The 70,140-nt window shown below is 49.9% G+C and overlaps 2 protein-coding genes across 5 annotated transcripts; one reads left to right on the top strand and one right to left on the bottom strand.

The window, feature by feature from the left end:
* Window positions 1-22,856: 22,856 nt before the first annotated feature.
* Window positions 22,857-39,254, top strand: EPHB6 (EPH receptor B6). 2 transcript variants are annotated; one of them, XM_086398342.1, is made up of 17 exons: window positions 22,857-22,996; window positions 32,092-32,282; window positions 32,551-32,615; window positions 32,857-33,610; window positions 34,317-34,472; window positions 34,748-35,089; window positions 35,197-35,321; window positions 35,512-35,674; window positions 35,911-36,025; window positions 36,262-36,314; window positions 36,585-36,704; window positions 36,824-37,071; window positions 37,326-37,499; window positions 38,006-38,155; window positions 38,375-38,568; window positions 38,693-38,848; window positions 38,956-39,254. In XM_086398342.1, exons 2-17 carry the CDS (start codon window positions 32,183-32,185, stop codon window positions 39,062-39,064), a joined length of 3,024 nt encoding a protein of 1,007 aa, XP_086254468.1. In that variant the 5' UTR covers window positions 22,857-22,996; window positions 32,092-32,182; the 3' UTR covers window positions 39,065-39,254. The 2 variants fall into 2 exon arrangements, with proteins under 2 accessions (XP_086254468.1, XP_086254469.1); XM_086398343.1 differs by having other exon boundaries at window positions 32,089-32,282.
* An 85-nt stretch (window positions 39,255-39,339) lies between these two features.
* TRPV6 (transient receptor potential cation channel subfamily V member 6) lies at window positions 39,340-57,664 on the bottom strand. 3 transcript variants are annotated; one of them, XM_086398347.1, is made up of 15 exons: window positions 57,546-57,664; window positions 46,770-46,867; window positions 46,485-46,607; window positions 45,518-45,655; window positions 45,134-45,232; window positions 44,799-44,974; window positions 44,160-44,306; window positions 43,839-44,051; window positions 43,436-43,522; window positions 43,261-43,337; window positions 42,857-43,022; window positions 42,269-42,335; window positions 41,668-41,936; window positions 40,256-40,362; window positions 39,340-39,978 (listed from the first exon to the last, which is right to left on the bottom strand). In XM_086398347.1, the coding sequence occupies exons 3-15, from the start codon at window positions 46,600-46,602 to the stop codon at window positions 39,708-39,710; spliced, it is 1,935 nt and encodes a 644-aa protein (XP_086254473.1). In that variant the 5' UTR covers window positions 46,603-46,607; window positions 46,770-46,867; window positions 57,546-57,664; the 3' UTR covers window positions 39,340-39,707. The 3 variants fall into 3 exon arrangements, with proteins under 3 accessions (XP_086254473.1, XP_086254470.1, XP_086254472.1); XM_086398344.1 differs by lacking the exon at window positions 57,546-57,664 and adding an exon at window positions 55,654-56,204; XM_086398346.1 differs by lacking the exon at window positions 57,546-57,664 and adding an exon at window positions 55,135-55,271.
* Between the last annotated feature and the right edge of the window lie 12,476 nt (window positions 57,665-70,140).

Here is a 70,140-nt window from a genome sequence, read left to right as displayed (position 1 = left end):
ATGACCATTTGTTCCCTTCCCTCTGTTCTGCTCCTTGGTATGTCAGCGGGATGCCTTTCACTCAATCGTAGGCTGTTAGTACTCTAGGTCCCCAGCCTCAGAGATCTAATGTCTGATGAGCTGATCTAGAACTGACATAATAATAATAAAAATAAAGTACACAATAAATGTAACACACTTGAATCATCCCCAAAACATCCCCCCAACTCCATCCATGAAAAAATTGTCTCCCATGAAACTGGTCCCTGGTGCTGAAAAGGTTGAGGATTGCTGATGCAGAAAGTCATTCTGGGTCACAGATTATCACGCAGCTTCTACAACTGCCCTGAACTAATTACATTCATGCTTTTATGTGAAAGAGAAATGTCTTTCTTGCCAAAAATCCCACCCCACAGCCTTTTTACCAGCTCTAGGCTGCCTCCCTCTGGACTTCTTTTATGCAAATTTTTAAAAAACTGTTTTGTTTTTTTTTTAAGCCAGGATGATTTAACATCTCTTACCAGCAGAAGAATGCATAACCTGACTGGTGTAAACTCAGAAAGGACATCTTTGTTTTAGACACTTGCTCACTGACTGTATAAGACAACACATGGATGGTGCTCACAGTTAATTTCAGGGCACAGATGTAGGAAACACAGAGGAACACAAGGACTGCTGGAGGGTCTGGTGACAGTGATTCATTGTCAGACGGTTACAGAGCTGAATCTCAGTGCAAAACAATGGCTGCCTTTAACAGACGAGGGTGCACTCCAGGACAGGAAGAACAGACGGAAAAGAAAAGAAGAGAATCAATCTGCTAACGTAAGATGTTCCATGTAGCCAATGTTTCATCCCAAAGATCCTAAATGTATATAAAAAGTCAAGGCAGAGGTACACCTGGACAATTGTTTTACTTGTTCAACCCATGTTCTCTTTGTCCTCTGATTTCCGGACCTAGCTTTCTAATATTTTCATACTCACAGCTATCCTTTTAAATACCCTCCATGTTTATTAAGCTAGTTCTTTCCTCTTTATTCTCTTTGTCACGAGAGTGTATGTTCCTCGGTTCTTTGTCTCATCACAACAAAGATTTGGAGTGACGGACATTAAAGCCCCCTCGGCGTGTCACAGCTCTCGGGTCTTGGACAGACCGTGTTATAGCTCTCAGATCTCAAAAGGACCATGTTATAGCTTAGACAAATCAGTGTTACAGCTCTATGTTATTTAGAAGATAGCAGGAAAATCCATCTTTGAGGCGTGAGGGCACGTCCATCCAAAGACGTGAAGAGAAGAGCGCCCCAGCATGTGGGGGAGAGACAAGAGAGAGCGAGCTAGCTTTGGCTCCTCTTTTTATATGTTTATCTTCCCCTGGGCCTGTCCTATGTAAATTGGGCCAGCCAGGAGTGTTGTTTGTTTTACCTGAGGTCCTCATTCAGGTCCTCGGACCTTCTTTTGTTCTATTTTCGCAGGCTTTTCCCTTCTTTGTCTTTTAGCCACCACCGTTTTGGACTCCTTTTTCCTATTCTACCTACCTAACATTTTCAAAGCTCTGTCCCTTCCTTCCTGCCAACTCATTATCAAAACCCTCAGAGCTTTTAGTAAACCAGAACCAGAAACATGCCCTCTCAGCACTCAGAAGGTATTCATAAAAAGCTTTGGTGGGGGTGGGGAACAGAAAATCACTTAGCCACAGGGATGGTGTACAGGGAGGAGATGATGGCAGTCTTGTGGATAAATTGCTCACACACAGATGCTCAGATAAATCCATAATTAAAAGGAAATGTGAATGCTTAGGCCAGGGGAAATAAATTCCCCGAGGCCAATCCTTTGCTGGTCTCTTTGATCTTCTACAGAAATGGGTCAATCAGACCACTTGCCTGAAGCTCAGATTCTGCCCATGTGATGTGGTTCCTTCTCCTGTGTCCTCACAAGGGCCTGGGGGTTCAGATCAGTCTTGCATTCAAGAGGCCTGGATTAGAAAGAGAGCGCAACAACACTTAACACTTAAACACTACATAAATACCACATAGGGAAGGAAATCTTTTCCCTTCTTCTATTCTAGGTTCTTTAGCTGGTCTAGCAATTAAACTGGCATCAGACAGATCAACAGAAGAAAAAAATAAATTTCATACATATGGGAATCCCAAAGATAGGAGGCTCTAAGACAGGCAACTGAAGTTTACATGCCATTCTGAGCAAAGAAGAAGGGAGTAAGGGTTTGGGGACTTCAAAGGGGAGGAAGACAATTTAGGGAGATGGGGAGAGCAGAAGTTTGCTATGCTCTGCAGCTAAGTCTTTCTGATCTAAAAAGTTTGCCCTGGGGCTTCCCTGGTGGCTCAGTGATAAAGAATCCACCTGCTGATGCAGGAGACCCGGGTTTGATCCCTGGTCTGGGAAGATCCCACACGCTGTGGAGCAACTAAGTCCTTGGGCCACAACTATTAAGCCTGTGCTCTAGAGCCTGCGAGTGATGACTTCCGAAGCCCATGTACCCTTGAGCTTGTGCTCTGAAACAAGAGAAGCCCCTCACAAAGAGAAACACGTGCACTGCAACTAGAGATTAGCCCAGCCCAGCACAACCAATAAAAAAGCTCTCTCTTATACTAGCTCTCTTCCTGGTACAGGCCCTCTATCTAAATTCTTTTAGGCAATAAGGGGAAAGGAAAATATACCTCTTCCTGAGTCTGTGAGGCCTTGCTTGTCATCAGCTCATAACAATCCACATGACAAAGTAGTATATTTTGGGGTCACATAATCCACTCCCCCTGAAGTCACCTCTGTGTAATTTTACATATAGTGTCTCCTTTAATCCTCGTAATGATTCTGAAAGGCAGCTATCTGGTACTTTTAATTTTTTTAAAAATTCGTTATTTTTAAAATTTACTGCATATTTAGATTGTCGTGGACATGTATGAATGCTAATGTTAATGCTAAGTCACTTCAGTCGTGTCCGACTCTTTGTGATCCTATAGACCGTAGTCCAGGGCCGGGGGAGCCTGGTGGGCTGCCGTCTATGGGGTTGCACAGAGTCGGACATGACTGAGGCGACTTAGCAGCAGCAGCAGCAGCAGACTGTAGCCCACCAGGCTCCTATGTCCACGGGATTCTCCAGGCAATAATACTGGAGTGGGTTGCCATGCCCTCCTCCAGGGGATCTTCCCAACCCAGGGATCAAACCTGCGTCTCTTACATCTCCTGCATTGGCATGTGGATTCTTTACCACAAGTGCCACCAGGGAAGCCCAGACATGTACAAAGTATATGTTTAATCTTTATAAGACTGATACCCAGACCATTTTACAGTTGAGGAAATGAGCACTTTTGGATTTCCTAAACTGCAGTTTAAGAAATGAGCACACAAGATAACAGTTTGAAGAAAATATTTTTTTGCCCTCCACACCCCCAAAAGAGCAACAAGCTATTGAAATATAAGTTTTGGTAATGAGCATAAAAGAGAAGAAATTAATATGCTTGCTGAATACTGGAAATATAAGGAAAATACTAGCAAATCAAGATTTTACGAGTTTGTGAAAAATCAAAGATATGCATGCATGCTAAGTTGCTTCAGTCTTGTCCAACTCTATGTGACTCCCTGGACTGTAGCTCTCCAGGTTCCTCTGTCCATGGGATTCTCCCAGCAAGAATACTGGAGTTGGTTGCCATGCCTTCCTCCAAGGGATCTTCCCAACTCAGGGATCAAACCCATGTCTATTACATCTCCTGCATTGGCAGGTGGGTTCTTTACCATGAGTTACAACTGGGAAGCCCAAGAGCAAAGATGGGTACAGCCAAATTGAGATATGAGAGTAAAGAGAGACACAGTTCAGCACAGGTAAAGGAGCAAGTCACAGCTGAGGCAGAACCACAGCAGCTGTGGACAGAGTCCACAGGGATGGACTTAAGTCCGTCCTTAAGTCCACAGGGATGGAGGTAGTCAGAGCTTGAGAAAGCACTTAATACAAGACAATTGGTGTCAAAGCTGTATACTCAATGACTGCTGAGTCAGAGCCTCCTTTCAGACCTCTGCACATATGAATGTGTTTAAGGAAAATGTCTGTAACATAAAGCTGGAACAATACCTATCAGAGGAATTAAACTTAACTTAAGAGGGGCAATGACTTCAAGAGAAGAGGTTGCCAGCTTGCTTATCTTACAGTAAAGCCTGGTAGTCCACATACCACACCCACAAAGAGCATGTGCAGTCAATCTTCTCATGCAGGGGAAAGACCACACTATCAGGAGAAATGTTGTCAGTTACAGGTCACTTATGCCTATTTCATGAACATGATTGGATGATGGAGTACCAGCGTGCATGTCTGTGTGCTTAGTATCAGTAGATATTTGGTTTTCCAAGAAAAACAGCTGTGGCGATGACCATGCTATAGATTTATCATACCATTTTATTAACCTCTTGGAAGTATAGGAAAATAATGTTTCCCAGATCCCTTGCCTCCAGATCCAGCCAGCCAACTAATTCTGAATATGGAGTGTGAGCAGAAATGTGCCATTTCCAAGCTTGGCCCCAAACACCAAATCTCCCACATGTGGTCCTCCTCTCTCACTGTTGTGACATCAGTGGGAAGGTTTGTGTGGCTGCGTCCTGGGTCTCAGAATCACCTTTCATTAAAAGAGCTGTCCAGGTGAGTTTCCCGACCGGGAAGATATGCATTGGACATTACATGAAGAGGGAACTAAGCAGACACACACAAACGTCTACAGGGTTAAAGCACTAAGAACTGGGGGATTGTGTCACAGGTGTTATCAATTACTCTTACTTATGTAGTAACATAAAGGCAAGGGAAAGTGTTAGTCAGTTATGTCCGACTTTTTGTGACCCCATGGACTGAAGGATATAAAGGAAAAGACCAAGTCAAAACAGAATATTAACTCCAGAGGAGACAGACGTAATTCAGGCTGTTTACACAAACATCCAATAAACACTCTATAATAAGAACAGAATAGAGTTTTGCTGCTGCTAATGCTGCTGTTAAGTCGCTCCAGTCGTGTTTGACTCTGTGCGACCCCATAGACGGCAGCCCACCAGGCTTCCCCGTGCCGGGGATTCTCCAGGCAAGAACACTGGATTGGGTTGCCATTTCCTTCTCCAATGCATGCAAGTGAAAAGTGAAAGTGAAGTTGCTCAGTCGTGTCGGACTCTAGCCACCCCATGGACTGCAGCCTACCAGGTTCCTCCGTCCATGGGATTTTCTAGGCAAAAGTACTGCAGTGGGGTGCCATTGCCTTCTCTGAAAGAGAGTTTTATTCAAGCTAAACTGAGGACTACAATTTGGGAAACAGCCTCTTAGCAGCTCTGAAGGGGCTGCTCCAAAGAGGTAGGGAAAGAGCCAGTATATACGTGAAATCCTTTGGCTGTAAATACCCATATTCTGGGACTTCCCAGGTTGTTCAGAGGTAAAGAATCCACCTGCCAGTGCAAGAGGCATGGGTCCGATCCCTGGGTCAGGAAGGTCCCCTGGAGAAGGAAATGGAAACCCACTCCAGTATTCTTGCCTGGGAAATCCTAAGGACAGAGGAGCCTAGTGGGCTACAGTCCATAGCGTCGCAAAAGAATCAGACACGACTTAGTGACTAAACCATAACAATCCATAGTCGAATATACATCCTGGTGAAAGATTACTGCTGATGGCAAAGAATAGATATCTCAAGTGAATGATTTTAGTGTTTTTCCAAGTATGGGAAGAAGCAAGAATCTGAGATCACTGAAATTCTTCCTTAGATATGCATCTTAACTATGTAGGAGCCAGAGTCTATAAATTCAAAGCAGAGAATGCTTCATCCTGGTTTTCCGAGCCTGAATTTCCCTCAAGGCACACTGTTGGTGAGTGACTGCAGTGGATCACAACACAACTCTTTGCAAAACTGGATGAGTGACAATCTTTCCTTTAACATTAAAGTAGATGCATAAGGTATGTTTGTCAGCCCATAAGACAGGCTGTTTAGTTAGCATAAAGTACAAACCAAATTATGTATAAGCCACAATGACGTCTCCATATCTCAAAATTTCTTACATCAAGGGCAAAGACTAGGACCTTAACTGAAATCCAAGTCTCTTTTATTTCTTTTCAGAAATATTTGAGCATATATTATGTCCACTGGTTAACAAAAGGATAAAACAGAAAAAAAAAATCAACAAGAGAGAGTCATTAGAAGTGAAAAACTTTTACTTAAATGAAAATTTCAGGAGAAAAATTGACAAATGTTGGCCCTCCAAAAACTAAACAAGCATATAAAAAAAGATGAAAAGCATGAGGGGGAAAGTTAAGCAGTAATGGGTACATATTTTGACATATATTCATAAAGTGGTCCCTGTGTTAGCTTAAGTGAATGGTCCCCATGACCAAAGGGAAGTCTGGGGGTTGTTACATAATAGCATTGACCAGGACTGTGCCTAGAACCCAGAGCAACACTGGAGTGCCTCTCGTGTTTCTCTGTCCAGTACTCATAGACAGTGAAAGCTGCAGCATCCAGGACCCTACGGGCTCAGATCCCCTGGGAATGAAGGTGTGATTCATCCAACCAAAAAAGAACTCTGTCTTGCTAAAGTGCTGGTGGAGGGTAAAGTGAAAGTGGAATTGAGTGGGGAGTGTATAAGAAGGGTGCAATGACTATTCGTTTAGACCTCATGACCAGCTATAGAAGCAAGGACTGAGGCAGCCACGTTTTGGGTTATTCAATGCTTTCTTTTCCTTCTTTCCCTGCAACATACTCATGATAGGAAGAGCTCTGGAATAGGGGCTGACATGTTGGTTTTCAAGCACGTCCTACTCAAACCACTGCTCCATATGCTAACAATAAGATAACAGTCTTCTCTGATCCTTGGACTCTGGCATACACATGAACAATTGCTAATTTCTCCATAGACCAGCAGAGTATATCAGTTAGGATAACATTCCTGGCTGTAACAGGCAAACTCTAAACTTCATAATGGCACATCCCTGGTAGAAGTTTCTTTCTTACTCAGGGAAACTCCTAAATGGGCTTTCCAGGTGGCTCAGTGGTAAAGAATCCACCTGCAATGCAGAAGATGTGGGTTCAGTTCCTGGGTTGGGAAGATCCCCTGGAAATGGAAATGGCAACCCATTCCAATGGGAAATCCCATGGACAGAGGAATCCAGTAGGCTACAGTCCATGGCATTGCAAAAGAGTTGGATATGACTTAGTGACTAAACAACAAAAGCCTTAAATGGGTATTCATGGTTGATGGCTAGCACCGCTCAAAGGAATAATTCAGAGACTGGGGTGTTGTTATTTTTCTCATCTTCCTCTTTTAAAAAATGCGATTCCCAAGATCCTTCTATTCATTTATATCAGGTCAGTAAAATGGCATCACCAACTCAATGGACATGAATTTGAACAAATTCCAGGAGATAGTGAAGGACAGAGAAGCCTGGCTTGTTGCAGTCCATACCGTCACAAAGAGTCAGACATGACTTAGTGACTGAACAAAAAAAGAGACCACAGATAAAGAATTTTGTTGTTGTGTGCATGCTCAGTTGTGTCTAACTCAGTGCAACCCTTTGGACTGTAGCCCATCAGGCTCCTCTGTCCATGGGATTTTCCAGGCAAGAATATTGGAGTGGGTTGCCATTGCCTCCTCCAGGGAATCTTCCTGACCCAGGTCTCCTGAATCTCCTGCATTGGCAGGCAGATTTTTTACCACTGTGCCACATACCTGCCTATTAAGCTTCTTCACAGGAGGTGACACAGGTTATATCTAGTTGCAAACATTATGATGAGTTGCAAACTCAGCACATGGCCCCTCCCCTCTGAATTCTCTCCCTTCGGTTTTTCCATCTCTTTTTTATTTCCCCAGATCCTCCTCATTTTATCTCAGAGTGCACATTAAAGTCTTCAAGTGGCCTTCCAGGCAAAGTTATATGGTGATTTTTACATTTTAGGGAAAAGGAACACGGGTATTAACAGATATGACCATTATCTAAAGAAAGGTAACTCAGGGGTCTTTGCATCCTTTTTTAAAGATACATGTCTGCTTGTACTGAAAGCAATAAGCCTTATCTGCCAATGCTTTGTTAAGGGACCTGGTTTGCTTACACTTTTGCTTCATTAGTAAATTAGAAATAAAATTATTCTTTAATATCTTAAACAAGACAAAAATAATTGTTAGGACATCCCAGGGCCGTCCAGTGGTTAAGACTCTGTGCTTCCGATGGAGAGGGTGCTGGTTCAATCCCTGGCCCAGGAACTAAGAGCCCACGTGCCTCAGGGCATTAAAATTAAAAAAAAAAAAATGTTAATGGATTTCCCCACAAGACTCCTGGGGAAAAAAATGTAAGTGTCCTGCCCCAGGGAGAGTAGCCTTTATTACCATGATACACCCCCCTTTTGGTAGAACAGGAATCTGAGGAGATAGAGCTGTGAGGCCACCACCAACACCTCTGCTGTCATTATCCACCCACTGGCGCCCCCTGCCCTGCCTCAGACCAATAACCCCAGAAACAGGAAGTAGCGTTGCTGACAGCTGCATCCTTGACCAGTACATTTTATTGAGAAGAAAATGTGGTATCATGAAATTTCCACCTAATTGCTATTTTAGAAGTAATTAAATACAACCCCCTAAACACTCACCCCTTTATTATGTAAAGCAATTTAGCCCTGCTCCTGCTGCTATACCCGAATTTACATAAGCATATAATTGTTGCTGTTGTTCAGTTGTTAAGTCATGTCCAACTCTGCAATCTCAGGGACTGCAGCATGCCATGCTTCCCTGCCCTTCACTACTTCCAGGAGTTTGCTCAAACTCATGTCCATTGAGTCAATGACGCCATCCTATCATCTCATCCTCTGTCGCCCCCTTCTCCTCCTGCCCTCAGTCTTTCCCAGCACCAGGGTCTTTTCCAGTGAGTCGGCTCTTCGCATCAAGTGGCCAAAGTCTTGGAGCTTCAGCATCAGTCCTTCCAAGGAATAGTCAGGGTTGATTTCCTTTAGAATTGACTGGTTGGATCTCCTTGCTATCCAAAGGACTCTCAAGAGTCTTCTCTAGCACCACAGTTTGAAAGCATCAATTCTTTGACGCTTAGCCTTCAGCCAAAAAATTCGAAGTGACAGCCGCCCTGATGTAAGAATTGGATTCAGAACGCAGCTTGGGAGCAATTTGCTGTATCTGAGTATACACGATGCAGTTGCTCTTCCCCCAAGTAGCTCACCAACACATTTCCTCCAAACACAACAAAACAAAACTTTCCCCAAAGAGAATTTTCAAACCAGCTGCCAAGAGGAAAAAAAACCCCAAACATTCTCTATCATATTATACTAACTTCTATTGCTTGAATGTTGTTTCTCTGCCAACCAGTTTCTCAGCAGCCTTTTTGTGAAACTATTCAATGGCATTTAGCAGATGGGAAAACCCTAGATCACGGAGAAAGACATACATCATAAGCATACACAAACTTATTAGAGCCCCAACAGAAACAGTCTTAATCATTTATTTACAAAAACATTAAATTGTTTCTATTTGGAAAAACAGACTAAGCGGCACAACCAGAGAATGCACTTCTTAATAACAAAGCAGATTAAGAAAGAATAGGCGCACAGTAAAATAACTTTAATATAGTTAATGTGAACTAGAGAAATTTCCCATTTTAAGCAGCACTGAATCTACCAGCCTCACCAGCATTATCATTACTACTAAAAAAAGAGAAAAAAGCATTTGACTAGAAGGAGATTTGATTTTTAAGTATGCTTACAGAATAATGTTTGTCAATATTCTGCCAGGTATTCAGAATCTAAAGCATCCAGCAAAGAAACTATTTTTAAATCTTAAACTCTAGTCAAAAGAGAAAAGAAAAAAAAATCGGAACAAGTCTCACTTTTCTTTGTTGTTTATCCCTTGAACTGTTAAAAACTGCTTGAAAAGTTTTTTGCAAGTTATTAGGTGTATATATCCATAATACTTCCCACGCTGTTAATTTAAACCTAGACAGTGTATTAAAAAGCAGAGACATCCCTTTGCCAACAAAGGTCTGCAGAGTCAAAGCTATGGTTTTTCCAGTAGCCATGTATGGATGTGAGAGTTAGACCATAAAGAAGGCTGAGCACCAAAGAATCAATGCTTTCAAACTGGTGCTGGAGAAGACTCGTGAGACTCTCTTGCACAGCAAAGTGATCAACAGTCAATTCTAAAGGAAATTAGTCCTGAATATTCATTGGAAGGACTGGTGCTGAAACTGAAGCTTCAATACTTTGACCACCTGATGCAGAACCGACTCACTGGAAAAAACCCTGATGCTGGGAAAGATTGAGGGCAAGAGAAGAGGGTGAAAGAGGATGAGATGGTTGGATGCCATCACAGACTCAATGGACGTGAGTTTAAGCAAACTCAGGGAGATAGTGAAGGACAGGGAAGCCTGGCGTGCTGCAGTTCATGGAGTCGCAGAGTCGGACACAACTTAGCGACTGAACAACAACAACAAAATATGTGTATTTTCAGAGTAAACTTTGTTTATTTATCATGGTTCTCAGTCTTCAGATGAATCGCCTAAAATCAGAATGTGTGGCCATACCCCTTCCTAAATCACTCAATCCCTATCAAGTTCAAATTAAAGAAAATGATGTCTCAGAGAGCATTAGGAATAATCACACTTTCTACAACCTATAATTTGATCATGAATAATTATGTGATGTAACAATAGAATAATTGGACTTGTTTCTCGGTGTTTCTGTGTGGCCTACTCATGCCACATTTGCTAAATTATATTTTTAAATGACCTATTAAAATTAGTCAGCTTTATAAATGTCATGGCTAGAAAAGATTTAGATAATTGCAAAGCATGTGGTACTCAAGATTGTATTTTAGTTTTCTTCCATAATACTGGAAAAAATAATTCAATAAAAATTTTTACACCAAATTACTTCAATGAGCTAGACACCACTGGAGATAAGCAAACGTGACAGGGAAATCATTATGGGTCATACAGTTCCAGGGAAGAGAAAGGCATTTCTTAAAACCCCCACAAATAAACACATATTTACAAACCAGGATAATGTGATGGAAGAAAAAGCATACTCATCAGTGAGTGAAAATAATAGGATTTCAGAAGTTTTCCCTAAACCAGCCATCTGTGAGCTAAGGTTGTTATATTGTTATAAAATATATGTAACTTCACATTTATCGTTTTAATCACAATTCAGTAGCATTAAATACACGCACTGTGCTGTATAACCATCACCGCTATCTATATCTAAAACTTGTTCATTTTCCCCAACAAAACTCCCTACCCATTAAGCAATAATTCTCCCTCCCTCTCTCCGAGCCCCCGGCAGCCTCTGTTCTATTTTCTGTCTCTATGAATTTGCTTTTTCTAGCTACCTCAAAAAAACTGGAGGAGAAGGGGACAACAGAGGATGAGATGGTTGGATGGCATCACTGACTCAGTGGCAAGAGTCTGAGCACGTTCCAGGACATGCGGAAGGACAGGGAAGCCTGGTGTGCTGCAGTCCATGGGGCTGCAAAGAGTCAGACACGACTGAGCAACTGAACAACAAAAAACTGTACAGTATTTGTCCTTCTGTAACTGGCGTAATGTCTCCAAGGTCCATCCGTGTAGCATGTATCACAGAGTCATTCTCTTCACTGGTTGAGCAATATTTCATTATATGCGTATACCACGTTTTGTTTATCTGTTCATTAGTTGATGGACACTGGAATTGTTCCAACCTTTTAGCTATTGTGAATAATGCTGCTATGAACATTGGTGTGCAAATATCTATTCTAGTTCCTGCTTTCAATTTTTGGGGATATATTCTTAGAAGTTAAATTGCTGGGGCATGTGGTAGTTCTACATGTCACTTTTTATAAAATCACAAAATTGTTTGCCACAGCTGCTATATCATTTTACATTCCCTACCAGCAATACACAAGCAGTCCAATTTCTCCTCAAGCAACACTTTCTATTTTTCATTTTTAAAATTATAGCCATCTTAGGAAATATGAAGGGGTATCTGATTGTTATTTTTATTTGCATTTCCCTAATAACGAATGATAACGAATATTTTTTTCATGTGCTTATTGGATATTTGTATATCTTCTTTGGATAAATGTCTATACAAGTCCTTTGCCCATTTTTGAATTGGACTGTTGGGTTTTTGTTGTTGAGTTTGAGGAGTCCTTTATAGAATATGGATAATAAACACATCAAATATTTAATTTGAAAATATTTTCTTCCATTTTTTACATTTACATTCAGCTCAAAACTGAGACTTTTAAGAATAAATAGGAGTTATCTAGATGACAAAAGAGAGAGAAAAAAAATCTCTCTAAGTTGAAAGATTAGTCTGAGCAACGGTAAATATTGCCTTTCCCCCCCAAGGAATGTAGCATTGATATCTCATTTTTCTGTTCCTCTTACATAGACTACATTAAATTAATCTGATATCTAACATTTCTTTGGGGAGATATGCTGAGTTATTTACTTTACTCTGGGGTCGTCAACAGAATAATACAGGGTAGCACTAAATCCACCCTCCACTTCATCTTGCAAACAAAGTGAGTCATAAATGTGCCACTTCGATTTTTCTTCCAGTATCCAATAGGTAGTAGTCATTCAGAAAAGCACAGCTCACAAGACCAAACATTAATTCTCATAAAAACACAGAACAAAATTATAAGAAGAAAGAACCTAATTATCTAACAATTAATAAAGCCCACCTTGCCCATAATAGAATTAGTAATTACATCATTATGAAGAGCAGTGTTAGAAAAGGCCCTTCTAGGCAATTGAAACATTCATGGGAGGGGAGAAAGAGGAAGTTGGTGGAAGGGGAAGCTAATGAGTGTTAACATGATAAATTTCTGTAATTTACATTAGTTTTATTAAACATTTTACATGATCTGTCAAATGTCTCTACTTCATTAATCTATTTTGAATGAAGTGAATGAATATAATCCATTTAGGAAATGGACTCTATTTTGAGTATGGAAACAATCTCATGTTTTCATTGAAAGTGATTAAAGTCTTAAGCCTCTATATTTGTTGAATTTGAATATAACTACTCCATGATTTTTAAAATCATCTCCCCCTTTTCACTCTCCCCCTTTCTGTTGGGTTTATAATAAATAAAAAGTGAGCTCATTTCTAAGCTTTATCCTTTTTCATGATTATTGCTTTAGCTACATAAAGCCTCAGATGAAGTTTGAAATTATTGCTTGTAAGAGCCTGTAATAAATTTTGCAGACAAGTCGACATCATTTGGTATTTCTCTTTGGGTTGTGAAGGTGCAGGGAAAGAGAAGGGTAGAGGAAGAGGAGAGGCAGGCAACAAGAAGGACAGCAATGTTCCCCTTCTCTGTGCGGGCTGGGATGGGAAAGAATCTGTGTACATTTAAATTCCAAGTTTTAAATATTTCAAAATTATGTATTTAATTTTAACAGTATTATTTTGTACTGTTACTGATGGTTCCATTTCTATTTGAGAAATTAAAGGGCATGCATGCCTGCTAAGTCACTGCAGTCTTGTCCAACTCTTTGTGACCCTATGGACTATATCCCAGGCTCCTCTGTCTATGGGATCCTCCAGGCAAAAATACTGGAGTGGGTTGCCCTGCCTTACTCGAGGGGATCTTCCTGACCCAGGGATCAAACCTGGGTTTCTCACATTGCAGGCAGATTCTTTACCACTAGTGCCACCTGTCGCTTCAGTCGTGTCTGACTCTGTGCGACCCCATAGACGGCAGCCCACCAGGCTCCCCCGTCCCTGGGATTCTCCAGGCAAGAACACTGGAGTGGGTTGCCATTTCCTTCTCCAATGCATGAAAGTGAAAAGTGAAAGTGAAGTTGCTCAGTCGTGTCTGACTCTTTGTGACCCCATGGACTGCAGCCTACCAGGCTCCTCTACCTATGGGATTTTTCAGGCAAGAGTACTGGAGTGGGGTGCCATTGCCTTCTCCGAAACCTGGGGCCAAGGGCCCCCCAGGTACCATCTATTTATATATATATACATTTCCAGAAATGCAAAAGACAGCAATTCATTGAAGTATATTACAAAACGTGAAAGAGACTTTTTGTTACTTACTACATGAAGAAATTTCACAGTGTACTTATTCCACTGATTCACCATAGAGATTGTTCTAGAACATTATGCTTATTAGGACATTGTATTTGGTTTGACATCTGTCATTTTAATTATGTGTTCTCTATTTTAATGCTTCCTTCTTATCTTTTGTATATTTCACCTTTGCAAAGATGTATTGATTTACTTGGTGTCGATTTACTTTTATCTTTTATCTATGGTTTGTAGGTTAACACCCTATTTTAAAGGTAATCTTACACGATTATCTTAAAATATTAAAATTCTTTTTAATTATGTCAACAATAATTGACTTCCTTTGATGACGTCAAGGAAGTGAACACTGATGACATGCCCATTTTTGCTATTTCCCTTTTATACTTTGGATTACGTTAATTTGGAGTTTAAAAATCTCATTTCGGAAAATTTTCTTTTTATGTTTAAATTGACTATTTTACTTTTGTTCCCATCAGTTCAGTTCAGTTCAGTCACTCAGTCGTGTCCAACTCTTTGTGACCCCACGAATCACAACACGCCAGGCCTCCCTGTCCATCACCAACTCCCGGAGTTCACTCAAACTCATGTTCATCGAGTCCGTGATGCCATCCAGCCATCTCTTCCTCTGTCGTCCCCTTCTCTTCCTGCCCCCAATCCCTCCCAGTATCAGAGTCTTTTCCAATGAGTCAACTCTTCTCATGAGGTGGCCGAAGTATTGGAGTTTCAGCTTTAGCATCAGGCCTTCCAATGAACACCCAGGACTGATCTCCTTTAGGATGGACTGGTTGGATCTCCTTGCAGTCCAGGGGACTTTCAAGAGTCTTCTCCAACACCACAGTTCAAAAGCATCAATTCTTCGGTGCTCAGCTTTCTTCACAGTCCAACTCTCACATCCGTACACGACCACTGGAAAAACCATAGCCTTGACTAGATGGACCTTTGTTGGCAAAGTAATGTCTGCTTTTCAATATGCTATTTAGGTTGGTCATAACTTTCCTTCCAAGGAGCAAGCGTCTTTTAATTCCATGGCTGCAGTCACCATCTGCTGTGATTTTGGAGCCCAGAAAAATAAAGTCTGACACTGTTTCCACTGTTTCCCCATCTATTTCCCATGAACTGATGGGACCAGATGCCATGATCTTAGTTTTCTGAATGTTGAGCTTTAAGCTAACTTTTTCACTCTCCTTTTTCACCTTCATCAAGAGGCTTTTTAGTTCCTCTTCACTTTCTGCCTTAAGGGTGGTGTCATCTGCATATCTGAGATTATTGATATTTCTCCCGGCAATCTTGATTCCAGCTTGTGCTTCTTCCAGCCCAGCGTTTCTGATGATGTACTCTGCATATAAGTTAAATAAGCAGGGTGACAATATACAGCTTTGATGTACTCCTTTTCCTATTTGGAACCAGTCTGTTGTTCCATGTCCGGCTCTAACTGTTGCTTCCTGACCTGCATATAGGTTTCTCAAGAGGCAGGTCAGGTGGTCTGGTATCCTCATCTCTTTCAGAATTTTCCACATAATTACTTTCAATTACCTAATGTTCCTCTTCTTATTGCTTAGTGATTTGCAAGTTTGTACTTTTTTTTGTATCTTATTTATCCTACAATTTTAGTTTCAATGATTATAACCACTTTTTCCTCAATCACAGTTTCCCTAATGAAGAACACAATTGCTTATTCATCTCTTAATTGTTCAGAGTACATTTGCTGTATGTCTTGCTGGAAAACAGACTTGAGTAGTAAATGTTCCAAGAATTTCCAGATTTGAGAATTGACCTCATCTTGCCTCTTGAAAAGAAGAGTTCCCTAGCTGGGGATATAATACTTGAGTCTATATTCAATAAAGTACAAAGTTGCAGGTAACAAAAATCACAATTATAGGCGTTTATTTTATTTTGTGTAACAAGAAGTGTTTGTGGTTTTGACTTTGGCTCAGCTGCCAGTGTGGGTGCTGTAGCTACAGCCATCATGTCTGTGGTACCAGAATAAAAGTCCCCAAAGATATCCACATCCTAATCCTTGGCAACAGGGAATCAAGGTTGCTAATTCCTACCTGGAGATAGAAAGAATTATCTGGGTGGATCCAATATAATCTGTGATTATAAGTGGAAGAGGGAGAGCGTAGAGAGTCGATGAAAACACAGCCCAACATTGCTGGCTATAAAGATAGAGAACGATACAAGTTATGGAATGCAGTCATATCTAGAAACGGCACTAGGAAAGGCAAGGAGACAGTGCCTCCAAAAGGAACACAGACCTGCCTACATCTTGATTTTTTTTCTTTTTTAAACCCAGCTGGACCTATTTCAGACCTCTGGCCTCCAGAACTATAAGATAATACCTTTGAGTTGTTTTCAGTCACTAAGTTATTTTTTGTTTGGGGGAGTTTGTGTGTGTGTGTGTGTGTGGCATTTGGTAGGAAACCAGGCCAATGTCCAAGGGATGATTTCAAAGCAAGACAGAGGGGAAAGGGCCACATTGGCCAGATCTGTGTCTTTTTATCATAAATTCAAAGGCTTTCTCAGAAGTGCCCCCAGTTCCTTTTCATGAAGCAGAATTCGGTTTGGGAATCTGCTCCTAACTGTAAGAAAGACTAGGAGGGCAATTACTGAAGATTTTCAGCCTCTACATTTCAGGTAGCTAAGGAGAAGAGTTGGAAATGGCTTTTTAGAAGATGATCAATTGTGTTTTATCCTTTTCTTCTGAACACTCTGAAGATATTATGCTACAACTATGGACCTTCTCATTAATCAATGCCCCAGAAAAGAAATATGAATGTATCTTGACTTTGACTCTTGTTAAAAATGAATTCTGTGTATAAATTTATAAGGTACTCACTGAAAAACTTTTACCAGAATATATCTTGGTATTGACTTCTGCCCATCAGTTTTGCTTAAAGGATGGCAAAATCTCTTTCAGTCTCATGACTCTTTGAAGTTAATTCAACTCTGTCATAAATACTCGTTAAGAACTTAGCATGTGCCAGATACTAAAATAAATTTTGTTACATTTGTCTTTTTCTTTCTCTTGTGTTTTTGATTTGTCTTCTCATTCTGGCATTATTGTCATTTTAAGGGTAGAATTCCCTCTTGTATTTTCAGACATCTTACCTTCTCTGTTATTTAAAAGAGAACTATGTTTCACATGGCATGTCTTCCTAGCCTCATGTTATATTTCACTAGCTTGTTTTCTGGAGTTTTAAGTCATTTTTCTTTTTTTTCTGCATGACTGAGATGTTATTTCAGCTATTGTGCCTTTCTTTCTTTTTTTTTTCACACTCCCTTTTCATCCCAACCTTTAAAAATAGGTTCTGTATCTGCTTTTAACTCACTAAGAATATAAAGTGAAAACTTTTTCTTTAAACTCTTACATCATTACTCCTTTTTCACTTTGCCTCAGATTTTTAAAATATCTCAAGATTTGTTGTTTACTTGTTCTTAACACTGACTTGCTCCCATTGTTGCTGTTACTGCTCCTAAGTCGCTCAGTCATGTCCGACTCTGTGCGACCCCAGAGACGGCAGCCCACCAGGCTCCCCCATCCCTGGGATTCTCCAGGCAAGAACACTGGAGTGGGTTGCCATTTCCTTCTCCAATGGGTGAAAGTGAAAAGTGAAAGTGAAGTCGCTCAGTCCTGTCTGACTCTTCGCGACTCCGTGGACTGCAGCCTACCAGGCTCCTCCGTCCATGGGATTTTCCAGGCAAGAGTACTGGAGTGGGGTGCCATCACCTTCTCCGGCTCCCACTGTTACTGGTGCTTAAAGGTCTGGTGTGATGATTCCAGAATCCCGTATGTATGGAGAAAGAAAGAAAGTGAAAGTCGTTCAGCTGTGTCTGACTCCTTGCGACGCCATGGACTGTAAATTCTCCAGGCCAGAATACTGGAGAGGGTACTCTATTCCTTCTCCAGTGGATCTTCTTGATACAGGAACTGAACCAGGGACTCCTGCACTGCAGGTGGATTCTTTACCGACTGAGGTATCAGGGAAGCCCATGTATGGAGAGAGAGCTATGGTCTAAGACAAGGGAACATCTTGAGAACCAGAAAATGCCCCAGCCACATCCAGAGCTATAGGCAGGTCCTGCAGCAACACAGGTCACCCTTCCTATCTGGGGGGATGAGGATGTTTTCAGAAAACAATCTAGGACCAGAGTTAGAGGACAAGACTGAGTTTGGCTGGAAGAGTCAACAGTTGGACCATCTGCTCCAGGTTGCTGATCACTGCATCTTATCTGGATCCAAAGGGAGAAGAACACAGCCTATGCAAGGGAAGGGACAGAGTGGTGTGGTACACTTGTAACCCTGTCCTGCACATGGGGACTGCCTAATTCTTATTAAAACCTGAGATGTTTTCAACTTCAACTACTATCTTTTTTGGCCACATCATTCGGTATATGTGATGTGGGATCTTAGTTTCCTGAGCAGAAATCGAACCCATGCCTCCTGCAGTGGAAGCACAGAGATCTAACCATTGGACAACCAGGGAAATCCCTTAACTGGATGTAAATCTGAGTAACTGCAGAGGATATTTCCTTTGAGATGGTGTCATATTTATTTTAGCAAGAAGAGGAGCCTAGCGTTCCATTCACTCCATTAACTTCCTAGAAATCATCTTTGAACATTAAAAGCATGTATCAAAGATGGTGCTTTGGAAGGATGGGGCTTCAAGAATGTCTTACGGAAAGCTGTCCTCTTCATAGATTACAGGAAAAGTAGGTAATTGTGATCATATCAGCTCATTTGTGATGGAGACTGCTGGTTGCTGGTCTACCATGCTTCCCCTTATCCTCCCTCACTAACATATCTTTAATTTTATTTGGTACACATGCATTCCGCAGCCAATAATACACAAGGAGAAGTCAGTGGGTGGAATGCCCAGAAAGGATCTTTAAAGGGTCTTAACTCAGCTAAAACTATGCCCTTTATTCTGTGCCCATCTTCTATTTCTTGATGGAAACTAATAGACATAACTGGAACTCTGGCTAAGGGGCCAATAACCTGAGAACAAATGCGTGTGGGTCATTCAGTTGCTCTGTCATGTCCGACTCTTTGTGACCCCATAGTCTGCAGCATGCCAGGCTCCTCTGTTCATGGCATTTTCCAGGCAAGAATACTGGAGTGGGTTGCCATTTCCTCCTCCAGGGGATCTTCCCGACCTGGGGATTGAACTCACATCTCCTGCCTGTGTCTCCTGCATTGGTAGGCAGGTTCTTTAACCACTTGAGCCACCTGGAAGCCCCCTAAAGATGGAGGAGCAGAAACCTAAGTCTCGTTGACCTGGGGCTTCCATAGCACCCCCAGATTCCTCAGTTTGTAAAGCACAGCTGTACAACTTCCCCTGACATGCAGCTGACACCAATCTCTAACTGATCACCCAGCCTATCAGGAAAGAAGAGCCTTTCTCTTTTTTCTGTGCACTAACACCTCTGAATGTCTTTTTATTATTTTTCAGTTAAAGTGATGTCAAAGTGTAAGACTGATGGGTAAACTTTGAAGATCACTCACATCCAATGAGCATTTGGTTATCAGTCACCATTGGTGTACAAATCAATTGAAACTAGATTTGTCTTTCAAACAAACCAGTCCTGCAGGTTTACTCTAGAAGTTTCTAAACATAAAAAAACCCAAGGTATAAATTGAGTTTTTGACATTTTTATTGGACAAAATGCTTGGAGATCAGACTCCAGCTTTTGGGAAGACTGCCCCCAGAGGCCTGAAGTTCAGGGGAGCCAGAGACCCTGTGAGCTTGTGTGTCTGGAGCAATGTAACACCTGTCTTGGATAAGAGGCCCAGGGGCTCAGCAAATTCCTTTATTGCTTTTCACGAGAATTATTATCACTGAAATGACTTACACAGCTCTTTGTTTATAATAACATCAGCTTACACTAGCCATTCTGAAGGGAAATATAAAAGGAGAAAACTGCACATCCTTGGGGAGTGGTAGATGTTGGAGACAGAAAAACCCAAGAAGGAGGCTAAAACAGGAAAAAACAAACAAGCAAGCAGGACCGATCAAAAAACCATCTCAAACTACCTGGAAGCTTCTACTCAGGACATTCTTTTGGCTCCAAATTTACATTGTAGAGGGCTTCCCTGATAGAAAGTGAAGTCACTCAGTCGTGTCTGACTCTTTGTGACCCCATGGACTATATGTAGCCCACCAGGCTTCTCCATCATGGGATTTTCTAGGCAAGAGTACTGGAGTGGGTTGCCATTTCCTTCTCCAGTTGGTGAAGAAGTCACCTGCAATGCAGGAGACCCAGGTTCAATTCCTGGGTCAGGAAGATCCCCTGGAGAAGGGACAGGCTACCCACTCCAGTACTCTGGCCTGGAGAATTCCATGGACTGCATGGGGTCTCAAAGTCAGACACAACTGAGTGACTTTCACCTCACTTACATTGTAGATGATTGTGTCCCAAGATAATGAATTCTGTCAGCCACAGACTTTACTAGGTCCTGGCCTTCCGGATGGAGCAAATTTAAATACTATTATTTTTATTCACTTATACTAAAATACTTCTAAGCACCTAATGTGTGCCAGGCAAGGCACTGAATATATTTTAGAAAGGATGTATGTCCAACTTAAAGAATTGATTACTTTTCTTTTTAATAGCTGCAGGTGGCACACAACTTACCCATACATTGTATGCCATCCACCTGCATTTAAAATTCAGCTTGATAACACATAGGAGACTATGATACAGGGCGAATTGTCATCACAGAATTAAACCTCTTTGCCTCCAGGGTACAATGAAGCTCTCTTTGAAATCTGAATGCCTCTCATGCTTTATTAACAAAAGAAAAATAACTAATTACATAAGCCTCAAATAACAAAAACTTAATTTCACATTACAGGCACCTAACAGGCAGTATAAACAATGAGCTATGCCAGACAATAGAAAGGAATAGAATAGAGATACTTTTGCTATAATGTGAATACACGATGGATTGCAAATCACTACTGGAATTTCTGGGCTTTTTAAAGTTACTTCTATGTTTTGGTTTGATTGATACTTTTATTTTTAACATAATTTAATCATCTGCCTTTTTAAGTTTCCAAGATACCCATAACTATCTGACAATCAAATTATTACTGTATCTAGGATCATGAGTTATGTAATATTGCACAGCATGTGAAGATAAGTTTCTTCACAAAAGTCTCTCAAGGCCTTGGAGAGAACTGATTTGGAAATGAAGGCCACAGAGTTTCAGAGCAAAGAGAGGAAACAGATAAACTCACCAGTGTAAGGGGACTTACTGTGTGGATGTTCAAACGCAGAATCCCTCAACGGCATTGGGCTTGTTAATTGACTCAGATACTGCCAGTGAACAAGCCCCTTGCCCAGCAAACACTTGTTCAGCCGCCTTTATCTTTCTCTCTCTCTCACTCATTCACCCAGTTCATTAAAGCCTGTTTCTCCCAGGTGCGTCCTGAAGAGTTTCATTGTTCTGCCTTTTGTACTTGTTGGCTCACAGACCTCTTTCACAATTTGCCTGCGTTTCTGAAGGCTCCTTGAGTACCAGTTTTGACCAGCCCATTTGCAGCTACTGCTTTAATAACGGGGTCTTGAATAAACGGGGAAGATAGGCGACTGGCGAAGGACAGGGTAATACGAAGAAGAGTTGGGGCGGGGGAGGCTAGACTCCCCCTGACGCTTGTGTTCTTTGAAAGAGCCAGCAGGTGGTAGCAACACTTCGCTGGAAGACCTCGGCTCTGGCTTGTGAGGACAGGAACAATGGACCCCCCCTCCCCCCAATCCCATCCCGGGTTTGAGAGGAGGCTACCGATGGGCACGAACATTTTTTTCCTCGCGGTGCCCTCCTCGGTTCCTCAACGTTTCCAGGCACCCGCAGCGAGGACCTCCCACCGCCTCTCACTGCGTGGGGAGGCTCTCTCTAGAGAGCGGACCAGGGAGGAGGCACCCAGAGGTGCAGCGACTTGCCCCGGTCGTGTAAGCGCCTGGCAGAGACTTCAGGACCTCCCCTTCCAGAGCCAGGCTTCCCTGCCCTTGGGGGGAGGATGAAGGGAGGGAGAGTGGAGTCAGAAGCCCCAAAGCCGAGCAAGACCCGGGGTCACCGGCGCCCAGAAGAAGGCTCAATCAGAGCCACTGTCAACCCTGCCTGCAGATCCAGCGCTCCCCAGCCCGCGCCCGCCCCCGCACCCTCCAGATTCTCAGTTTGTCTTTCCCTCCACCCACTTTCTTCTTTTTTTCTCAGCTCACGCCCACCTTAATTCAAATCTGAGTGGGAACTAAAACAGTGGGTTTAGTTCCTAGAGTTGAAGCAGAAGAGCAGGGGAGGCGAGGGGGCGAGGGGGCCCCTGCCCTGCCCTGCCCTGGGTACCAGTCGCGTTGCTCTCCGGCAGCCGGAGCCCGCACGCCCGCCCCGGGGTCTTAACACCCAGCTCCCGGCCGCCTGCCCCAGGCCCGGCCGGTTTTCATCCTCCGCGCCCACGTCCACCGGCCGGTCGCACGGGCGGGCCCCGGGCGAGCCCCGCGCCGCCACCCCGCTCTCCCCCGCGCGCCCGGGCCGCGCACTCGCTGCCGAGGCCCGGGAGGGCGGGCTGGGCGCCCCGGAAGAGGGGAGAGGGAGGGCGGCCGGAGGGGCCGGAGAGGGGCGGGCGGGGCTGGGAGGGACGCGGAGGGGGCGGGTCGGGCTGCGCTCGCTCCAGCCGCCGCTCGGGCGCAGAGCAGCGGGCGGCGAGCCCCGCGGCCCAGCGCGGCTACGACGAGCGCGACGCGGGCTCCGCACCATCCCCGGCGCCCCGCCTCCGGAGCAGCCCCTGCCGCCGGCCGCCGCCCCCCGGCCGCCTCGCAGCCCTGAGACGCTCGGCGCCGTGTGGATCCTGGCCGCCGAGACGGGTGGGGGTCCCCGCGCCCGAGCGGAGACCCGGAAGGCGCCGGGAGAGCGCCCAGAGCCGCGGCTCCAGTGCGGGGCCTCGGGGAGGGCGCAGACCTGCGGAGCCTGCGGCCGGCGCGAAGGTGAGCCTGGGGGTCGCAGGCGGCGTTGGGGGGCGGGGGCCGGCGTCCCGGGGGACAGGGATGCAGAAGTCGAGGGCCCCTCCAGACAGGGCCTCTGCAGATCCCAGGGTCCTCCTGGCGGGCGCGCTGAGTATCCCCCACCCCACGCGAGAGCGAGGTTTGTGATGGGTGCGTAACTGGCCCACCTGGCTTCCACCCCACCCCACCCTGCCTGTGCCCAGCCGTAGTGACACCTCCATAACCCTGCTGCTGCTGTCCCCCACTGTGTTTCCGGAGACACTTGGTTGGTTCTGACATCGGGGGTCCTGAGTTAGGGGTCCTGGAGGAGGCGGCTCCCAGCCTTCTGAAGAGGCTTGCCCACCCCCTCTGACTCCGATGGCATCTCTCCAATCCTAGTGGAGCTGGGAGGAGCATGGAGGTTGAACGGGCACCTGCCCCCAGCTCCCCGCAGCCTATCCTGCCTCCCACCGCCCTCACCACCCAGGAGCCCTGGAGTGGAGGGAAGCCTGGGTTCCTGCTCCCCAGCCCTGAACCCCAACTTGCAACCAAAGTCACTGCTCGCTGCTCCCGGACTCCACCTCCTCGCTTTACATCTGGGTGCGTGGCCCTGCCTGCCCAGCACCCGCACCCACCAATCTTGGCTGTCTGGCACCCTCTCTCCTCCCATCCCTGGGGGAGCTGGCAGGGGCCCAGCCTAGCTGATGTTGTAATGTCCCTGGCAGTGCCCAGGGAGAGAAGCGGCTGGGCCTGTTGCCAATCAGTTAACCCCGGGCCCTGCGCCCGCCTGGGCAACTTGACTCAGGCGCTAGAAAGGGGAGATGCTGGTTCGGTGGGAAAGGAGCTGTGGGACGTGGGCAGTGAAGGGCAACTGCCCAAGTCATGGGTGCTGGGGTGCTCAGATTTGCCAGGTACTGTTCAGAAGGGTGGCTGGGCTTATTCAGGGCAGTGCACATTTTTGGTGCAGAAAGATCAGGGTGAAGGCTCCTATGTACCCACCTAGTGGCCTAGGGAAGAGGACTCCTTCAGAGTCTATTGGTTCACAAGGGGCGCAAGAAGATGGCCAGCACTGGCGGCTCTCATCAGAGTGCAGGGGAGCAACAGGCAGTGATGGGCTGAGTGTGGGAAGGGCAGGACCACCCCTCCTTCCCCTCCCTGCTGATCACCGTCTCCAGACCTGGGCCCTGGGCCCTGGGCCCTGGGTCCCCAGCACACTCCTCACTAGGTGGAAAGGGGATGCTGAGGTCTGGGGGGGCTTTGAGCCTGAGGTTTCTCTTTCTCCTTGCTCCCCTTTTACTTTCCTCTCCTAGTCCAGGTGTTTCCACAGAAGCAGCTCCTGGGACAGAACACAGTTTAGACCCTGACTAGGGGCGGAGCAGGGACAGACCCAGGGTGAGAGGGTAGGGCTCATGGGTGTCTGCCACCAGTATGAGGACCACTTGGGATCTGCAGGGATGTGCTTGCTGTCACACACACACACACACACACACACACACACACACACACCTAGCACATACTCTCCTGCTCCACACCCGTCTCACCTCATATACACTCCATTACACACTCTCATACTTGAGCTCACAGGCACTGGTCCTGGCACTCATGGGCTTTCTTCCACCATCTTCCACTTACTCATCTCTCCTGCATATGTACCAATGGCCCCAACACCCTCCTTCATGCCCTTTTTCTGGGGCCACGCGTGTCCCCTGGCCCCCTGTCCCCCCCCGCCCCCGGCATGGTACAAGCCTGAGTGGCTCATTCTAAGTGGCTGTCTGGCTAGACCCAGACACTGCCTGCATCTTAAAATCCTCCCCCAGCTCCACAGCCAGCCAGGGAGTGGGAGGCACATTTCTCTGCATCTACGTGCTCTGGGGGACATTCTCTGGGGCTGCAGTCCTCCGGGGACCCAGCACTGTCCTTTGCTAGGTAATCCACGCATCAGCTTCTCCAGCCCCGGGCGGCAGGGGCTAGAGGCACCGGAGGAAAGCCACCTCCTCACTGTGGGCTCTAGATGTCTCTTTGAAGGCCACCGGGATCCTTTTTAAGGCGAGTGGCCGGAGCTCGGAGAGACAGCTACCGAGCCCATATCCAAGGTGGAGATTAAGGGCAAAGGCTGCAGCAGTAAGCTGAGCAAGGATTATCCTGGAATTTCCTGGGCGTTTAACAGCTGCAGAACAGGACAGAGGACAGGGCCCGTGGTCCTGAGCCCTCCCACACCGGCCCTGCGACTAACAGGTGTGCAGACCAGCTCAGCAACCGCAGAAGACACACCAGCCACTTAAAACCATTGGCCTCTTTGCCCTCGGGACCTCGTCTCACCCTGCTGGCAGGCAGGCTGCTCTGCCTCCCTGGGTTCACTGTTCATGCCCCGTGTGTGTTCTGAGCCTCTCTTTCTCTTTGAAGTTGCAGGCCTTGACATCACTGAGACATCGCTGATGTCATCAGTGCTTGGCATCACTGACAAACATGGCATTATCATGGGACAATTTCAATTTCTTGGGAGAGGAGCTTAAAGGGATAGAAGTTATTTTGCTTTTATTGTTGACATCCTTTCACTCATTCGTTCCCAGATCCTACTGCCTCTCTAGATCTGCTTTCACCAGATATCTGAAAATTTCTAGATATTTTGAAACCTAAAGGCCAAAGGCAGGGAGATAAATTGTAAAGATGTTATACTAATCGAGGTTTTATAAATATTTTCCTTTTTTGTTTAGATTCTGTGAGATTTTGCTTTAATTATCGAAATAAGATATGCTCATTGTGACAAGAAAAACAATTCAAGTATGTATAAGAGACAGTTCATAAGAGCCCCCCCACCCCCATCCTCCATTTCTGCCTCCTACAGTAACCAGTTTTAATGGCCCGATATATCATTTGCCATATCTTCCTCCAAGCTCATTGGCCTTATATTACTTAATTTTTACAAATTTGCTTTATGAATCCAGGTGCATAAATTATATTTAAGTCAGCTTGGTTTGTTCATAAATTTTCACATTTATCATTTTAATGTGAGCACAGTTAACTTTTTAAATTCTTACAGGTTTACTCATGTATTTTTAAATCTTTCATTTTTATAGAAAACAACTCTCGTAAGCTATGATTTATAAGCTAAGACTCTACACATCTTTAATCTTTGCCAGTTTGTGAAAACAAAATACAATCCCAATGTTACGAAACTGCCGTGTTTTTTGTAAACTAAAAAAAACGTAGCAAGCTTGTGGCTATAGTGTTCCTACTGTATCCAAAAGATAGAAAATGGTATAACCAGAAAAGGAGCTGAGACAAAAAAAAGGATCTGGTCATGGAATGCAGTTTTTATCACAAGAAACTTGGTCTAATCAGTTTCATTTTCTGAACTATCATTTTACATCCACATTTCTGCTGCTCCTGCTGTTTTTATTTTTAAAGCCAGTACACATCTGAAATGTGAATGTTTTCCTGATGGAGATAAGTCTTCTGCTTTTTCAGAGGTTAGAGGATTTCTAAACCCTGACCGATTCCTCTCCTGAGCTGGAGAAGACAGAGAAATCTCAAACAGGTTGAAGGGAAGAGAATGACGGGACCTGACCTTACGGAGGCCTGTCTCCCTCTGTGTGGCAGCCCGGATGTGATCGGCTGCTCCCAGGGCACCCTCCTGGACCAAATGCTGAAAGATGTCCTAGTCCTCAGCCATTGAAGGCACCTTTGAACATCAAGTTCTAAGTCTTGCCTGTTTTGTATTCCAGGCATGTGATGGAGCTGCGTGTTCTTGTCACTTACATTTCTGCCTTTGAATCTTGTTTCAAAAGAATCTGCAGTGGCAGGAATTAGTTGACAGCAGTTTCTCCATATCTTGATAATGTTACCTCTATCCTTATTTTTATCCTTGCCATAGAGATAGACTCAGTTTCTTTTTATACATTAAAAAATAAAAGACTTGGATTTATCTGGTTGGTTGGATACATAAGAGCCGACCTAACTTCCTAGTCTCACTCAGCAACAATTTTTTTCTGAAGAAACTTATTTATAACCATCCGTCTTCTGGATCCGAATCTAACCGAGGTCCTCATCAAACAGCAAAAGTACACTTCTGGGTACTTGAAAGTCCTCAACCATTTCTTTTTAATGAATACCTTTGTTCTTTGTAACATTTCAAAAAATTACTTGCAGCAACCTACATGTGATGTCTCTACTTCATTTTTTTTTTTTTTTTCCTGATTCCTCTTGACATTAGCAAGTGAGTGGCTTTAGCTTGTTTTATAATTGCTTCTGTTCTTTTCTGGATCTTCTGGAGAGAGGCCAGCTTCATGTTGTCATCTAGATGCATACTAAAGCTATGTAGACACCCTATTGTAGCCACAAGCCATTTACTTGTATTGTGGGTCATCAAAGCAAATGCTTGGCCATTCATCTTCTAGTATGTTCCATGTTTCACAGCTGATGTGATTGGCAGTGTGCATCTTTTTCTCTCATGTTTCGCTGTCTCTCCAAAAATTCCCTGGGACATATCCAAAGTGTTCATTATTCCTTCTCCATGATTATTTGTCTAGCTATAAGTTTAAGAAGGCACACTGCTTATAGTTTCTTCTTTGTACAGACTCCAGATTCTATCCGTGTTCTGACTGAAAGAGGCTATTTTAAAGAATATCTGCTGGCCGAATGGTATAATAGCCTTCACTGTTTAAAGATGTCTTGCTGGCATTTTCAGTTCTTGATAACAGCTTTCCTAAAGACTCTGTGACAGAGAGTGGGACAGAATCTGGTCTGCTCTACTGTGTGAAGCATGTCTTCAAATTAAGCCATTAAGATTGGGGGTGGGGTGGTGGTATACCCACAACATGAATTAAATTACTTTAGGACATTTCTTAAGCAGGCATTGTGTTTTTTAAATTCTTTTTTTGTGTGTGTGTGCAAAATTGTCAGTTATTAGTTTTATGTTTGGATTGTGTAAGAGGACTGAAATACGGAAACTATCATTAAACAGCCATTGTTGATGGGACCATGCTTTTTACTTTACCATCTCCTGGTTCTTCTTTGAAACATTAATATAATCTGTGAATGATTTTTGTAGCATTTGGGACAGTATTGGCAAAGAACTTCTGCTTCTTAGTAATAATTTGCTGCTACTGCTGCTAAGTCACTTCAGTCGTGTCCGACTCTGTGCAACCCCATAGATGGCAGCCCACCAGGCTCCCCCGTCCCTGGGATTCTCCAGGCAAGACCACTGGAGTGGGTTGCCATTTCCTTCTCCAATGCAGGAAAGTGAAAAGTGAAAGGGAAGTCGCTCAGTCGTGTCCGACTCTTCGCGACCCCATGGACTGCAGCCCACCAGGCTCCTCCATCCATGGGATTCTCCAGGCAAGAGTACTGGAGTAGGGTGCCATTGCCTTCTCCCATATGGAAATGATTCTTCCCCACCCCCACCCCAGCTTTAAGAAAGTGAAGTCACTCAGTCGTGTCTGACTCTTTGCGACCCCATGGACTGTAGCCCACCAGGCTTCTCCATCCATGGAATTTTCTAGGCAAGAGTACTGGAGTGGGTTGCCATTTCCTTCTCCAGGGGATCTTTCTGACCCAGGGATCAAACCCAGGTCTCCTGCATTGCAGGCAGACACTTTACCATCTGAGCCATACTGAGATACAATTGACATATAATATTGTGTAAGTTCAAGGTATACAAGGTGGAAATTTCCAGATGCTCCTTACTTGTTTCCATATGCCATAAACTGAACTCTTCATTTCTCATATGGTGTTCTAGAGGCCTGAAAGGTAAATTTTAGTGGCCACTTGGCAGACATCCACTCATGTCAGGCCATGCAGATGCACAAATGGTGTCTTTTCATGAAAATCACCTGGAGATAACGCTGAAGGCTTCAGCCTAGGCATACCCAGCATTAACTGAAAAAAAATGAGACTGGTAGGAATCAAATCATGATTTTCACCTTTGTCAAAGTAAAATGTCGTTTAGTAGTTTGGTCTCAGTTTCGTTGTGAAATGTGTACTTTTTTTGGTTCCAACTTCCAATTGGCTTTTATTTTTGCTTTCAATCTTTTCAGTCTTTTGAGCAACATGCCTCTTGTTTTCTTCTCAAGAGAAATCAATGGCCTCTACTTCTCTTGTCCATGCAACTCACAGGCTTTTGAGACTCAGTCATAGGGAGAGAGAGAGCTCGTCTTAGACCAACTGACCTTAGACCAACGAGCAAAGAAAGGTTTGAGCCCGTTTTCCTTCACCGTGACCCTGGAGGCAGCCACGACTCTTAGTCCTGTGTTTGTGAGCTGCAGTGTTGTGCTTCTAAAGGCTGGAGAATGTTTTATATAAAAACATAGCTTATCACATAGTCCTGACAAACCATTTTGAGGGCATGAACACTATTTTGATTCATTTTACTGAATAGTTATTATTTTTAGGTAATAATTGGAGAAGGAAATGGCAACCCACTCCAGTGTTCTTGCCTGGAGAATCCCAGGGACAGGGGAGCCTGGTTGGCTGCTGTCTATGGGGTCGCACAGAGTCAGACACGACTGAAGTGACTTAGCAGCAGCAGCAGCAGCAGGGCTTCCCTGGTGGCTCAGATGGTAAAGAATCTCTGTGCAATATGGGAGACCAGGGTTCAATCTTTGGGTCAGGGAAGATGCCTTGGAGAAGGGAATGGCAACCTACTCCAGTATTCTTGCCTGGAGAATTCCACGGGCAGAGGAGCCTGGCAGGCTATAGGCTATGGGGTCGCAAAGAGTCGGACTCGATTGAGCAACTAACACTTCCACTTTTCATTCAACAGTTATTATTTACAGATTTGAAATTTTGAAGATTTCACTGAAAAATAATATGCATGCAAGATTTTTATCATTAATAGTTTTATCTTAATTAATCAATTTATTTATGGCCATTTCCTTTGGCATGTGGGATCTTAGTTCCCCCACCAGGGATCAAACTCACACCCCCTGAATTGGGACCAAGGAGTCTTAAGCACTGGACCTCCAGGGACGTCCCAAGATTTTAAACTGTAGAAACTAAAGATTTATATAGCAACTTCCCTATCTATTTTACATATGGTAATGTGTATGCTTCAGTGCTTCCTCCCACCATCTCCTTACCCCTGTGTGTCCAAAGTCTGTTCTCTATGTCTGCATCTCTATTCCTGCCCTGCAAACAGGTTCATCAGTATCATTTTTTGTACACAGAGTACATCATGGTACTCTGTGTCAAGCTAGAAGGGTGGGATGGGGTGGTTTCTAGAGGGAGAGTACATGTGTATACTTATAGCTGATTCATTCAGGCAGAAATCAACACAATATTGTAAAGGAATTATCCTCCAATTAAAAATAAATTTCTAAAAACTGAAGGACAAGAAAAAAAAAATAAAGAGGATATGAGAGTAAATGCTTCTTGCATTATTCCTCATGCTTTCCCTCTCCCTTTCTTCCCAGCTTTTGTCTGCCTTTCTTTAAGATCCTTACATACATGTGTGTATGCTAAGTCACTTCAGTCATGTCTAACTCTTTGCAACCCCATGGACCATAGCCCACTTGCCTTCCCTGTCCATTGGATTCTCTAGGCAAGACTACTGGAGTGGGTTGCCATGCCCTCCTCCAGGGGATCTTCCCAACCCAGGGACTGAACCTACATCTCCTATATTAGCAGATGGGTTCTTTACCACTTGTGCCATCTGGGAAACCCCTTTACAAACCTACGTATTATATATGTAGGGCCTTCTTAGGTTACCAATCAGGAGCATACTGTATATGACTCTGCAATGGACTATGTACTTTCACTTGGACATTATTTCCATATCAATACATAAACACTAGCCCTTATTCTTTTTGGAGGCTGTGCCATAATTTTTTTAGTCATCTTTCTATTGATGAACAGTTACTTTGCTGTATTTTCCCTTACCAACAATGATGCAATAAATATTCTTGTTTGAACATCTGTGCAAAGGAATCCAGGTATAGATACCTGAAGGACAAATTCTTAGACGTGAACCTGCTAGATAGACATCACCAATGGTCCTTCTAAGAGTATACACCAACTCAAGCCCACAAGAGTATACACCAACTCGAACCCACAGCGAATACAAGAGAGCCTGTTTCTCACACCACCTCCTACTCAGGCATTGTTAATTTCATAGAACAAATGACATGCCTCCCTTTCATTGTGAGTAAGCTAGGGAGCATCTTTATATACATATAAGGGCATGCATTTATTTTTCTGTAAGCCAGAGAAAAAACATACCGCTTGAAGAGAGAGGACCTAAATAGCTCTGTCCCTTCTTCATCCTGGTTGCTTTAACAGGCAGAATCTTTCTGCCTTTGTTCATTTTCGTGTCTGCTCTTGCACCCTCCCTCCCTTCATACCCACAGCTCTCCTTCTGCGGTCCCTCTCGCTTCACTGCCTCTCTGAAATGTCCTAGAGTGTCTAAGTCTGATGGGGGTTGGGAAGTGTTGGGGAGAGGGGACCGTGTGTCCCCCCAGGGAAGGAGTAGCTTGTAACTCCCCTGCTTTTAATGAGAAGCATCTTCTGACTTTCTATACAGGGCGGCCTTAGGAGGAAGAGAGGAGAATAAATGAAGAGAAAGAACTTGAATAGCTCCTTCCAGAAGAAAAGGGGTACAACTGGCTCAGAGCTACCCTGTGCTCTAAGTTCGTTTGTTGTCTAGCTCAGTCATGTCCAACTCTTTTGCAACCCCATGGACTGTAGCCCACCAGGCTCCTCTGTCCATGGAGATTTCCTAGGCAAGAATACTAGTGTGGGTTGCCATTTCCTTCTCCGGGGGATCTTGCTGACCCAGGAATCAACCCCGCGTCTCCTGCCTTGCAGGCAGATTCTTTATCACTGTGCCACCTGGATCAGGGAGGGCCATGAGCAACAGATGCTCAGAAATGGGTCACCTGCACAGTGTAGGAGGTAGACCGACTGGGCACGTGGTCCCCCAAAATGGTGGACTCAACACAGGTCAGGAGAGATTCGGCTTCCTGCTGGCCCCACCCATGGTTGGTGCTGGGGCACTTTGATAGCTTCAGGGGGAGACCCAGGGCCAGGTTTTGGAGGCTGTACCAACTGTGAAGCAATGTGGTTACTTCTTACTGGCCTCTTCTTTCCTTTGTATCTGGAAGCAGGCTTGGCTGCAGACTCCAGCCTTGCAAAGCAGCAGCCCCACTTGGGAGCAGGGTGGTGGCAGGGCCATGGTGGGAGCCCTGAAGATGCCTCATGGCTGCTGAGGGGGCTGCCCCATCAGGGAGCAGAGCGGCGGGCATGGTCGGCAGCCTGTGGGTTCTAGCCCTGGTGTCCTCAGTCCTGGCTCTGGAAGGTAAGCCGGGAGGGGAGACGGAAGAAGTCCACCTGCCAGTAGAGACCCAGCACATGTGGGAAGTAGGAAAGATTCAGAAGAGTGAGACATCAAGAGAGGAAAAGGGATGGGGAAAGTTTCAGAGAAGGGCTCCCAGGAGACAATCAGGCTCCTGTTGGTCAGTTAAATGAATCTGGGAGGAAAATTCTCTTCCCAGTGGGGCTGGGGTGGGCTTAGCCCTGCCAGCTGAAGGCCTGGCCGCTGAGTATCCCTTCTTGTCTCTGGGCAGAGGTGTTGCTGGACACCACTGGAGAGACATCTGAGATTGGTTGGCTCACCTACCCACCAGGTGGGGTGAGTATCACTCTTGCATTCTGAGCCGGCGCCCCTCCCCATGCTCCAATCAGAAGCTCCGTGATTCTGGGGAGGAAACCCTCAGTGGAGATGGCTGGGTTAAGAGGTCTACCCTCCAGAGGAAGAGGACTTTTAGGCATCCTCAGTGGCTTTGCATGTGCTTAATTCTAAGATGGGCTGGAAGGGATATGCCCCGCCTCCCTGCCCCCTACGGACCCACCTCTGTGGTTCTTCCCTGCAGTGGGACGAAGTGAGCGTTCTGGATGACCAGCGACGCCTGACTCGGACCTTCGAGGCATGCCACGTGGCCGGGGCCGCTCCAGGCCTGGGGCAGGACAACTGGCTGCAGACACACTTTGTGGAGCGGCGAGGGGCCCAGCGGGCGCACATCCGACTGCACTTCTCAGTGCGGGCCTGCTCCAGCCTGGGCGTGGCGGGGGGCACCTGCCGGGAGACCTTCACGCTTTACTACCGCCAGGCCGAGGAGCCCGACGGCCCCGACAGCATCTCCTCCTGGCACCTCAAACGCTGGACCAAGGTGGACACGATCGCGGCGGATGAGAGTTTTCCTGCCTCCTCGGCCTGGGCGGTGGGCCCCCCGCGGGCCGGGCAGAGAGCGGGGCTGCAGCTGAACGTCAAGGAGCGGAGCTTCGGGCCCTTAACCCAGCGCGGCTTCTACGTGGCTTTCCAGGACACGGGGGCCTGCCTGGCCCTCGTGGCGGTCAAGCTCTTTTCCTATGCCTGCCCCTCTGTGCTCCGTGCCTTCGCCTCCTTTCCTGAGACGCAGGCCAGTGGGGCCGGGGGCGCCTCCCTGGTGGCGGCCGTGGGCACCTGTGTGGCACACGCGGAGCCGGAGGAGGATGGAGCAGGGGGCCAGGCAGCGGGCAGCTCCCCCAGGCTGCACTGCAACGGGGAGGGCAAGTGGATGGTTGCCGTCGGGGGCTGCCGCTGCCAGCCAGGGCACCAGCCTGCGCGGGGAGACAAGGCCTGCCAAGGTGAGACCCCACTCCCTTGTACTTGAGATCGCTCCTGAACTGGTCCACACTTCATTTTGTACCCCCACCCCCGCACCCCACACACACAAAGGTCAACAATAAGCTGTTTTAGGAAAGGACCCTTGTTTTCTCCGGATTTATTTCCTAAAGCACCCAGGCTTGCTTTCGTCCACTCATCTGAAACTTCTGGAACATTCTGGAGAATTCCACAGCACTTGCTGGGGCTCCCAGGGCTACAGGCCTCTGAAGGGATGGCGATGAAAGGCATTGAACTCCTGGGCTGTGGTGGGATGGGGCCCTTTGTCTGTATTTGCTGTCTAGCTAGGGATGGATCATCCCATGGCCAGGATCCTCCTGGGAGGCATTGGGTACAACTGAACAGGGTGATTCTGCTGTGAGTGCAGGCTGCAGGCGGCCTCTGCAGACAGAGGTTGTGCAGGCAGGCCACGCCCTGCCTCTAGTGCCTGGCCTGCTGCAGCCCCCACCACACAAGACTTTTTCCATCAATGGAAATGTAATTCTGCCCCCAGAAAAATGGCAGAAGTCGTGTCAGGGTCTGCCCGAAGGAGGCAGAGAGGGAGGAGAGGGGTGAGGAGGAGAGGCAGATCTCGGGAGGAACCCCAGGCCTGGGGGAATGGCAGTGCCAGTGTTGGGGGGGCTCAGGATGGAGAGTGGACCTGAGGCCACTCCCTCCTCTGCCCCTTAGCCTGCCCTCGGGGGTCCTACAAAGCCTTGGCTGGGAATGCCCCCTGCTCACCATGCCCTGCCCGCAGCCACGCCCTGGCCCCTGCGGCCCCTGTGTGCCCCTGCCTGGAGGGCTTCTTCCGGGCCAGTTCAGACCCCCCAGAGGCTCCCTGCACTGGTGAGTTCCCAACCTACCCCAGGGATGGAATCGGGATGCAGTGGGGCCAGGAGAGGGTGAGCCTGAGGGCAATGGGGTGGCTGGTTGGCATTTGCAGTGACTTTTTCCTCCTCTGTCCTTGCTTTCCTTCCCCACCACTTTTCCCTGCTGCTCCCCTCCCGGCCCACCTTGGTTCCTCCCTCCACTGTCTCCTTCCTTTTTACTTTCCCCATCACCTCCACCCCACAACTCCCTACTCCCGGCCCTTGTCCGCCTCATGCGCGCTGTCTCCCCAGGCCCCCCGTCAGCCCCCCGGGAGCTGTGGTTCGAGGTGCAGGGCTCCGCCCTCATGCTGCACTGGCGCCTGCCTCGGGAGCTTGGGGGCCGCGGGGACCTGCTTTTCAACGTGGTGTGCAAGGAGTGCGGAGGGGCCGGGGGCCAGGGCCCTTGTCGCCGCTGTAGGGACGAGGTGCATTTCGACCCCCGCCAGAGGGGCTTGACCGAGAGCCGCGTGCTCATCGGGGGGCTGCGGCCACACGTACCCTACATCCTGGAGGTGCAAGCTGTCAACGGGGTGTCGGAGCTCAGCCCTGACCCTCCCCAGGCTGCAGCCATCAATGTAAGCACCAGCCACGCAGGTGAGCCTCAGCCACCCCAAGCTTCCAGTCTCCTCCTTAGAATGCCCCCGTGCCCCACTCCTGCTCTCCAGCCCGTGGAAACCCCACTAATGTCACCCCCACGCCAGTTCCCTCCGCAGTCCCTGCCGTGCACCAGGTGAGTCGCGCCTCCAACAGCATCACTGTGTCCTGGCCACAGCCTGACCAGACCAACGGAAACATCCTGGACTATCAGCTCCGCTACTATGACCAGGTAGGGAGCAGAGGGCACCCCTGGTGGGGCTGGTGGGAGGTTCCAGGGGCCCCACAGTGGGGCGAGAGGTGGGGGGACCGGAGGGGTGCCTCAGGACCCTGCAGCAGGGGAGTGAGGAATGTGGGAGGCAGGCAGGGGGGACCAGGACCCCACGGCCGGCAGGGAGTGAGTGGCTGTCGCCCCTCTCCAGGCAGAAGATGAATCCCACTCCTTCACCCTGACCAGCGAGACCAACACAGCCACCGTGACCAAGCTGAGCCCCGGCCACATCTACGGCTTCCAGGTGCGGGCGCGGACAGCCGCGGGCCACGGCCCCTATGGGGGCAAGGTCTACTTCCAGACGCTGCCTCAAGGTGAGGGGAGGCCTGGGTGGGGTGGGGGCAGCCCGAAGGGATGGTGAGGAAGGGCTTGGGGCCCATCCAGACCTTGAACCTTCACCCCGACCCTCCAGACCAGGAGAGTATCTGCCCCTTGATCTTCAGTTCCATGGTGGGGTGGGGGGCGGTGCAGGTAGGTGGTTGCATGAGGGAAGGATGCTCCGGCATGTGAGATCTTACTCACCTGTGCCCCTGGGTGGCTGGTTCTCCAGGTGAGCTGTCCGCTCAACTTCCTGAGAGGCTTTCCTTGGTGGTTGGGTCCATCCTGGGGGCGCTGGCCTTCCTTCTGCTGGCGGCCATCACCGTGCTGGCTCTCGTCTTCCAGAGGTGAGCCCCTCCCCACCATGGCCAGGTACCATTCCCTCCACACGGCCCCAAGTCCTGACAGCCCTGGAGTTCCCCAGGGAAACCCCCACCAGCATCCTCTACCCCCAGCAGCCCCCGGCCCCTGGGTCTGGCTGTCTCCCACCCCCGAGCCCTGGCAGGACCTTGGCCTCTGCGGGGTAGACTGGGGAGGGGACAGATGGGAGTGTGACTGCAGGACTGTGGTTTTTGTCCCCCAGGAAGCGGCGTGGAACCGGCTACATGGAACAACTGCAGCAGTACAGCAGCCCAGGTTGGGGTGGGGCCAGGAAGTGGGGGGCAGAGGAGTTGGAATCAGAACGGCCTGAGAAGGAAGGATGAAGACCCCAGAAGTGGGGCAGGAGGGGGCGGAGGAATGGGGCAGTGAGTCTGGGACAGCTGAGAACTGTCCAGGGGTACCCCCAGGCAGGGCCCGGCCCCCCGGTTTGCGGGCAGCTCCTTGGCGCTGTCTTTGGAAGTGAGAGAGCAAGCCTGGGGTGTGTGAACACGTCCCCTCTTCATGGACCACCCCCTATGCCTACAGGGCTCGGGGTGAAGTACTACATCGATCCCTCCACCTACGAGGACCCCTGTCAGGCCATCCGAGAATTTGCCCGGGAGGTTGACCCCACGTACATCAAGATCGAGGAGGTCATTGGGGCAGGTACCGCATGGGGGCAGAGGAGGGCATGGAAGGGGGTCCCAGGAGGGTCCCTTCTGAACAGGGTAGGACACCTCGAGTCCTTCCTGGGGATCCCCCTCAGCCTGCACCTGCTCCCGCAGGGTCCTTCGGGGAGGTGCGCCGGGGCCGTCTGCAGCCCCGGGGACGGCGGGAGCAGGCCGTGGCCATCCAGGCCCTGTGGACCGGAGGTGCTGAGAGTTTGCAGATGGCCTTTCTTGGTCAGGCTGCCATGCTGGGCCAGTTTCAGCACCCCAACATCTTGCGGCTGGAAGGTGTGGTCACCAGGAGTCGGCCCTTCATGGTGCTGACGGAACTCATGGAGCTGGGCCCCCTGGACAGCTTCTTGAGGGTCAGTCAGGCTGGTGGTGAGGCGGTGCTGGCGAGGGGAGGCTTGGGCCGGGAAAGCGGGCAGTTCTTAGCTGTCCGGGACCCACAGCCCCATCCCTCAGCTCCCTCCTGCCCCTGCCTCTGGGGTCTTCAGCCTTCATTCTCAGGCCATTCTGATTCCAAATGGCCCTTGCCCTTGGGTGCCAGTGTGTCTGTGTGATGTGTCTAGGTACCCCCCTGCTTTTGCTGACCTCTGTCCCCCCCACCGTCCCCTAGCAGCGGGAGGGCCAGTTCAGCAGCCTGCAGTTGGTGGCCATGCAGCGGGGTGTGGCCGCTGCTATGCAGTACCTATCCAGCTTCGGCTTCGTGCACCGTGCACTCTCTGCCCACAGCGTGCTGGTGAACAGCCACCTGGAGTGCAAAGTGGCTCGTCTCGGCCGCAGTCCTCAGGTGAGAGCACAGCCTCCGGGCCCGGCCTCTCAGGGGCGGGGGAGGGGGTTGCTGGAGGACAAGCTGGGACCAAGGGCGGTGGGTGCCTCAGGTGGCAGACCTTAGAGTCTGAAGGGGCGGAGCTCACCTGGGTGGTGGAGCGAACCCCGGGCGAAGGGGCACAGCGGGACGTCAGGAATGGACTAAGCACACTGAGGGAGAGAGGGGAGTCCTCCTAGGACCACCTCCTGCCCTTCCCTAATGCTGACCAGTGTCAGAATCCCTGGGTACCAATCCACACACCACCGTCAAGCTCTGTGACTTTGCACAAGTTTGTATTTCTCTACGTCTCAGCCTCTGTACCTGCAAAATGGAGACAATGCCGTCCGTGATACAGGGTCATTACAGGATTAAACGAGATGCTTGCTGTGAAACCCTTGATGCACATCTGAGCACTTAGTAGTTGATCAGTAACTAGGACCATGGCTCTGATTATTGCTATTGTTACTTTCAACCCTACCCCTCAGGGCCCAAGTTGTCTGCTTCGCTGGGCGGCCCCAGAGGTCATCACACACGGGAAACATACAACATCCAGTGATGTCTGGAGCTTCGGGATAGTGATGTGGGAAGTGATGAGCTATGGAGAGCGGCCCTACTGGGACATGAGTGACCAGGAGGTGAGCTCATGACCTGGACAGTGATGATTCCCCACCCCTGTCCGTCCAACCCACCAGCCTCACAGACTCAAACATTCGAAGCCCTCCATCCTGGAATACATTCATGTTCTAAGATCTCATGGGTCTCATAGTTTCTTTCCAACCTCATGCTTACCTAACGATACATTCCTTTCCACTAGCAATGGCCTCTAAGCACCATCTTCTTCCTCTAATCCCCAGGTGCTAAATGCAATCGAGCAGGAATTCCGGCTGCCCCCGCCTCCAGGCTGTCCACCTGGACTGCACCTGCTTATGCTGGACACTTGGCAGAAGGATCGTACCCAGCGACCTCACTTTGACCAGCTGGTGGCCGCATTTGACAAGATGATCCGCAAGCCAGACACTCTGCAGGCTGGCGGGAGCCCCGGGGACAGGTCTGGAGCTTTGGCGTTAGAGCCCGGGACAGCCAGGGAGGGTTGATGCAGACCCACAAAGGAAACTGAGGAGAGGGGACAAGGATGAAGAGGAGACTTTGACCTCCCTGCCCCGCCCTCCCAGACCTTCCCAGGCCCTGCTGAATCCTGTAGCCCTGGACTTTCCGTCTCTGGACTCCCCTCAGGCCTGGCTCTCGGCCATCGGCCTGGAGTGCTACCAGGACAACTTCTCCCAGTCTGGCCTCTGCACCTTCGGTGATGTGGCTCAGCTCAGCCTGGAGTAAGCCGGGAGAGTCTGGGAGGGGAGCCTCGGCCCAGGGCCAGGGGTGGGGCCTGGGGTCTTGGAGACACAGGCCCCGATTTTTTTTCCCTTCTGTCCCCCTCTAGAGACCTGCCCGCCCTGGGGGTCACCCTGGCTGGCCACCAGAAGAAGCTGTTACACCACATTCAGCTCCTGCAGCAGCACTTGAGGCCACCGGGCCCCGTGGAGGTCTGAGGTCTGGGGGGGAAGCTACGACGTGAGGATGCCTGTAACCAAGTCCTGGATGAGGGTCCCAGGGGGGCCAAGGGAGATGTGAGCCCGGCTCCACGCCTGCCAGCCACACACTAAACCCAACCCTTGGGGCACCGCCCTGCCGGGTCTTACACTGCCCTCCCCACATTAAAGGGAAAGAAGGGATTTTGCACATCGGAGTGGTGGTGAGGCCCTGTGGTCTGAATGGAAGGGGTGGGAGACCCCACCACAGAGAAGGCTGCAGGAGGAGAGGAGAGGAGAGGCGAACAGGAAGTGACTTTATTGGAAGGTGGAAGGCGGTATCACACCCCACACCCTCCCAGCGGTACCCATCTGCTCGGTACACCTCCCGAACCTCCGCGACTGTCTGCAGCTGTGACCCTGGATGGAGGCTGGTGCCCGAGGTGGCATCCCGGCCTTTTGTAAAGTGCTTTGCTCAGACAGGGCGGTAAGGCCAGGGTGGTTGAAGCGGGGTCCCTATTCGCGCTGGGCCCTGTGCTTGGGGCGAGGTGTGAGCCTGCTCCTCAGTTTCCCTGTATTCTGTTCTAAACCCCAACCACCCCGCCCCTGACCTGGCAGGTGAGAGATCTGGACTTTGGTGGGAGGCAGGAGGCAGGAGGAAAGCTCAGATCTGGTACTCCCAGCCCTCCCCGTCCTCCAGAGCCTTGTTGACCACCCCCCTCAGCTCTCTCTTCAGGGTCCCTTGCCGCAGCCTCTCCCAGTTGATGCTGCTGCGGGAGGTACTTCGAGACACTGAGGGGGTAAGAAGCGACAGGTGGGTGCCAAAGGGGCCGCCCAGCCACAGTCTTTCCGTGTCGTCCTCCGAGCCTGGGTGGCAGAAGGCCTGGGCATAGCGCCGGACACGCTGCTGGTTGATATCCTGTTTCTCTTCCACCCTGTTGGGGGAGGGGGAGTACAGAGGAGGTGATGGAATGGCTGACCTTGGACCAGCCCTCCTGCCGGTGGCCTTTCTCCTTGTCTGCAACCTGAGTGGGCACAGGGGATGCCAGGCTTTGGGAAGCAACACAGAGCTGGGTCCAGGGACAACGTGGATGCTTTCAGGGCCGCTCTCCACCCCTGGTGCCTGGCAATTTCCCTTCCCCCAGTGAGACTGGAAGCCCAGGGAGCGCACAGGCCTGTACCACAAGCCTGCCAGCCCATGCTGTCACTCACCGCAGGAACCAGCGGTCCCCCAGCCCAAACTTGTGCCCGCAGATCCCCGAGCGAGGCCACAGGCAACGCGGCAGCTTCTTCTCTAGCATCACAGTGGTGGCTACAACCTGTGGGGTCGGGGGTGGGCAGAAGAGGATGAAACCAGAGATGGAGTGCAGGCCACTGGAAGAGTGGGGAAGACTCTGGGCAGAGGGGCCACAGCGTAGCAGCAGCTGGGAGACTCATGGTTTCCCAGAGGGCAGCGCCCTGCTGAGCAGAGGTTGGTGGCATCAGCTTCGTCACTGCTTTTCTGCAGGAGAGAGTGATGGTCTTGAGCCCACGATGCTTCACCCAATGACCTGGCGGCCAGGCCAGGCCAGTCCTGCAGCAGGTGGGGAGACCTCGCTCTGAGGATCAGGAAGGTGGGCAGAGCAAAGAGCAAGGGTCCTCGGGGCTACGCAATATTTTGACCCTAGAGATGTAAAGGCTACTTAGAAACACAAACATCCTGCGGAGAAGTTTCCTACCAATACATTTACATTGAAAAGATATTTTCACGAGCAAACCTTATGTCACCAGCTTAGGGTTTTTTTTTTTTTAACTCTACTTTCTACACAACACAGTTAAATGCCATCTAGTTGGAGGATTTCCCATTTATGTTGCTGAAATTATTTTTGTTGAGATAAATTCTTTTGTAAGAACATTTTAAAATGATGATTTGATCCGGTTAATTCATGCTTTTGACCCCATCACAATTATCTGACTGAAGATAGTTTCTGTGACTATAGGGAGTTTGGCGTTATTTTTAACACGTCCAGTTTTTCTGGGTCAAATTTTGAAGACTTAAATATTGCCCAAAAGTTGATACTTCAGTTTTTATTCAGTAACAAAAGTTCGTGAATGCAGTTGTAGCTACTGTGCTTGTGTGCTAAGTTGGTTCAGTTGTGTTCTCCTGTTTGCAACCCCATGGACTGTATAGCCCTTCAGGCTCTTCTGTCCATGGGATTCTCCAGGCAAGAATACTGGAGTGGGTTGCATTGCCTCCTCCAGGGGATCTTCCTGACCCAGAAACCCAACCCGCATCTCGTGTGTCTCCTGCATTGGCAGTCAGGTTCTTTACCACTAGCACCACCTAGGAAGCCCACTGTCGCTACTCCTGAGGTTCATTTCTTACTGATGATTCTAGAAAAGACAGATTTGACTCTTTTGAGAAAACAGGAATTCTTTCCAGCTGTTCCAGGATTGCTTGGTTGTATTGCTGATCCAGTTCTGTACACTTTGCGTCCATTTCGCCTGTGCAGTAACCCTCCAGATATACTGGGGCGGGGTGGGGGGAGGGGGGGGAGGCGAAATATCCTGCTTCTGAGTTTGGCCTGGCCCTTGGCAGGAAGAGAATGACTTGCACTAACCCTCCCGGCCACGAGGGCGCTCACCTGTGCTCTCCAGAGCTCATCCCGCTCGTGGGCTACACGCCAGTGAGTGTCACCCATCATAGCGATGAGGAGGTTGAGCATGAGCAAAGCAGCGATGATGGCGAAGGCAGCATAGGTGATGCTGTACATGAAGGGCAGATCCACGTCGTAGTTGGCGGGGCCGTCGATGATGGTGAGGAACAGCTCAAAGGTGCTGAACAGTGCCATGGGGTAACTGTAGAAATGGCCCAGCTCATTGGGGTCCTCTGTCTGGAAGATGATAAAGAAGGCTGCTCTCACCCAAGGGGGTGAGAGTTCCATGTGATTAAACCTTAGCCCACTCTCTGCTGCCCACTTCGGTCCTGTCTGCTTCCTCTCCAGGGTCACCATCCCAGCCCTCCATCACTCCGTCCTGTGGGTTCTTACATTCCCCTATTTTCCATATGATTCACCCTCCTGATCCCAAGAGCAGCTCTCCCCCTTAACACATCCCATCCTCAGACACCGTGGCCTCCTCCTGCCTCTGCCTTCCCTCCTGCCCCCCCTCCCCCCAGGTTTATCTAGAGGCATCCTGTGCTTTCTGGTTTCCTCCAGCCCAGGGCCCCTATCTCAGATGATTTACCCGAGGCAAAGCCCAGGATGACCACGGCCATCAGCCAGCAGAATCTCATCAGATCGCCAAAAATCATCTAGAGGGAAGGAAGAGAAGGGAAACCAGCTGCACACCAGTCTTTTGAGCAACCGCCCCTTATAGCCTCTAAGAGGTCTAACCCTGAGAAGTCCAACAGCTCTGCCCTCTAGCATAGGGGAGGGGCTGGCCAACTATGGCCTGCCGACCAAATTGCTGGATCAATTTTGGTATGGCCCTTGAGTGAGAATTTTACATTTTTTAGATGATTGAAAAAAAATTTTAAAGGGGGAAGAGAAGAAGAAGATCAAAGAGATTATATACATGTTGGCCTTGCAAGCCTGGTAGGGAAGATTCCCTGGAGAAGGAAATGGCAACCCACTCCAGTGTTCTTGCCTGGGAAATCCCATGGTCAGAGGAGCCTGGCAGGCTATAGTCCATGGGGTCGCAAAGAGTCAGACATGACTTATAGACTAAACCACCACTGCAAGCCTGAGGTCTCTCTGATCTGATGCTTTTCAGAAATGTTTGCAGCCCCTGCTCTGGGACCTTTCTATAGAAAGTTTGGGAGGAGGCACTGACCTTCTGGATCATGATGGTGAAGGGGCCCAGCATCTGGAATCCTCGTGCAAAGTACATGACGCTGCACCAGCCCAGCACCAGGGCGAAGGACATGGGTACCACCTCCCCGCTGGTGTTGGTGAGCCGCATCACCATGGTCACCAGCACCATGCAGGAATAGGTGATGCTGGGGGGAGAGTGGGGAGGGGGCCATGAGAGGGAGCCTGGGGTGATCCTGAGGATCCAAGAGCGAGGGCGTGTTGAAAGTGCTACCCACATACTCAGCTTCAAGCTCCATACACAGGGTCACACACACATCACAGCCAGGCCTCTGGAGCTGGGGTTCTCCAGAGGCCAGGGATCCAGGGAGTTAAACTGGAGTCTTAGTGAGAAAGGGGTAGGGGGTGAGAGGAAAATAGACTCACAAGAGGACGTGGAATGGTCCTCCGAGGATGGTCTGTCCGAAGACGCGACTGAGCCCCACTCGGAAAATGTCTGTAATCTGGGGAGAGGCCGGGAAGACACCAAGCGCTTGTAAACTGAAGCTCTGACTGTATCCCTGGGGCACACAGCTCACCCCCAGATCCCCGCTGCACTCACCTCTATGAACAGGATGATGACAGCTCCAAAGATGCTCACCAGCTCCCCCACCAGTCGGAGGTGGTCCTGGTGGGTCACATAGGCCTCCTGAAAGGAAAGGTATGGTCAGAGGACTCAGGGCTTCCCTCCATCTGCCCTGCCCACCCTTGGGTGCAAGTCCGCCTCCTTGTCTAGGGACACCAGTCGCTCGGATTCTTTTCAACCTGTGAGGTGTGGCTGTCTCAAACTCTGCGCTTAGAGCACCGGTATGTTTCTGTGTGCATGTCTTTGAGTTTGTGCCTGTGTAGTTGAGATCTGGGCAAGGAGAGAAATGGTGGTGAGCTAGGAACGTGACACATGTCTGAAAAATGGCAGAGGGCTGGATACCCGCCACCCCAAAGCTCTGCTAGTCCTTGGGGGTCACCTGAAGTGGCTTCTGCTCCCAGATGGTGTTGTCCCGGGGGTCAGTTTCATTGTCAGTCCTGGGCTTGAGGGGGCGGTACACACAGCACATGGTGAAGCAGACGATGTAGAGCAGGTACATGGCTGCCAGCACGCAGAAGTACGGCCGCCCATATCTCTTCCACTTGAGGGTCACCAGCTCCTTCACTGGCGTCTGGTCTAGGATCTGGCGAGCCTGCAGCAGAAAGAGAAGGCAGCAAGCGGCTCAGAGCCCCTGCTTCCCGTCCCTAGTGGCTCCCTAGCCTGAGGACCAGCCCCACCCCCACCCACCCACCCACCATACCTCCCGCTTCTTGGAGGTGACGATAAGTTCCAGCAGGGATAGCTCCTCCCCTGAGGAGTCGATTTCCGTGAGGTCATAGAGAGTAGAGGTCAGCGGTCCACATGTCCACTGGATGTACTTCTGCTTCTGCACCAGGTTCTGGAACATCTAAAGTTGGGGATGGGGGAGCAAGTGAGTGAGGAGGAGCAAGCCAAGGGGACCGTCCTGGGGTGTGGATGGGACGCTTGCCCAGAAGGACCGCTGCACCCTTGAAAGGGGGCTCACTCTTCACTCAAAGATCGCAGCCTTGTGGACAAAAGAACCCTTCTCCATATCAGCCTCCTAGTTCATCCTCTTCCCCCATAACTCCCTCTAGAGCTTGGAAAGAGGAGGTGCGAGGGGGCAGGGCAGGGGAACATGGGCGTTACAGACCACCCTGGGGACGGGATCTAGACCCTTGCAGCCCCTAACGACTCGGGGCAGAGAAAGTGGGAGAGAAAGAAGATGCGACACAGGGGCAGAGAAGGAAATTCCAATCGAAGCTGAAAATAGGGCCTCAGCATTGGGGAGGACCATTCACATCTACTTCCTCAAAGGGCCAGAAGTGTAAGAAGAAGGGTCAGGAGAAGGACCCCGTGGGCCTGGGGGAGGGCCCCTCACCACAGTGTTGCCCTCCACTCCGGCCAGCTTGAAGGGGGTGAGGCCCTGGTGATTGAGCATGAGGTCCAGGGACTGCAGGTGGTCCCCTCGCCTGTCGTAGGACAGCAGCAGGTTGTACATCTGGCAGGCAAAGGTTTTGTTGGGCTGGAGGACGAGGATGTGCAACACTGTGTTTCCTGGGAGAGGACACGGGGTGTCACGTGACCCCTGGGACCAGAGTCCCTGCCGTTCCCCAGGACCACCCCCCACCCCGGGGGGGCCTGAGGGCGGTCCCAGCCCCTCCCCTCTCCCCTGCCACCCCCAGCCTCCCCTGCCACCTCCAGCCCAGCTCTTACCCAGGGAGTCCTGGGCCCGGATGTCAGCACCGTGCTCAATGAGCAGCCTCACAATCTCCTCGCTGCCCATGCAGGCGGCAAAGGACAGAGGGTGCTCCCCTGGGGAGGCAGAGGCCTGGGCGTGAGATGCAGGCGGGGAGGGGCGGTGTCTCCAAGCAACCGCCACTCCCTCCCCTGTCTCCGCTCTGGGCCTAGGGCCCCTTGTCAGCAGGACCAGAGGCGGGGATGCTGGAGGGGACCTGGGGTGTGGGTGGAGGCTTGGCTCTGGCCTTTGGCCTTATGAGGGCCGACCTCTCCCAGTCTCCCCAGGCACGGGGCCTCCTCAGCCCACCCTCCCTTGACTGGTGCCCACCCCCATCCTCCCAGCCCCGGTCCTGCTCTCACCAAAGTAGATGAGGTTGTGAGGAGTGAGGCGGAAGGCGGAGCCTATAGCCCTCGCAGAGACGCTGGCCCCATGGGCGAGCAGGGCTTTCACAAGGTTCACATTCCGGTTCATGACTGCTATGTGCAGGGCCGTCTGACCTGGACAAGAGAGCTCTTGGCTTGGGCTCTGCCCTAGGATCCAGGTAGGGGTCCCTCCTATCTTCACAGAATCCTGCAGGGGGACCCTCCTGTCTCCACCAGGTCAGTCTTTCTGGGGGAGGATGAGACAGGGGTGGGGGCCTGGTGGGGCTCCCAGGGGCCCCCAGTGCTGCCTGCCTTATCCTACTCTAGTGGTTTAGTCGCCAAGTCGTGTCTGACTCTTGCAACCCCATGCACTGTAGCGCACCAGGCTCCTCTGTCCATGGGATTCTCCAGGCAAGAAGACTGGAGTGGGTTGCCATTTCCTCCTCTAGGGGAGCTTCCCAATCCAGGAATCAAACATGGGTCTCCTGCATTGCAGGCAGATTCTTTACCTACTGAACGACAAGGGAATCCTTCCTACCCTAGGTCTCTCCATTTCAGAGGTGCTCAACCTCTGAAATGCTCAAACAAGGGGCACCGAGAATGCCGAGGAAGAAGGGACAGAAGAGGGAGGTGAAGAGAAGGGGGCCCAGATTCCCTCTTGGTTTCCCCAGACTGCTGCTACTGCTGCTAAGTCACTTCAGTCGTGTCCGACTCTGTGCGACCCCATAGATGGCAGCCCACCAGGCTCCCCCGTCCCTGGGATTCTCTAGGCAAGACCACTGGAGTCGGTTGCCATTTCCTTCTCCAATGCATGAAAGTGAAAAGTGAAAGTGAAGTCACTCAGTAGTATCTGACTCTTAACAACCCCATGGACTGCAGCCTACCAGGCTCCTCCATCCATGGGATTTTCCAGGTCCACCACCAAGGTCATGCTTCCCTCCATCCCAGACCCTCAGCCCCTCACCTTCATACAGCTCAGATGTCATGGGCTCCTTGACCAGCTCCGGGGCAGCCTCCATCAGCACCGTGGCAGCCTCCAGGTTGTCATAGAGGGCGGCCACGTGCAGTGCCGTCTCCCCCATGGCTCCTGGCATTGACAAAAAGCAGAGTCACGTGGCCTCTCTGGAGCAGGGGAAGGGGGCCCATAGAGAATTGGGGGCCCACAGCAGAAGGCCCTGGGCTATACCAGCAGGAGGAGTGGGAGGAGGGCCATGGGCACAGGGCTGACCCAGCTGGAAATTCTCCTTACCTTTCTGGTGGACGTCACAGGCCTCATACTTGAGCAGCTTGCTCAGAGCCTGGATGTCGTTCTCTTTGGCGGCTAGCAAGAGCGGAGACTCCCAGATCCTATAAGGGAGGGGAGTGGGCCCGGTTGGGAAGAAAGGTGGGCGGCTTTGCTCAGTCTCACACCTCAGTGGCAATGAACCCCGAACCCGGAGGTCCCTCATCCAGAGAGGTGGGGCCTCTATCAGGGGAGGGGCTGCCTGAGCGCTCAGCTCTCTTTCTCTGACCGAGTGGTTAATCCAAGGCAACTTTTTCATAGTTTGCATGAGTTAAATCGAAGGCAACTTTTTCATAGTCTGTGTGAGCTAAATCCAAGACAACTTTTCCATAGTTTCCATGAGCTAAATCCAAGACGACTTTCCATAGTTTGTGTGTGTTAAGTGTCAAGACAGCTTTCCTTTCCTCTGTGTGTGTGTGTGTGTGTGTGTGTGTGTGTGTGTGTGTGTATGTGATCTGTGCACATCAGGTGGAGAGGAAGGAGTTTCAGCTAAATGCTTGTTTACCTCCTGACCTATTTGGCCGCTGGAGCAACCCCTTTGCAGCTTCCCTTGAAGTCCTGAGGTTACCCTCCAAGATAAGCCTTATTTTCATGGACTGAGGGTATGAAGAAATGCCTCCCTTATCTTTACGGAGGCGGCCGACATGCAGAGGCTGGCGGGTATTTCTCCTGTTGTGTGATGCTCCCCTTCCTCAGGAAAGCCCCTTGATTCTGGCACTTTCTTCCCTATGATGGCATCTTTGGGGCTCAGTCCAAAAGCAGCCATGGGTCCTTTCTTTCCTCTGGCCCTTGTGTCAAGTTATAGTCTCTCCCTGCTTCCTGTCTGTGTCTCTGTTTTAGGCAAATCATCTCTGACTTTACAGTTTTATGCCTACAATGAACTGCACGCTTTTTGAAAGATCAAAACTGACTCCAACTGAGACACATGGGGTCCCTTTATTTACTTTTCCCTGCTGGCCCAGAGCTAGTTGGTCCTTCTACAGGAGTGAATCAAATAACACTATTTATCCACAGAGGGTCAGTTATGTGAACAGGAGCTCATCCACCAAAAAGGCCACAGTAGCAGGAAACTGACTCCAAGAACTGGGGGTGGAGGGGTGATCGGGAGAGGAGAGAGCGTGGCTTGTCTGTCTCCCCAAATGCTGGCCCCAGGCCCCCGCATCAGCCACAGGGGCAGCCACCTGTCAATTCAACGGCTCTCCCCACTCAGTCCCTGCCTCCTCATTCCCACTGATCCCTGTTAATCCATGTCCTCATTCTCTGGGCCAGGATTAGCAAAATCTTCTTCTGACTAGTTCCCCTATACCCTGTTTACCCCCAATCCATCCTTCTGGATGCTCCCAAGACATTCTCTCTAAACAGCAAACGCAAGCATCGTTTACAGAAGTCTTGTGGGTCCTTAAATGCCCAAGGAGAAGAAACTCAGAAGTCCTCTCTGGACTTTGTGCAACTATTTTTCCATGCTTTCTTCCTCCTGCTGGCCCCTGACACCCAGCAGTTCAGCCTCGGCACCCCAGGGCACACCATTCCCCCCACCATGGCTGTGCTGTCTCTCTCCTTTTCACCTGGAATCCAGCCGCCCACCCCACCCTAGTTACTCTCTATGCTGCGCTCCCAGTGCCTGGGAATATGCCCGGTGTGATAGCAGATGCTCATTACCACTCTCTGTAGAAGGAATGAACTGTAGCAATGCCAGAAGGCGGTTTGGCTTTACTGTCCCCCCTTTATTAGCTCCATCAGCCACCCCCTAAGCCAACCTTAGGCAAACATATAATCTAAGTAAAAAATAGCATGCTTGGTGTGCTCACACAGCTGCAAAACAAGTTTGCAGCACCTCCCACCACTTTCCTCATCACCCCCTATCACCCCAGCCACCATCACCCCCACACCCTCCACCCTTACCCCGTCACCCGACCATGACCATGACCCCCACCACCACCATGACCCCACCACCATCACCACCCCCAGCCCATGACCCCCACCACCACCATGACCCCCGCCACCACCATGACCCCCAGCCCATCACCCCCATCACCACCATGACCCCTGCCACCACCATCACCCCCCCCACCATCACCACCCCCAGCCCATCACCCCCACCACCACCATGACCCTCACCACCACCATCACCATGATCAGCCCATCACCCCCACCACCATCACCACCCCTCCCACCACCATTACCTTTTCCAACAATTTGTACAAATTCCTCTTTTATAGATATTCGAGAGTAAGCACTATTCCCCAACACACACACACACACACACACACACACACACACACACACACACGGCAGGAAGTTTTCCGCCCTCTTCTCTGGCCTTACTTTTACCTCGGGTGCTGTGATTAGTATCTGTCTCTTTCTCTTCTAAGGGCACTTGGAGGTCAGAGGTCAGCCACTTTCTCCAATTTTATCTTTTCTCTGCCCTCCTCCGGTTAGCTTCTAGTTTTTGTTGTTGTTGCTTTGTTTTGCTACTAGTTCTGTGCCCTGTTTGGCCAAGGGTTAATGGCGAAGCTAGAAATGGGTCCAAAGGGGCTTCTAACCCGAGTGCAGAGTCCACTCCCTGCTTCCCAGGACATAAGTGGGGAGGCCAGTCAGTGGCAGCCCCAAAGACACCACTCTTGGTTCTCTGACATATCTCTGATGACCATAAATGTCCCTTTCAAACCTCCAGTCCCCACACGTTCTGTTTCTGGCCTCCACTGCCTGCCCTAGTGGCCTGGTAAGGGCAGGAAGCCACCATTTGAACTGGGATGGCTAGATTTACAAAATAAAAACATGGGGATGCTCAGAGTTGAATTTTAGATACACAACAAATAAGTTCTTGTTTTTTTCTTGGCTGTGCCATGTGGCCAATTGTTATCTTAGTTCCCCAACCAGGGATCAAACCTGGGCCCTCGGCAGTGAAAGCACAGAGGCCTAACCCCTGGACTGCCAGGGAATTCCCCCCAAATAAGTTTTTAAGATAAGTATGTCTGTGCAATATTTAGGGCAAACTGAAACTAACAATCTATTCATTGTTTACCTGAAATTCACATTTAACTCTGTCTTGTATTTTATTTGGGAACCTCAATCAGATCACACTCTAGATGAAGAAAAGGCTTATGACCCAAACCAGTGAGGTTTGTAGAGACCTGGTCTCCTCTTGGTGGCAAACTCTAGGATCCAGCAAGAAGGGAGGGTAGAGTCTGCATGGTTCCCATTGAGTCAGGCAGAGGTGTGACTTGCAATAGCATCACATGGCCACAAGGGGGAGGCCAAGAAAGCCCTTGCTAATATCCTGGGCAGTAAGGCAGAAGAGAGAGCATTAAGTCGTGTCCAACGCTTGCGATCCCATGAACTGTAGCCCGCCAGGCTCCTCTGTCCATGGGGTTCTCCAGGCAAGAATACTGGAGTGGGTTGCCATTTTCGTAAGTGAGAACTCCTCCCAAACAGCTGCCTACACTTACACCCCATAAAAAAGACGGACCCCATAAAAAAGAGCTGCTGCTGCTACTAAGTCACTTCAGTCATGTCCGACTCTGTGGGACCCCATAGACGGCAGCCCACCCAGGGTCCCCCCGTCCCTGGAATTCTCCAGGCAAGAACACTGGAGTGGGTTGCCATTTCCTTCTCCAATGCATGAAAGTGAAAATAGCAGACCCATCCAAAGATTCTTGTGCCTGGTAAATAAATAGTTTGTTCCAAAGAAACCCAACACAGAAGTTTAGATCTGGAGTAAAATCTATACATCTTCACCAGACATCTCCCTAGGGCACGAAGAAGAGGAGATACTGCCAAAATGTCTTCTGATTTTAATGGTTAAATTATACTCACTCTGTTCCAAGGGACAGTTTCATTTTATTTAGAAGCAGGCGTAACTTTACTACCAGAATCTCTTATTTACAAACAGTGATTTAGAGCAGTGGTCTTTCCCAGGTGGCTCTGTGGTAAAGAATCCTCCTGCCAATGCATCTCCATTTGGCATCCTCTGCCAGTGCAGGAGATGCAAAAGATGTGGTTTAGGTCCTTGGGTGGGGAAGATCTCCTAGAGGAGGAAATGGTAACCCACTCCAGTATTCTCGCCTGGATAATCCCATGGACAGAGGAGCCTGGTGGGCTACAGTCCATGAGGTCGCAAAGAGCTGGACACAACTGAGCGCACACACCTTAACCAGAGATAACTCCCTGCCTCCTTCCAAGGGATTTGGCAGAGTCTGGAGACATTTGGCAGAGGGCAGGGGTGCTGCTAAGCTTCTTAAACAAGGCAGCCTCTTGTAACAGAGAATTATCTGCACAACATGTCAAAAGGGTCAAGGCAGAGAAGCCCTGAACTCAATGTATACTGCTGCTTAGTTACTTTAGTTGTGTCCGACTCTGTGTGACCCCATAGACGGCAGCCCACCGGGCTCCCCCATCCCTGGGATTCTCCAGGCAAGAACACTGGAGTGGGTTGCCATTTCCTTCTCCAATGTAGGAAAGTGAAAAGTGAAAGTGAAGTCGCTCAGTTGTGTCCGACTCTTAGTGAACCCATGGACTGCAGCCTCCTCCGCCCATGGGATTTTCCAGGCAAGAGTACTAGAGTGGGGTGCCATTGCCTTCTCCGGACCTCATTGTGTAAGTATTCATAATCTATTTTTTAAGAAGGGATTTTTCACATTAAATAGAATGAGAAATTCCATCCATGTTTTCTTACAAATCATTAAATGCTCAACTAAGAAACAAAAAATGAAGCCTTTTAAGCACCTGCAGATTAATTAATAAAAGACAATGAAAGAAATTAGAAGATCTGAAATGATAAAAATATGAAAGTTGTTTCCAGAATTTAGAATGTCTTATTTTGCTTGACTATTATAAAATTGAACAGTCTAGTTCAATACTGGACTAGTAGAAACACTGCTATAGGATTTCTGGCATAAACCCTAGCACACTTTTTACAGAGCAAACAAGTCATTGATCACCTTGAGGTTCCCTCCGGCCCCAAGGATCTGCCACTTGTCTTCTCTCCCTGTTTCCTCTGCCCCATCCTCTCGCTTCACGTTCTTGTGGACGTGTACACGTCTATGCGTGTACACTCTCGTGTGTGGACCTGCATGTGTGAAGTTTTGCATTTGGTTGCTGGGAAATGGGCAGGATCAAGCGTGTCTAGGGAAGAATTCAAATCTGAATTTTAGAGCTAGAAAGCCCTGGAAACCCAGTCTAATCTGTCCATATGGAGAAAGAGGCCTGGAGCCCTGGGGTGGTCTGTTCAAACAAGTCGGAGGCAGCACTGGGACCCCTCTGGTCATTTCCCTGTTCCTATTCTCCATGTTCATCAGGATCTGAAGAGGAGTCAGAGGAGGCATGGGAGGTGGATCCGTGTGTGTGGGTCCCACTGGTTTCTCCACCAACCCCTCTCAGAGAAGCATGTCCCACACACCCCTTGGGGCTCAGAGTCTGGTTCTTGGATGGCTCCAGCTCTGATGGCAGGGAGCTCACAGTCCCTCTAACTCCTGCTATCAATGGAAGCTGCCTTTTGACTGTTCTTGTGTTCTTTTTAATCACAGCGGTCCCAGGTGTTAAATGTGCTTTTCAGCTTCCAAAGCAACATCTCACATACGATCACGCTTGCTCTTTACAACCCTGTGACACAGGATGAATAATTCTCTTATTTTTCTGCAAAGGAAACCAAGCTAGATCCAGAAGATCAGACAGAGTTCAAGATGGAATGCTTGGCCAAGAACCTAGCCCCAAGGCTCTCACTACTCAATTATGTGGTTCTTCTAGTTCTCTGGCTCTTCCCAATTTTTCTTGTGTTGGGGTGAGGTTGCAGGGAGCAGCTAGAGTGGTGACCACGGAGGGGAGGAGGTGTGCACTGGCTCCCTGGGGCAGCCTCCCTCCAGCTTGAGTTCTGGGCAATGGGATGAAGAAGCAAAAGCTCAGGAAAGTGGCTAATTCCGGACCTTGCCGCCCTTCTAAGTGCCCAAGCTGTATCTTTCAAGTACAAGATGCATGGACCTGCACGTGTTTACTGAAGCAGGAAGTTCCAGGGTGATCCAAGGTCCCAGCCCTCACTTCTGACAGGCATGCCATGCCAGCCCACAGATACTAATACAGGGATCTATATAAACAGAAAAGAATCCCTGGTGTTCACTGCCTCCTGCCAACTACCGGGAGGATGACCCTGCCAGCAAGGGGCTCAGGGCGAGGATCACGTTAGGCAGACCCGGGAAGCTGCCCAGCACAGTCCACACCAATCAGAATCAGGGCCTGCACTGTCCTCCTCAAGGCTCCCATGCTACTTGTTCACAGCCTTCTTAGCACAGTCGCCAAGCTCACTTTTAACCCAAGTCGATGTTGACCGGTGTGCTTGGCCCCTAAGAACGTGATCTTCTGGAGAGCAGAGAACGCGTCACGTTCATTTTTCGCAAACTTAGCTGAGCGTTTTATAGTCCACACCTAGTACATCGCATCTCAGGAATTAAGACGGGTCAGGAAGATCCCCTGGAGGACGGCATGGCAACCGACTCTGGTATTCTTGCCTACGGAATCCCATGGACGGAGGAGCCTGGCGGACTACAGTCTACGGGTCCCAAAGAGTCAGACACGGCTGAGCAGCTTAGTACGCACATACATACACAAAGCCCCGAGATGATGCAGAGGAAATGAGAGAAAGATGATGGTTCAACTTGGATCCCACCAACATGGGTTTAAGCCGAGGCAAAGGCAACGAAGACCCAAGAAAAGTCAACCTGAGAGAGAAGAATGCTGGGTTCCCCTATGTTCCTGGAGAGACTTGAGCGCCTCCCTTCTCCTGGAGTCCCCTCCACCCCACCCGGAGCCCCCACTCTGGGTCTGCCTCATTCCCAGGGGTGGGGGGTGATAACAGCCCTGCTCACCTGGTCATGTTGTCCTCACTTACATGGTCAGCGCATGTATGTCCAGCCGCCCACAGATTTCCCCTTAAAGCTGAGTGATCACACTGCCTTGGACACTCCCCTTCCGACACTTTAAGGTCCTTCCGGGGAGTAGCCACCCAGTGGGGGAATCAAGGTTCCAGGGCCCAGGTGTCCCGGAAAAAGAGGATCCAGAAAACTGTGAAATCTGACAGGGGACATCAGGAAGAGGGGAGAGTAGCCCTCTGAGTGGTGAATCAGGCTTTCCTAGCCCAAGGCTGTGAGAGAAGGCCCATCAGATGTTGCTAAGACACAGGGACAGAGAAGATACCGGGGAGCAGCCCCGGCTCCAGCCCAGGTCCTCCCCTCTGCCTCCGCCATGACTTCCAAGCCCCAGGGGCCTCTCTGTGCTCCTGCCCAGCTCCCCCAGCCCCAGGGTCCCGAGACTGGATGGGGATGAGTGGAATCACTGACGGTCCCAGTCTCCAACAACAATAACGTTCTGTTGCCTCAAGATGTCATCAGCCAAACATGTGGTCAGCCCCCACTCTCCCAGGCCCAGGGGGAGAGAGGTGGGCGGCAGCTGTGAGAGTCGGGGAGCCAGACCTCAAAAAAAAAAAAAAGAAAAGAAAAAAAGGAGCACACTCCCCAGCCCTGAATCCTTGAGCAAGAGGAAGGGAAACAACAGGAATTCCAGCTAACCCTCAGCCTCCCGGTCAGGCTCAGGCAGGCCCCTGTGCTTTGAGATGGAGAGAGACCCTCAGACACACACGCTTTGGACTTTCCCCGGTGAATAGACATATTATCTGCCTCTTAAGGACCCAGGAAAGTCCCAGGAGGAGGACTTCCTGCTAGCCTGCTGGCCCCTGGGTGGGGAGACCCGCGGAGGTTCTGGAGGAGAAACCACACACAGGGATGGCCTCAAGCTTCCTTCTACCTCCTCCCAACTCCCAGCTCTGAGCACCGATGGAGGTAGGGGGGACGATCGCATGAGTCTGGGGCGGTTTTCAGGGGCTGGAAGCCTTAAGTGAGATGTACTTCGGGCTCAAACTCTAGAGCCTCTCAAATTCCTCAGCCTGCCTTCGGCAGCGAATTCTAAGCACCTGGTATTTTGGCCCATTGCCCATGGCCCTCTCCTGCAATGGAGGGTAATAAATTCCAGGGCTGAGTCCCAGCTTTGTCGTCTTCACAAACAGCACCCCTCTCCGACTCCCCCACTCCAAGACTCGGACTCCGTCAATGGCTGATGCGATAAATGCACAAGAATGATTATCATATTTTGCCTTTTTTTGTGGTTACTGATGTCCGCAGTTCCCTCCCTGACCCATTCATTGATTCATTCCCACAAGTGCACATATATGTACTGTGTGTTTCTGCCCAAGAGACTGTTCTAGGAGCAGGGAGTAGAGATGTAAAGAATTGTCCTAACCCAGCAGCATCTCTGGGCCTCCCCGGTGGCTCAGCTATAAACAACCCACCTGTAATGCAGGAGGCACAGGGGACTTGGGTTCTATTTCCAGGGTCGGGAAGATCCCCTAGAGGACGGCACAGCAACCCACTCCAGTATTCTTGCCAGGAGAATCCTGTGGACAGAGGAGCCTGGCGGCTACAGTCCAGGGGGTCCCAAAGAGTCAGACACGACTGAACAACTGAATACACACACACACAGCAGCAGCACCTCTGGGGTGCAGGTCTGTGATGCCCTAATCCTTCCGCAGCCTGACAAGTTGTCTGGGCTCCAGGAAAGTACTTACGAGAAAGGCTGCCTAATTGATGGGCTCTTAAACTTAGGGAGCACCTGTGTTACCCATGCCAGCCCCTCCCCTTTCACCTGGCGCTAACCCCACAGGCCCAGACTCTTGAGACAAAATGCTCCAGAGGGGCCAGCCCTGGAAGAAAGGTCTTCCCAGCAGAGGTGCCCTCAAGGGGAGGGGGAGCTCCCGGGGTGGGGGGGGGGCGGGAAGGGAGGGGTGAGGGGCAGCAGCTCTGAGGCTTACCTCCTCTGCTGCAGCAGGTTCTGCTCATCCCGCCTCTGGGCCCATGGCTCCTGCCTCTGGAACCATCTGCAGAGCTTCCTCCACAGGCAGAGAATGTGCCCCTTCTCCTTGGGCAGTGGCAACCCCATGGAGCAGAGGGCCAGCTCCCTGGGGGGCTGGGGCCAAGGCCAGACCCCACCTGGACTCAGCCTGGGGGCCACATGGGCAGCCCCGAGGGCCAGCCCACCCTCTTCCCGGAGAGGTGCCGTCTCAGGGCCTTCCAGGCCCGGTGGAGTCTCCCCGAGGTGTAAGCAGCCAGACACAAGAGGCCTCCCTCGGAGGAGTTCGTTACACTTGGCAGAGCTGGGACTCCGCCACTAAGCTCCCTGGGCAGGATCTCTCCTCCTGGGAGACGCAGGAGCCCTGAAGACACTCCCTTACTCCTCCCAAATTACCTGCGATTTAAAGAGACAGGCCAGCAGCTGTGGGGGCCTGGGAAAGCTCCCTCTCTCAGCTTCCCCACAGCCAGTCCAGGGAGGGGAGGCCTTCTGAGAGAAGGGACAGGACTCCCTGGACTTTGGGACACCTGGTGATCTTTTATAGAAAGGCCTGGACCGGTCAGTTGAGTTTCAGGTACTCCAGTCAGTGTGGGAGAAGGGGGAGGAGCTGGGCAGGGCGCTGGGTCTGAAGGGCCAGGATGCCCACCTTCCTCGCAGGGTGTCTCTGGACCTGTCTGCCCCGCAGGCGTGATTTTGCTTCGTCTCTCCCCTGGCCCATGACAGGTGCATAAATATTGAAAACTCTCAGCCCCCTCAGCAACTGTGGGTCAGCAACTTCTCCTATAAAAGGCCAGATAGTAAATGCAAATATTCTGGCCTTTGCAAGCTGCACACGGGCATACAGCATCTGATATACATTCTTCTTTGCTTGCTTTTATAGCCCTTAAGAGGTGAAAAATCCATTCTGAACTCACAAACTAGAGCATAAAATGGCACCTCTGGACCGTGTGTGGCCCCCCTGAACACAGTTCTCAGACCCCTACTCCAGAATTCTAGAGACTGTCCCCAACACCACACTGGTGGCTCAGCGGTAAAGAATCTGCCTGCAACGCAGGCAACTCGGGTTCAGTCCCGGTGTTGGGAAGATCCCCTCGAGAAGGGAATGGCTAACCACTCCAGTCCTCTTGCCTGGAGAATCCCATGGACAGGGGAGCCTGGCGGGCTACAGTCCATGGGGTGGCAAAGAGCTGGACACGACTGAAACGACTTAGCACACTCGCCAGGAGTGGATTGCCAAGTAGAAGACAGGATGCTTGATTCAATTTGAGTTTCAGATAAACAGCAAACATTTTTTTAGGATAATTATGTCACAAATATTTTCCCTGGCAGCCTCCAGTGGAGACAGCACTTATTTACCCACTACTGCCTGGCAGGGGCCCTTAACCAAATCTTCCCACATCACCTCACATCAGACCTGTGAGGCAAGCATTAGCATCTGCATTTTACCAAAGGAAGGAAAAAAAAAAAAAAGCTCAAAGTGGTAAAGTAAGTTCCCCAAGGTCATAGAGCCAACTTTATAGCCAAGGCCAGATTCAAGCCCACTCCCCTGACACCAGAGCCCCCTGTCTTTCTTTCCGACCACAGCGGGCAAAGAATGTTCCAGAAGGAAGGGACCTGCACAGTCGCACTGCAGAGTGGTGACAGGAAGCCCAGCCCCCCTTGGTCCTGCCAGAACTCTGACCAGAGCAAGCTGAGTGCCCTGGGAAGATCCTCTTCCCACAGAAGAGGAACGGAGGCCCTGGCCTCAGCCCAGCCCACAGCGAGCCAGGACCCAGTGGCCTGGGGCATGGGTGGCAGGCTCGGAGACGGAGAGGTATGTGTGGATCCCTCCCAGGCTTTGGAGTCTTTCCTTACCTGTCTCTGATTCAGAGAGCTGGAGGGAGCAGCAAAGAGGGTGTGTGTGTGTGTTGTCTGTGCACTGCGTGTGCACACGCGTGCTATGTGTAGGGGAGAAGGCAAGCTCGGGTGCAGGTCTGGGGTGTCTCCATGGAGAGGAGTGGAGGAGGGCCACCCTCAAATCTCGAGAGAAAGCAGTTGCGCCAGGCGGCCATGCCTGAGCAAACAGTACAGCTGATTAGTTGAGTTCCCCACCCACCCCGGGGTCAGCAGTTTCAGGCTGGGTGGCGGGGGAAGACGCTGGAACCCAAACCTTGAACCCTGGACCTTTGTGCCCATTAAGCCAGTGTTTGCCTGCCTGCTGACCCACCCACCTTCTCTGTCCCACCAGGCTCCAGGCAGAGACCCTCATTCACGATAAGGCGTTGAGGTATTTGTCTCATAGGATGGAGCGGGGGCGGGGTTGGGGGGGTTGCAGGAAGACGTGGCTGCAGTTACCAACTTTCCTTTCATTTCTCACCTCCCGCCACCCAGTGCCAACTCTGTAGGGTCACCAGGGCCAATGGGACTCCAGCACAGACTCTAAACAGGTGTGGAAGGCTGTGGCCCAGCCCTGACCTGACCCGAGTGGGAGCATGGGCAATGTGGGTGAGGGGCTCTCTCTTGGGCACATGGGTCCTCAGACTGGCACGACTGATATTTTGGAACAACTAATCCTTTCGTGTGGGGGCTGTCCCGCCTGTCATAGGGTCCGTGCACGGGCCGATAGCAGAACGGCTCTGCTGAGCTGTGACCCTCAAGAGCGTCTCTAGGTGTTGCCTGAGGCCCCCCCGGCGGGAAGCAAAGTCATGTTCCCTTGAGAACAACTGATTTAGGGCCCCAAAATGTCTACATAGCATTTTATTTTCTGTGTTTCCGTCTGGTTTTCCCTCTCTTGCTGCTCTTGTTCTTTCTGCAATTGGGTCTGCTCCCTCCATCTCTGTGCTGGTGAGTGTGGGGTTTGTGTGCTTGTGTGTGTGGGGGGGTAGGGGGGGTTGTGGTGGATGCTACGGGGTGTGTGTGTCTGTGGCCGTGACCCTGAGTGATCTCTCTGTGGGACCCTTGGTTTCTTTCTCTTTCTCTCAACCTCTGCCCCTGTGTTTGTTTCCCCGTCCAGCTTACTGCGTCAGCGCATCCTTGCCCCCTGAGTCCTTTCAGGGGCGTCTCCTTAGCTGAGTTGTCCAGCGGGAGGCTGGCAGGGCAGACCAAGAGGCTGCGAGGATGGAGCCCGGCTGGGGCATGGAGATCAAAGCCACCGCTCGCTCAGCTTGGAGTTTGTTCCAGTCACTGGGTTCACAAGCCCCCCCTGTGTGCCAGCTCATAAAACCGGCAGCAGATGACATGTCAGCAGGTGAACACATACACACACACATACGCACGCACGTCAGAAACTCCACCCAGGCCAGGATGGTGTTCAGATCCGATGTCTTAACTGAGAACCAGGTGAGCTGGGCTCTAGTGCTGAATCTCTCTGGCCGCCTGGATGGTAGTTTGTGCTAATAACCCTCCAAGGTCCTTTTCAATTCAAACATCCTGTGATTCTGAAGAAAAGTGAATCAAGAGGGCTTCGGCATGTACACATGGCCACTTTGGCCTCCACAGGTTAAGGGGTCTGAATTGCGGCAGAGCCCTTATGCACTTTTCCCCACTTAGTGACCTTAATCCCTGGTGCTCTCTTTTCATTCAAGTTGCTGATTGTGGCTCCATCTCTTTGCGTGTCCCTTTCACAACCCCTCCCTCCTCAGAGCCACCTGCGTGCTCATACCATGGGGTCATCATGTAGGACCTGCTGACCATCTGCTCTCTTGTAGCTGGTCCCACCTTCCCGGATAGGCACGTGCACATTATTTGACACGTTTCTGCAGGACATGTTTTACATGCTTGCGTGAGTGCGTGTGTGCATGTGTACTAAGTCTCTTCAGTCATGTCTGACTCTTTGCAATCCTATGGACAGTACCCCGCCAGGCCTCTCTGTCCATGGGGATTCTCCAGGCAAGAATACTGGAGTGGGTTGCATGCCGTCTTCCAGGGATCAAACCCAGGTCTCCTGCATTGACAGGCAGATCCTTTACCACTAGCACCACCCAGGAAGCCCGTGTCATACATTAACTAAATCAGTATGTCACAGCATGTTTCACAACAGTCGTTCATGTGTGCACATGTGCACATGTCCCGGATGCTGAAGCTGAAACTCCAATACTTTGGCCACCTGCTGCGAAGAACTGACTCATTGGAAAAGACCCTGATGCTGGGAAAGATTTAGGGCAGGAGGAGAAGGGGACGGCAGAGGATGAAGTGGTTGGGTGGCATCACTGACTCAATGGACATGATTTTGAGCTAGCTCCAGGAGTTGATGATGAACAGGGAGGCCTGGCGTGCTGCAGTCCATGGGGTAGCAAAGAGTCGGACGCAACTGAGTGACTGGACTGAACTGAACTGATATGTCTGTTTCCTGGCTTCCTTGAAATTGTAGATTTAAAAATTCACAGGCATTGATCCTCCTGGACTCTCACCCCTTTGCAGAAGGTGCCCAAAAAGCATAGGTGGCGACATGGACATAAGCCTGCTCTCCTCTCCTTTCTATTTCCCTCCAGCATGGGTCAGTTATCTTCCTTCCTGCCCACCTCTGCAGGAAGATTGTTCAGTCTTGAAAGTTCTCACCTGATTTGCAACCTCCTCCTGCCCCTCAGTGATTCTGAATGTCTTGTTTCCTAAACCACCCATCCAGGAAGTGGGTGCTAGTTTGGGGAGAAGTAGGTTCTAGCTCTCATGGTTTGTAAGAGGTCTGGAGCTTTAGAGGGAGCCCTGCAGAGCTCTGACCCAAACCCAGCTCTCTCTGGAGGTCTCTGCAGGCTGGAGTCAGGACTCATAGTCCCAATGTGGCTCCTCTGGAAACTGAGAAGGATGCAGAAGTGTGTCCAGAGCCTTCCTGGGGCAATGCCTCTGGTCCTGCTGGCCTGGTTTCCTGGAGCCTTTTTTTCCTCCCTCTCTTCTTATCCAGACCCCAAGGCCTCTTCCCTCCACAGCCAGAACCCTCTGCTCTGTCATCTCCCTCTATCTGTTCTCACCCACCTTACCTGATCAGGGGTACGCTGCCTGCAGACCCGGAAGTCACCCAGGAACGAAGCCACTGAAGTGTGTGCCTCTCGCAAAGGACCTTCCAAATGTGCCCGAGAACGCCTGGCTTCTGGAAGAGAAGCTGATGTGTAATCAGAACAGCTGTGCTCCAGCTTCTGTTCGACCAGAAATCACGGTGGGACCTCGGCCAAGTCACTTAACCTTCTTAGTGTCCTGATCTGCAAAACTAAGCACTTGAGTTTTTAAGATCTCCTGTTCCTTTCAACCCTCTCTGCTACCCCAGGAAACCCCTCTCAACTTCCACATGCAGAGAGAATAGAAGTCAGAAGGGACCCCTTTTCAGAAAAGGCTCTTGTGTCTCAGGTGAGATCTGACTCTGAATCCCAGGGCCAGATGCTCCACTGAGCAGAGAGCAGAGAGGAGAGGGAGGCAGAACATGGGGACACATGGCTTCTGATCACCCTTAGCCTGATCTGTGGCAGGATTCTGTGGTCTTGAGTGGGGAGAAGGTGAAGCTCTCCCAACTCCAGGACTCCCAGGGCTGTGGACAGCCAGAGGTGGGGCTGGGGGCCAGGTGTATGGTTCTTCTGACCTCTCTGCTCTGAGCAGAGTCCCAGAGATGCTGGGCTCGGGGTGTATGGGAAAAGGAGCCACGAAACCAATAAGTTTCGAGGAAACAGCTCTTGTTTGGGGCCCAAAAGGTGGTATCTAGCCAATATCTCTGATCAGATCATTGCTATTAAAAACCCAAGCCCATGAGTGATTGAGATTGACACATACACATTGAGTGAGTGAGTGAAGTCGCTCAGTCATGTCCAACTCTTTGTCACCCCATGGACTGTAGCCTACCAGGCTCCTCCATCCATGGGATTTTCCAGGCAAGAGTACTAGAGTGGGTTGCCATTTCCTTCTCCAGGAGATCTTCACGACGCAGGGATTGAACCCAGGTCTCCCGCACTGTAGGCAGACGCTTTACCATGTGAGCCACCAGGAAAGTTGCTACTACGTATAAAATAGATAATGAATAAGAACCTACTGTATAGCACAGGGAATTCTACTCAATACTCTGTAATGACCTACGTGGAAAAGAAGCTAAAAAACAGTGGATATATGTATATCTATGGGCTTCCCAGGTGGTTCAGTGGGCAAAGAATCTGCCTTCAATGCAGGAGCCACAAGAGTCGCAAGTTGGATCCCTGGGTTGGGAAGATCCTCTGGGGAAGGGCATGGCGACACACTCCAGTATTCTTGCCTGGAAAATCCCATGGACAGAGGAGCCTGGCAGGGTGCAGTCCATGGGGTCGCCGAGTTGTACACGACAAGCGACGGAGCACACACACACACGTATAGCCGATTCACTTTGCTGTACAACAGAAACAAACACAACACTGTAAATCAACTATATTTCAATAAAAATTGTTTAAAAAGACAATAAAAACCCAAGCCTAAAGCAAAACCCTTTCCTTTACCAGAAACAGTAGCCTTTTCCCGCAGTCCTTCAGGGGCACATTTTATTGGCAAATCTTCCCCCAACTTGTCCCCACCTGCACTTTTTGGTCTCTTTCTCTCCCCACCCAAAAGCAAACCCAGGGAAACAGCAAATACGGTGATGATAAGAACTCTAGATTCTATTTGTTTAGCGTGATCACGCACCCAAACACCCTACCACCTGTATCTTTTTCACTTTCATGGAAGTGAAGTTGTTCCATCATGTCCAACTCTTTGCAACCCCATGGACTGTGGCCCACCAGGTTCCTCCATCCATGGAATTTTCTAGGCAAGAGGATTGGCGTGGGTTGCCATTTCCTTTTCCATCTGTCAGAAAAACCAAGCGAAATGCCAGACTGGTTGTAAAAGTAGGGACCGCAGTTGAAGACGGGGGAGGAACAGTGGGAGCAGGCGGGCACTCTGTTGTCTGAGTCGGGACAGGTATGGAGGGAGGGCCCTGGGGACCAGTGGCTGAAGACCCCACCCAAAAGGCAGGCCTGACCTGGGGGGAGGGAGCCCTGGGCCTCCTCTTCACCCCTTGATGGAGAGGCAGTCAGGAGACGGGGTGGGGCTCCCCTTAGGGACTGCAGGGCAGCGCCTGGCAGGGGCACTAGGAACTGGGCAGATTCTAAGGCAAATACTTGAGTGACCCAGGGAGGGGGGTAGGGGCAGGGCGCAGTGGGAGGCTAAGAGAAAGAGGGAGAGGCCAGACCAGGGGCCCGGAGGTAGCCAGCGGCTACTATGGATGGATGGAAGCCAAACCATGCCTTGTCTAGACAGACGGCTCTTGAGCAATTCTGACCCTCCATAGGCAGGTCCCCTGGTCAGGCCACAGCAATAAGAAGAACTAGAAAACAGAGAAAATGACTCTCACCACCTCACCTTCCTCCATTCCCCTGCCCAAATGCCTAGGCTTCAAGGACCCAGTGGCCTGAGTGGGTAGAGCCCCACTGGCCCCGCCCTAGAGGGTGGCCATGGGCTCTGCATCAGCGCATGTGAGAAAGGATCCAGACTGGTGGACTACAGTCCACGGCGTGGCAAAGAGTCAAAGACGACAAGTGACGAGGCACGCACACACACATACGTAGAACTGATTCACTTCGCTGCTCAGCAGAAACTAACACAACATTGTAAATCAACTGTATTCCAATAACAGTTTTTAAAAAAGAGCAGTAGAAAACCCAAGCCTAAAGCCAAACCCTTTCCTTTACTGAAAATGGTAGCCTTCCCAGCAGTCCTTCAGGGGCACATTTTATTGGCAATCTCCTCCCAGTTTGGCGTCCGCTAGAGGCCCTGGCAGAGTATCCAGTGAGCTCCTGATACAATCAGTTCACAGGCCAGGGGGCATCAGTCTAGCATCAGCAGGCTGCCCTGGGGGCAGTTCTCAGGCCACTGGTTCCCTCCCTGGCTCCTCCCCACTTCTCTAGGACAGGCTGATTTCCAGCTCCAAGAGCTAAATCTGATGCGTCCCCAAGCTACAGGAAAAAGTCCAGAAACCAGCAGGCAGTCCGGGCTGTCCTGGAAATCTTTGCACAGGAGCCGGAGTGCAGGAAACCACAGAGCCCTGGGCTGCCGTTGGAGTGCGCGTAGGAGTGCACGTTGGAGGGGCTGGTGTGTGGTCTGTGGCCAAGGTTGTGCCCACCATGGCAGGTGGCGGGTGGATGAACTGTTTACTGTCAGGGATGCCGCTCTGAGCTTTTGTGACCTTCTGTAGAGGAACAGCAGCAGCTAACAGGTTAGGAGACTCAGTGGGGCAGCCATGGGGGATGCCTGGCCAGAGGCAAATGTACAATCACAGCCTCTATTTTTATCCTCTCACTCCTCTCATCTGCTGTTGTTTCTGTGTCCTGGAGCCCTTTTGGTGACCAGCTTACCCTTCCGTGGCCACATTCCCTCCTGGGATCAGAGCCCAGCCGATCGCTGCCTGTTTCCCCCACACAGTGAGCTTTCTGTATCATTCATCTGATGAACCTCATCCCTTCTCCTCCCAAGAGACTGTGTAATCAGGCCCTCCCTGGCAGTCCTGTGGTTAAGACTCCATTCAATCCTCAGTTGGGGAGCTAAGATTCCACGTGCCTCCCAGGATAGTCAAAATAAATAAATAGAATACTTTTAAAGAGAGACTGATTGCATCAAATTCTCTTGTTCACCGATGAACTACATAGGGAGGAATTAGGGTCTGTGGCATTCCCCCACCATCTCTGTAACCATGTCAATCCTGCCCCAGTTCAGGAAGATGCTGTACGTTAGGAATTCAGTCAGTTCAGTTGCTCAGTCGTGTCTGACTCTTCGTGACCCCATGGACTGCAATGCGCCAGTCTTCCCTGTCCATTACCAACTCCCGGAGCTTGCTCAAACTCATGTCCATTGAGTCAGTGATGTCATCCAACCATCTCATCCTTTGTCATCTCCTTCTCCTCCTGCCTTCAATCTTTCCCAGCATCAGGGTCTTTTCCAATGAGTCAGTTCTTCACACCAAGTGGCCAAAGTATTGGAGTTTCAGCTGCAACATCAGTCCTTCCAATGAATATTCAGGCCTGATTTCCTTTAGGATGGACTGGTTGGATTTCCTTGCAGTCCAAGGGACTCTAAAGAGTCTTCATCACCACAGTTCAAAAGCATCCATTTATGGCACTCAGCTTTCTTTATAGTTGTACTCTCACATCACATTAGGAGTTATCTGATCTTAAACTCTATCACATTAGGAATTATCTGATTCTTAAACTCTAGCTCACAGCTTGAAGCTCAACTCCAATGTCATATTCTCCCTTTTCTTCTCTCTGTATCCATCCTCACGCTGCCAGGCAAGTCCCAGCCCATGTTCTCTTCTTCATGCCTTTCTTGCAAAGAAGTGCACTGAATTAAAACCATCTCTTGACCTGGCCATGCCCTGCTTATTGCTTGCAGATCCTTGGAGGAAGAGGTTAAATTACACCATGCTCTTCTCTCCCCCAACTCGAGTATATGTTGGACTATGTTTTATAGACAGTGACTGGTACCAAGGAAATTGCAAGCTATTTCATTTCTCAGGCCCCAAAGGCTAATGTTGGGCTCAGTGTACAAGAGACAGGGCCAGAGGTGACAGGGGAACAAAGGAAGTTGGCAGGGGACTGAGTGTGCGAGTGGGGTACATCAGACCCCAGCCAAACACAGAGGAAACAGCCTCTGCTCCCCCAGAGGGGCTTCCCTGGGGGTCAGAATGTGCCAGCAATGTGGGAGACCTGAGTTTGATCCCTGGGTCAGAAAGATCCCCTGGAGAAGGAAATGGCAACCCACTCCAGTATTCTTGCTTTGAGAATTCCATGGAGAAAGGAGCCTGGAGGGCTATAGTCCAAGAGGTTGCAAAGAGTCAGACATGACTGAGCCCCCTGAGAGGGTGACGGACCCACAGAAGGTGGGCAGTGGGCAGCAGCTGGGAGGAAGGGAGGGTGTGGCACGCATGCAGCCTGCCAGTCCTGAGCCTGGGACCGGGGGTGCTGACAGCTGACCAAAGTCATGGGGCCTGGGAGCCACCCCCGTCTTGCCTACCAGATTCACCCTCGGTGGGAGAGAGAAGATGAAAGGCAGAGACTTCTGAGAAAAGGAGGACCACTTGGCAGCTGTTTCCTCCAGACCTGTGAGACCAGGGTGGAGGGAGCCTGAGAGTCCCTGGGAGGAGAAACTAGACATCCACCATAGTCACGCGCTGGGGCCAGGGGCAGGAAACAGTCTGCAGGGCCTGGGTCAGAGGTCAGCTTCATACCACTCTCTGAAGCATCTGTGTGGCTCCCTTACCTTCTTATTTCTGAATCTGGGGGCCTTGACCAGAGAGAGATGAAGAGCAAAGGCCTGAGAGAGACGTAGGCCTAGGGAGGCAAAGATAGTGCGATCATGGCTGCCTCCATTGCTGAAATGCTCGTGCCTCCACGTGTGTGCTGCTGTGCCATGGTCCCCATCATGGCAGGCAGACAAGTCAGAAGCCATCAGCGGAACTTCCCTGGTGGTCCAGTGGTTAAGAATCCTCCTGCCAATGCAGGGGACATGGGGTTCGATGCCTGGTCCGGGAAGATTCCACATGCCATTGGGCAACAAAGCCCATGCACCACAACTACAGAGCCTGTGCTCTAGAGCCCCAGGGGCCAAAACAAGAGAAGCACTGCACTGACAAGCCGACCCACTGCAACTAGAGAAAGGCCTTGTGCAACGGTGAAGACCAAGCACAGCCCAAAAAAGTCAATAAAGAAGCCATCAGCTAGCCCCATGGTGGAGTGGGCCCCTGAGACTGGGTTTTGCCTTGCACCCATCACCCTGAAGGGGCTCTGGCTCTCCAGTTAGCTCAGAACCCAAGGCAGGCTGGCCCTGGTCAATGGAGGTGGAGGTGGTGGGGGGCAGGGAGGCGGCAGAGGTGGTGTTTCTTAGAGGAAACTTGTGCTGGTCCCACTCAGTCAACTCCAGCGCTTGATCAGGAAGGGGTCAGGCAAGCAACAAGCAGGAGGAAGAAAAGCAAACACTGGCCCCTGCATGCACGTGGCAGACCCCTCCTCAGATGCCTGCCACACTGCACAGGTGAGTGGGACCCCCACCCTGGGCCCCACCCTGGACGGCAGCCTGGCCTCACACAGCCCCGCCCTGGCCCCACAGCCAGCTCCTCGATGCCACAGACAACAGAGAAGTGGTGCAGGCCACAGGAGACCGGTGTGTCCAGTCCCACCCAGGCGACTCCCTCTTGGCTGCCCTCCTGGGGGCAGAGAGAGGGGCCCCTTGACCCAAACTCCCATCGATGTGACACCACTCAGTGTGTCAAAGGAGTTCTTTCCTGGTACATTGTCCTATTTTTTTTTAGCCTTAAGAAACTGCAGATGGTGACTACAGCCATGAAATTAAAAGACACTTACTCCTTGGAAGGAAAGTTATGACCACCCTAGACAGCATATTAAAAAGCAGAGACATTACTTTGTCAACAAAGGTCTGTCTAGTCAAGGCTATTGTTTTTCCAGTAGTCATGTATAGATGTGAGAGTTGGACTGTGAAGAAAGCTGAGTGCCGAAGAACTGATGCTTCTGAACTGTGGTGTTGGAGAAGACTCTTGAGAGTCCCTTGGACTGCAAGGAAATCCAATTAGTCTATCCTAAAGGAAATCAGTCATGAATGTTCATTGCATATGTTGAAGCTGAAACTCCAAAACTTTGGCCACCTGATACAAAGAGCTGACTCATTTGAAAAGACCCTGATGCTGGGAAAGATTGAGGGCAGGAGGAGAAGGGGACGACAGAGGATGAGATGGTTGGTTGGCATCACCAACTCGATGGGCTTGAATTTGAGTAAACTCTGGGAATTGGTGATGGACATGGAGGCCTAGCGTGCTGCAGTCCATGGGGTCGCAAAGAGTCGGATACAACTGAGTGACTGAACTGAACTGAACAGAAACAGGTGGGCCCAGCCCAGAGAGGTCAATGATGCTAGCTCCCATGCCAAAGTCAAGGCATTTTCTCCAATTTCGTGGAGTGATCTCAAGGCAGGAGGGGCCTTGTGTGCTGCCCCGTGCCTCTGATCTGTGCTCACAGGGCCCACAGAGGCAGCCCAGCATCGGGGTGGGAAGCCTGGACCCTGCCCACTCTTCTCTGGCTGCAGGCAGAGTCCTTCCCCAGGGTTGTGCCACCATGTCACCAGAACTGAGAACCCTGTCAATCAAATACTTAGCAAACAGCTGAGAGGTGATACGTTTTTGAAATCCAGAGCTACGTGTCCTCCCATCAGCTGCCCCCCTCTGGCAGGTCAGGTGCATGGGAGCCGGACTGTTCCGCTTCTCTATTCAGGGCAGGGGGAGAGAAGGAGGGACATGGTAAGTGTTTATGGGGGGACCCGAAGACTTCCCAACGGAGAAGGCAATGGCACCCCACTCCAGTACTCTTGCCTGGAAAATCCCATGGACGGAGGAGCCTGGTGGGCTGCAGTCCGTGGGGTCACTAGAGTCGGACACAACTGAGTGACTTCACTTTCACTCTTCACTTTCATGCATTGGAGAAGGAAATGGCAACCCACTCCAGTGTTCTTGCCTGGAGAATCCCAGGGACGGGGGAGCCTGGTGGGCTGCTGTCTGTGTGGTCGCACAGAGTTGGACATGACTGAAGCGACTTAGTAGTAGTAGTAGGAGAAGACTTCCCAAAGCAGGGACCCCGGTATTTCCTCTCCTCTGTCCCCCACCTCATCCAGTCTCTGTGGTCTCTGTAGCCCATGAGCCTGGCAGCTTCACCCCCGTCATGTTGGGTCTAAAACACTCCTTTAACCCTCCAGCACCCAGGGGATTCTCTTACCACATCTATCTTGCTGCACAGCGATGCCCGGGTGTCTTTCTTTTCATGTCATACTAGGACTCCCACAGGCAGATGCAGAAACTCATAGAATAGAATCCCATAGATGTAGAATCTCAAGAATCTCATGCCTTGAGTACTTCTTACAGTGGGTACCACATGCCTCAGGTTTCCCAACCTTTGCCTCAGAGCGTTGCTTCTGGAATCCTTCCCTCTTTTTCTCCTTCTTCATAATATTCCACATTCTCTCCTTACCCCCACTCCCTTTCTCTCTCTGTCTGTCTCTTGAACACACGAAAGCATATATAAGCAGAGAAAATTTCCCAGTGATGACTGACGTTAGCATTTTTTTTTTTATCCTTTGCAATGTGCTTCCACCCCTATGATGTCTTTAACTATTACAATCCTACACAAAGGCCAGTATTTTTCTCTCTACTACCTTTGACAGGTGAAAGAAATATCTGAAATATGTCCATAGAAGAACTTAGAATAAAAACAGGTCACTCATTCATAGATTTGATTAATGAATATTTATTACACACTACATTGTACCATAAATTATGCCAAGCATTGGGAACACAATACTTAATAATATGGGCATCACATTCTCCTCTGTGGAGCTTACAGTCTGTTAAGGAAAACAGATGTTTAAAAAAGTGAGCACCCAAAGTTCAGGATGTATAATAAAAAGAAAATATAGGTGGCTTGGAAATTGAACAGGCAGACTCCAATCTAGCCTATGGGCGAGTTCCCCACGCTCACCCCCTGCCCACCAACACACACACACACAAACACAATATACAATTGTTGAGACTCATAGGCGGAGCAGAAGTTACAAAGATGGAAGGGAGGATGGGTGCAGAGAGGTAGAAAGATCCAGAAACTGTGAATGCTGAAAAGGAGGAAAAAAGAGGAGGAACCAATAATGATTATCATGATGAAAGAGAGGCCCAGAGAAGACAAGGGTTAAGAGGCTAGGGAGGTTGCCAGGTGTCAGCTCAGGGAAGGGCTTCCAGACCACAGGTTAGGCAGGACTTGCATCTGAGAAAGATCAATGTAGCTCCAGTGTGGATGGTGGAATGGAAAAAACCAAGACTGCAGTGGGAAAAAACAAGATTACAGGAACCCACTCCTGGAAGGCAGTGGGGAGACCGTAGGGGCCTGTTTCGGAAGATTAGCAAAAGGGTAGAGACAAGTGCAACAGTCTTCAAAGAAGTGAAAAAAGCAAGAACTGTTCTTTTTAGTACATTGTACTACATTGCACGTGTTTTTAAAGGCATGTAGAGACAGCAGCCCACCAGGCTCCCCCGTCCCTGGGATTCTCCAGGCAAGAACACTGGAGTGGGTTCCCATTTCCTTCTCCAATGCATGAAAGTGAAAAGTGAAAGTGAAGTCGCTCAGTTGTGTCCGACTCTTAGCGACCTCATGGACTGCAGCCTACCAGGCTCCTGTGTCCATGGGATTTTCTAGGCAAGAGTACTGGAGTGGGGTGCCATGGGGGCACACAGAGCCAGACACGACTGAAGTGACTTAGCAGCAGCAGCATACATAAGAATACTGGAGTGGGTGGCCATTCCCTTCTCTAGGGGATCTTCCCAACCCAAGGATCAAACCCAAGTTTTGCAGGCAGATTCTTTACCTTCTGAGCCAGCAGGAAAGCCCATACATAGGTAGGCTTGGACATACATAAAGTATTTTTGGAAGGATAAAGAACTAAC

This window comes from Bos grunniens, chromosome 4 (assembly GCF_055505025.1).
Source record: "Bos grunniens cultivar Pamir isolate PY7600 chromosome 4, Bosgru_T2T1.0, whole genome shotgun sequence".
Lineage (NCBI taxonomy): Eukaryota > Metazoa > Chordata > Mammalia > Artiodactyla > Bovidae > Bos > Bos grunniens.
This window is presented reverse-complemented; position numbering and strand designations above follow the sequence as displayed.

Bases quoted from the DNA above. Each gene is read 5' to 3' on its own strand.
- EPHB6 (XM_086398342.1), top strand. From the start codon at position 32,183: ATGGCTGCTGAGGGGGCTGCCCCATCAGGGAGCAGAGCGGCGGGCATG. The intron at 36,315-36,584 runs GTTGGGGTGGGG...CTATGCCTACAG, and splicing joins GCAGCAGTACAGCAGCCCAG to GGCTCGGGGTGAAGTACTAC. The intron at 38,849-38,955 runs GTAAGCCGGGAG...GTCCCCCTCTAG, and splicing joins GTGGCTCAGCTCAGCCTGGA to AGACCTGCCCGCCCTGGGGG.
- TRPV6 (XM_086398344.1), bottom strand. From the start codon at position 55,781: ATGGGGTTGCCACTGCCCAAGGAGAAGGGGCACATTCTCTGCCTGTGG. The intron at 45,656-46,484 runs GTGAGGGGCTGA...TCTCTTGTCCAG, and splicing joins GACATCTGAGCTGTATGAAG to GTCAGACGGCCCTGCACATA. The intron at 43,338-43,435 runs GTGAGTGCAGCG...GCCTCTCCCCAG, and splicing joins TCATCATCCTGTTCATAGAG to ATTACAGACATTTTCCGAGT.